At 39.1% G+C, this 57885-nt stretch overlaps 1 protein-coding gene and 1 pseudogene across 1 annotated transcript; both read left to right on the top strand.

Annotated features, from left to right (window-relative positions):
* Positions 1-7380: 7380 nt before the first annotated feature.
* Positions 7381-18568, top strand: LOC109082476 (annotated as a pseudogene).
* Positions 18569-40505: 21937 nt separating this feature from the next.
* Positions 40506-56464, top strand: LOC122139382 (filensin-like). Its single transcript, XM_042736296.1, has 8 exons — positions 40506-41135; positions 42281-42341; positions 43093-43188; positions 46680-46766; positions 50671-50784; positions 51604-51824; positions 52391-52482; positions 54623-56464. Exons 1-8 carry the CDS (start codon positions 40747-40749, stop codon positions 55561-55563), a joined length of 2001 nt encoding a protein of 666 aa, XP_042592230.1. The 5' UTR covers positions 40506-40746; the 3' UTR covers positions 55564-56464.
* The last annotated feature ends 1421 nt before the right edge of the window (positions 56465-57885 follow it).

A 57885-nucleotide genomic window follows, 5' to 3' on the forward strand; every position in this document is an offset into this window, starting at 1 on the left:
ATTGTACTTCGTTCAGTTACGTATTGCTAAAATAAAACCAAACAAGATTTTGTGGCCGAAGATACAACAAATGAGGCCATGTAGCGTGCACTCAGCATCACTTTCGGCGCGGCGCTTAAAATCTTACTGCGCCAGACATTTTACACACCTGCATTTAAATGGGCTGCAATTTTTGTATTTTTTTTTTTACTTAAATTCCATATAGAAAAGCAAGTAGCGGCGGCTCACTTTAAAAATCCCACTGGGGTATACTATTAATGAAGCTCTTTTTTACTTCATTTAGGCTTTGGTGATACATAATGAAGAACTTGAGAGTTTAATCATTGAGGGCGTTTATTAATCAGTTTTCAGAATTTCAATGGTTTAGCTCATCGTTGCAGGTTTAATTTATTAGTTTCTTGTTTTTAATGGAGGGCTAAATAATGGGAACGAGAAATTAGATACAGTGCCTCACGTTTTACTAAAATAAAAGAAAATAATTTATAAGAAATACAACAATTTCTTAATCAGTCTACGAACAAATATATTTTTCCCAAAGAAGTTGTCTGTCAAAATAAAAGAGGCAGGTAACGAATAACAAAAAATGCATGTTGTTTTATTAAAGAATTTTTAAAATATAAATTAAAATATAGGCCTAATTAATATGAGAATGTTGACATTTTGCATATAGATCCATGTAGCCTAGCTCACTAAAATAGGCTACCACTTTTAATCTTACGATGCAAAGTAACCACAATTTATTTTGAATAATATAACACATAATTCATATTATATAATACTGCACACCTATTAAATGTGTCTAATCTAAAATATGGTGTAATACTGTGTAGCTTCTTAGATATAAGCACAGGCTCATATAGGCTTGACATTTATCCTGCTTGAATTCATTCTAAGAAATGCATATAACTTCATAAGTACCAAACTTTCATCTGTGAATATTAAATATTTTAACTATAGTGTTTTTCTTTCATTTTCCCCTGACTGCAGCCGTCAAATGTGACACATCAGCGAGGCAAAACTGGCGTCTATTTCTTGAAAAATATTGCTTTGATCGCGCTTGTTTGAAAGCTTTTACGATTAAAAGCCACTCAGCGGGTCAAAAGCTGCAAATGCACTTTGCAGGCCAGCGGCGGCTTGTGGCGATGTCTGGCGGCGGTAGAAATGGAAGTAACGTTTTGGATGTCTACCTACTGTACATAAGTAACGTTTATGAACGCCTATTGACTTGTGAAGGCTACTTACTTGCGTTTCTATAGAAGAATAAAACGTCATTAGCATGCGCTAGTGGTAAACAAAAAGAATAATGACTCTCACTCTGACAGTTGTACTTTTTATGTGTGCTGAAAAAGAAGTGGAAACAGTGAAAGAGGAAGGAATAAGAGCTTGAGATAAGCAGTTTTATGTTTTAGTGCCATGTCGCATTGATTTCATGTCGCATTTTTATTGGTTGGTCAGTAAGCGTGGGTCGTAACTGCAAACACACTGTGTGATGATCACGCTGAATTTCTGACACTGCCAGAAAATTATCGTGGGCTATCTTTGGTTGCAAGACTGTGACAACCATAGATATACATAATAAAGGCTAGATGTCTCGTCTGCTCTGCTGGCCAATGGAGATCGACGTCCGCACCTGGCGGCCATCTTGTGACAGTCAGCTTGCTCACTCGTAACATTGTGTTTTAATGGTGCATGTACTTTTTAAATAACCATAACTTGCTCAATTTTCTACTAATTTTCAAACTGTTTGGTTTGTTATAAACGTCAGAGATGTACTTATGACCCTGCATACTTATGAATAATTATAACCATGGACTTCCAAATGAAAATAACATTGAACAGAACAGATGGGTGCAATGAATATACACCGCTACAAGGTATTTATGTTTAAAAGCACAATATATAGGCGGCTACTAAACTCAATTAATGCTTGGAATGGCAACATGAGAGATATATATATATATATATATATATATATATATATATATATATATATATATACACTTTTATAATATAGATATTACTATTATAATAAAATAATTTGAATTGGTGTGCATGTTTATTTTAACTTCTTCAGACCCAGACAGCAAGCAGTTTTCCAGATCCGGCCACATCTGGCCGCATGGTTTACCTTGGGGCCAGATGTGGGCTTGGATCTGAAACTGCTTGCTGTCTGGGGAGTTGGGCCATTTACTAGGCTTTTCCCCTCGACATTGCACTGTGCCTACTTCAGAGATCACTGTTCCCAGATATTTTTGCCTACCATCAAATGCCTGAGCTCTTCAGAAAGCTGAGACCCTGTAGTTTCTTAGGAAACAATCAGAATAATTGTGTGAAGTACTGGGGGGTATTGCACAAAAGCAAGATAAGGGATTAAGCTGGGATTTTCCAGTTATCCTGGCTGAATTTAGCCCTGACTCGGTTGCATGAAGGGAGGCTAAATTAATCTACATTAAGTTACTATGGAGATTTAAACTTTGCAGCTAGCCTGCTCGAACAGAGCTAACAACCAGGCTAAGATTAATCCCAGTAATTTATCGGCTAGTTCCTCCCTAAATCCTACTAGATATTAATGTGTTTTAGTCACTTAATGGTCCTGCATTAAAATACTAGATATACTGTCATTCATCTAACCAGGCTGCGTGCTACTGTTATTTTAGTTATTATTGAAAACTACTGTTCATTTCACTGTCAGAGGTTTGATGAATATATATATTATTTGAGATTTAAAGCGTTTATTGTCATACACCCAGTGAGGAAAGCAGATTTTCCTGAGCAATTATGACAGAGTGCAAAAGAACTATACTATACAATATGAGAAATAGAATATAGACTATGTATATCTATATATGCAAGTATAGAGCAGAAATGTACTGTTGAATGAGAAAAAATATCAATAGATTATATTTTATTGCAGTTGATGAGATAATAAGAAATGGCTCATGAAGTTGCAAATGTGGTTTCAATTAAGTCGGCAATGGCTTGCCCTTTGTTGGATGATGTAGTTGATGAGAAGTTTTAATACTCAGACGAGCATTCAGGCATGAAAGAGTCTTCCGAGATAGGGCAGACCCATTGGCCTTTTCAGACGAATATCTGACTGAGAGGTACAGATTCTCAGGTGATGGCATCAGATATTTGTGTAGACTGCTGGGTCCAAACATACAGCACAGGACAGCACGGAGCCATGCTCTCACTGTCCCACAGATGGTCTGTGTAGCACTGCGATTCTTTGCAAGTGGCATGTTTCTGTATTCTGTGTCGGTGATGCAGAAAACCTCAATAAAGCTACTATTTGCCACACAATAAGAAATGAGAAATGTAAGTCTGGCAATGAAATCTCTTGTGCACATATTTATCACCTTCCCTGGTCACAGAAGATTCATCCACATCAAGGAGGAGTTCTACAATATTGAATAATAACAGATTACTACAAAATGTAACATTATCACAGTCACAGTATGACACTCATCATTTTGTGTTACAGCTTTTCCTAATGTAATGGTCACAGTGGATTGCACCCATATTGGTATCCAGCGGCTCCTCAGCGAATCACATGAGGGAGATTGTATTGGCAGGAAATCCTTCCACAGTGTCAATGTTCAGGTAAGAAGGAGTTATGGTTACTGTCAGCTACATAATTATTCTGTGCATTAAATGACCTTAATCGGTATATATTTGTTACAGATGATCTGTGATGCTTGACTTGGCCTTATCACAAAATTTAGAGGGAAAGTAGGCCTGGCTCAGTCCATGGACTCCAGAATCTTTCGGGCCAGTAGCAATTTACCAGAGACTCTCTCTAGGTAAGCCACCCTATTTATTTTTAAGCACCTTGAACCATGGGGGGCAGAGGAGTAGGCAGTACTTGTTGATTAATTATGTGTTTGTATTCGCAGGATGAGTTCTCTGGTGTGCGCTGGGCTGGGACAAAGGCTATGCCTGTGAGAACAATTTCGGACTGACTCCCCTTACAGACCCACCAAACCCCAGCAAAGCAAGCTTACAACATAGCCCCATGCCCAAACCCAACGTCTTGGCCTCGAATTGAATGACCTTTGGCCTCCTGAAATCACGATTTCAGTGCCTGCACCACCTGAGGGTCTCCCCAAAGGGAAAGAAAAACAGAGCATGTGACGGGACTGTTTGTCTGCACATGTCTGCATCATATTGCCAGCCTAAGAAAAGAAAGGGCTCCCAGAGTTACTTTGGATGTTGATTGGGACAATGTTGCATTCTCTCTTTGCTTTATTACAGCAGCTGTATTGCCTTTTTTACATATAATATGTTTCACTTCTTCATACGTGTTCCATAAGAAGCTGTTGCGGTATTAGGGCGAAAAGTATGCCGCACGGGTTTTGTCCATTTTGCATCAGTGATTCTGTGATCGATTTCGTGATCTTTTTAAGAATGCCGTGAACGTGCATTATCCAAACTATACTACACCTGGCTTGACATATCAGCTCGCTTCTCATCCTGGCAACCTCAGCAAACGTGCAACGGCGATTAAGCCAGGATGCACTGATTAAACTAGGTCAAGCCGCGACTGTTCTGTTATCCTGGCTTTCTTAATTCGACTTTTGTGCAACGGGCCCCTGGCACAGAGTTATAGAGGCTAGAATATTGTTTTTTCTTTCTGCCGGATAACAAGCATCTCAATTGAAAGCCGCGACGCTCTCTAAGTCACTTGATATGACATGTTAGAAAACACAACTGAGCCCAAGCCCAGGTCGTTGTGAAGCTGTGTGCAAAAGCAATCAATATATAATGAAATCTGAGTACTTTAGACCAAATAGTTGCCAAGGTATGCTCATGCGTTTTGCTAAAATGCCCTATGGAAACTCCCCCATAGGACTTTTGGTTACCCGAAATGCAATTACTGACCAATAAAAAGGCTTACTGTGCGGCAACCTCTTGGTGGGAGAAGCATAATCCTGGCCTCAAATGAAAGGTAACAACTCTGAAGCGTTTCTTGCAGACTATTGGATTGTATGTGTCAGGGGTTCTGATATAGATATGACTACACAAAATAGGGGAATTTTACACAAAAGTCTCTATTTTTAAACCATTATAAAAGTGACATTTATTTGCAATAAAAAGTAGGTAAAAGATTCCCTTTACAAATATACATGAAGAAATGCTCCATGTTGAAATCCCCACCCTGCAGAGAGAACTACACTACTGTGGAGGACAGAGATAAAAAAAAATGACCCAAAACATAGCTTGGCCAAATGTCCTTTGAAATAAAGGGACGTTTTTATTGAGCTTCTGTTGCATGTTTTTGCTCTGTAAGGGTAAGGTAGTCCTTTTAGCGATGTTGGTGTAGCCTTAGTCTTAAAACAGAGGACCACAACTAATTTAACAGCGTATGTTTTGGTGGCTGTCTATCCATACTGCGTTTCGCCGATGTGCTCCCTGAGCACGAGGCACAAACACATCAATGCCTTGCCCTACCTCTTGGCTGTACAATGTGCACGACCTCTAGCAGTTTGATGGGGCTGTGTTGTCTTGGTACTTGCTGATGCCCTGACGAATGACCCTCTCTCGGCTGCCCTGACCGACCCTCCACGGAGCCTTCTGATGGCATCACCAGACCTCCTTGTTTCACCTCCAGATGTCAGCAGGTGGTAGGCTCTGGTCGCTTGACGGCAGATGCACCGTCTGGCACCGGCAGACATCACACGACAGCTTCTTCAGAGCCCAGCGCACAACAGATCCTGAAATTTGAGTTAGTAAGATAATAATAATAATAATAACTAATAATACATCATTAATAAAGCATGTGGAAATTAAGGGAACATTTCTCTTTTTTGGATTATCTTCAGATTGTTTTCCCCCAGAATTTGACTATTGGCACTATCGGTATAGGCAAAAATCGACCTTTAGTCATCATTACCTGAAATGTACACGAGAGCGTTGTCCACAAGACCATCGAAGCGGATGGGAAGGTAGCTGTGGTCATGTACTAGGGCAGGCATGTCAGCAAACGGGGGATGGCAGATCCTCTCCTCTATCTACAGCTGACAGGCTTGTAGAGGTGTGGATGGACATCCTGGATATGGCTCTGGGTCATCCACTGTGCCGGCACTTGCCTCTGCACACCAGGGCCATCAGCCTCCTAAAGATGGACTTCGAACTGGGCTGGCATTAGGGTTTGTTTATACAGCCACCTTTAAAAACAAAAAAAAAACAAAAAAAAACAAAAACACAAGATTATAGGAGTTATAGTACAACAGATATTTCAATTAAATGCTTGAAAAATGTTTTATGATTAAAAAAAAAAAAAAAAAAAAAAAAAAGACAAATTAGAAGACAAATTAGAAATAGCCACCCTTGAATGATCTTTCCACATAAATTAAGTTGAATGACATTATCACACAATGCAGACTGTATCAGTGTGAGGTTTAGGATCCTGTAGGTTTAAACGTAAAATTACTTTTAGGACACTAAACCTTCTTGAATCAATTCACAACATAACATGCAGACCATCCACATACCATTTTGACACCGGCATCTGGGGAGAAATAAAACTGAATACAAGAGAACTGGACCTGAAACAAATTTGCAGACAGCAAACACATTGGAGCAAGATAGTATCATATTAGTAATATGTACCACTTTATGAACTTGAGGCAGACAGAAAAGAGGATCTTATGAACTCGATACAGACAGGACCGAACATCTTACAGGACAGAGCATCTTATGAACTTGATTAGTATCATATTAGTAATATGTACCACTTGATGCAGAAGATAGATAAGATAAACAAGAGAACAGAGCATCTCATGAACTTATATCATGGACTTGAGGGATGCACTGAAACCGGTAGAGTTTTACCTTAGATAATTTAATGATTTGTAAATTGACTACTTGTATACATCTAACGAAGAATAAAATATACCCATATTTTCTAAATCAGCTGCCTCATTCTGAAAATTTAAATATAATAAAGAATTTGTACTGGGTATTGGCGAATGGTGTCACAAATGGTGTCAGTGCATCACTAATACAACAGTCACTATTTTAAAAGACCTCTTTGTTCGGTAAAGGGGTTTGCCATCTTCCATCTTCAAAGTGAGCAAGTATACCCGGCTTTTTTTTTATTAATTGCTAGAAAGAAGGGGTTTTTTGAATTTGGCTCTGGGATTGCGACTGTTCAAGATGCTAAACAGCCTGTCTGTTATCTATAAACAAATATCTAAATTAACTGGAAGCACTGAAATCATCACTTATAGTAGGTGTAAGATATGAAATAATCAATTATGAGGCATAGTTTGATTTCTCTCCATTTCCTCTGTGGCTATGCTTTTTAAAATTAAATTGCTGCACTGCTTTACACCTGTAAATCTGACATGGGACAATAAGGGTGCTTCTGAGGTAAGTATGAGGTAGGTATAAACAGTTTTATCCAAGTTCTTGCATATTGTTGAATTTGAGGATAGTCATAATTATTTAATCATTCCCGATGCCCAAATTGAAAAAAAAAAGAAAAGAAAAAGATAAAGGGTTATTCCTGGTAGCATTCACATTTTAACAACCACCCTTGTTTTGGGGTTGCTGACCAACAGACCAACCACAAAGGGCACTCAAATGTCAGAAATGATTTCGGTCAATGATGCAAATCCCTAGCTGCATTACCTTAATGAATTCTGAAGTAGCCTCCCAATCTCTGAACTCTGCATAGCCCACCTCCTGCCACAGAGCTACTCAAAGTCTGAGCAGCCAAGGGAGACCTTGATTGAGTTTATAAGGAGAAATGAAGTGCACATTAGCGCTACAAGATACAAACATCATCAACAAGTATAAAAGCCCTAGAGCCCATTACTATTGCGGCCCTCTATACATTAATCATCATACAAACATACCTTCATCTTCTGATTAGCAAAGTTCACATGCTTATCTGTGACTCTGTTGGCAGCATGTAGTCCACTTTTCTTTTGGACACTGTTCAGATGAACTATGTACTTCCAATTGATACTGCCAGTTATGCTTCTAATTGGGCTGTATGCTTGCAGAATCAGATTTTTTTTTTCACTGCACACGTCAAATGTTAAGCACTATATTCTGCACAATTATGTAAATACAATCAAAATGTCTAAAAAGCAGTACAGAGCCAACCAGAGCAAATATGCGCAATAATGTATGCAACAACGAGCATGTACCTGCAACATATTGCGTGTCAGCTTCAGCATGTGCAAGCGTTCATCATAAGAAAAACATCGTCATGGGTTACTTTTTACACAGAGTACCACCTCAAATAATATTGGGCTCTTGGACTACTACTAACACCATCATAGACCTCTGGGTACCACCAAGATAAAGGATTTAATATAACAAGCCACATGATGCTCTGATTTGTTTGACATTCCACATGCAAACACTCACAACATCAGGTTGAGGTACACCATCTTTAAGCCGGACATTCTGCCCCGTTCTGTCAAAGTCCTCACTCCTGAAGTCCTGTCAGAGGCAACAAAACCGTCCCTTCTTAGGCCAAGTTCCCACTGCCTCCTCATCTTTCCGGTTTTGGGAAACCTTAAAAACCTTATCATATGTTTGGGTTATTTGTATGTATGAATGTGTGTGTGCATGTATGTACTGTAGAAGAAGACAACCACACTAAACTAGTTATAAAAAGGTGTCCAAAAGAAACATTCTGCGATTGTGTAAACAAACTTGTAAAAAGCTTTGGGTCAACAACAATCTTGTAATACTATGATGTCATAGCCCCGCTGTTCCTGTGTAACAAAAGTGTGTAAAGAATTATCCCAAATATAATCATAATATTGCCATATCTTACAGGTGAAAGGTGATCTCACGTGCTCTCGTTTTGAGACTACAGCGATTGGAGCATCCGTAGGTTGGCATCTTCTCCTATAAAGCCAGCAATGTCAGATGTTTTTAACAAAACAAACCGATTGGAAATCATGTGCAACTTAAGTTATATTGAAAAGAAAGAGCAATTCTGTCTCTCCCGCTGATAGCAAATAAACTGTAACTACTAGCTTTCACTCACAGCCAGCTAATAACTACAACCACATCCACAAAGATGGTGATTTAGACAAAAGATTAGTTTTGTAGATTAGTTGTTGATTTGTTTATTTGTTTAAGTAGTTATTGTTGTCAGTAAATGATATGTTAGTTTGTGGTTTGATTGTTGTTTAATTGTTGATGTATTGGTGATGTAGAATTATGCTGCACGATTAAGTCGTTTTTCGAAAAGAAAAGCTGCGATTTCAACATGTTCAAGCACCCAGAATTATAGCCACGTTAATAGCGTTTGTAAGAAACCAAACCATTTGTAAATCCGTCAAGATTTCAGCGAGATAAGAGTATTTGTGTTCGTGCAGATCACTCACCTTACATCAGGTACCACGTGGAGCCGCCAGAAAGCTTGCCGCCGGCGATGACGTTAGAGGCTCCGCCGTAAGCCTTTATGATGTATATCTGTGGTGACAACGTCTTTGAACCTCTCTCACTGTACGACACAGGACCACCGTTTAGGAGCCACGATCACAGAAATCGACACGATTGTTTCACGATGCCAATCTTTCGTCTGGGACAGCCGAAAATCGTGCCGTGTGTCTCGGGCTTTAGCCTGAGTTTTGTTGCATTTACACAGGTTTGAAGCAGGAGTCAGTTTGTGGAGTAAGTTTGTTACGTGTGTCTGGTGCTTTAGCCTGAGTTTTGTTGCATTTACACAGGTTTGATTGAAAAGGTTCGTTTCTCCCATCGCCAGTCGAGGTTAATTATTGACTTTAACGAGCTCAATTAATTCCTCCAATTAAGAGCGTTTAAATATCTCTGCCATCAGTGCAGCTGAGTGAAGTTCTGTAGGTTTTCTGAAAGAGGGGTTTGGTTTGCCATCGCCAGTCGATGTTTGGTTTTTATTATTGGGTGGTTTTGGTTTGTGGTTTTGGATGATTTTCGTGTTTGGAGAGGGCTCATTTTAGTCCTTTTTCTCTTTGCTGTTGATGGACAGGCATCAGGACCGTGAGTAAATGGGTGAAAAGTGAAACATGAAATGGGTTTCTTTCTATTTTAACGTGACTCCTCAAAGGTTTCTGTTTTTAGTCTCTGTATTATGGAAACCCCCTCTGTGCATGAATATGTGTGCTGATCTGACTTGATTTCTGATACCAATCGTCTGTCTGCTGTTTCCAGATCCTTCTTGGTGACGTTCTCTGCAGTGATTGAGGCCTGCTCTAAAGCTGAACTGTGCGCAAGTCTTTTAAAACCCAATGAGAGTCTTACAATGACCGTCTTTCTGGTTGATGACAAAAACCAGACAACACTGCTTGCGCAGCAGACATCTTCAACAGAGTTTCACCGCTGTTTTTGTTTCCAGGTCTGTTTCTATGTGTGTGTGTGCATCTTCAACAGAGTTTCACCGCTGTTTTTGTTTCCAGGTGTGTTTTTTTTATTTTATTTTTGTATTAACAATGTGTTTCTATGCAGGCTCCTCCGGCAGAGGAGGAATTGGTGCAGAAAGTGAGGGTGGTACTTCAAGGGAGCTCCTTCAAAATGAATGAAGAGAGGAAAGTCATGTTCAGACGTTACCTGCCTCTGACCTTCGTCCAAACAGACAAACCCATCTACAATCCAGGACAAATGGGTGAGCGACAAATCACCCTCGTATGAATATTAGAAGTGATCAGAACTTGTAGTGCAATGGTCTTTCTGTGTTCAAATGCATTGTAATGGATGGGAGTCATGTTTCCCTTCTGCAGTGAACTTCAGGGTTGTGACCATGGATACTAAATTTGTTCCTTTTGATCAAATGGTAAAGCCTGATCTGCTAGTCCTCCAGTTATGTGTGTGTGTGTGTGTGTTTTTAAAAGTACTTGAGTGCCTAATGTTGCTCTTTGTTTTTACAGTACAGTCTAGTGGTGGTGGAGGTGAGAACTTGTTCTGGACCAAGTCTTTGGACGGATACAACACTGTTTTACCTCTGCATGTTCTTTTGTTTTTGCTGTTACTTTAGGCTTGCAGTTTCTTATTCCAAGTTTTTCTTTCCTCCAAATAGGACAATAATAGTAACCGGATTGGTCAGTGGACGGACATTTCCTCAACGGGGTGGATATTGGAGCTTTCTCACCAGTTAAACCCTGAGGCTCAGGTTGGGTTTTACACACTGAGGGCTTTCATTGGTGACCGGATGATCTCACAGGTTTTTGAGGTGAAAAAGTATGGTAAGTTACCACATGTGATGTGCAACGGGTAGTTGATGACTGACTGAGGTCCTAATTTAAAGCCTTTGTTTCTGGTTTAGTTTTACCCAAGTTTGACGTCATCTTGACCACACCACAGCTGTATAGTGTGGGAGATGTGGGACTGAAAGTTGAGGCTTGTGCCAAGTAAGAGCAAGCGCTTACTTTCTTGACTTGATTTTTGGTTGGTGTTCTTGATCTTGTTCCTTAACACTTTCCCAGATACACATATGGACAACCTGTATCTGGTCAAGCATTGGTGGAAGTGTGTCGTGAGCCATACTGGTACGCTGTGGTACTCGGCATATCTCGTGTGTGTCTTAGCAAAACTGCTTTGGTATGTTATGTTACTGCCATACAGAGCAGGATTTATTTTCTTCTGCATGTCTAAATTTTAAATCTGTCTTTGTTCTGCTACCAGTTGAACAACACTGGTTGTGCTTCCCTTACCATCAGTACATCAGAGTTTTTCACCACCAAATTTGAAAATGACCTGCAAAATGAATTTCTTGTTAACGGGAATGTCACTGAGGAGGGAACAGGTGAGCTTCTGGCTGATTGGAACCAGTGTCTTGTTTTTATTTGGTTCCTTTATTTGTCACTTTATTTCCTCCCAGATGTAATGATGTCAAAATCCAGAACAGTGTCCATTACGTTTAATGTTGGTGAGGTCACGTTTTTGGACCTCCCAGATTTCTTTAACTATGGATCAGTGATTAGTGGAAAGGTGAGTAAAGGTTAATCTCTTTAGACAGACAGTCTTTATTGGTTCCACTACTTTTTTTATTTTTCCCAACAGATCTCGGCATCTTCTTTCAATGGGACCCCAATTGCAAGCAAGGCAGTCTATCTCCTGGATGGTAGCAAATGGCCCAACAAACTGCTGATGAATCTGACTACAGGCATGGATGGACTGGCTGCTTTCTCCCTCAACACTGCTGATTTCCCTAAAGCTGATCTGAATCTGGTGGTACGATATGCCTTTTTTTTTTTTTTTTTTTTTTCTATATCTATCTATCCATCTATCTATCTATATCTATTTTTTTTTTTTTTTTTTTTTTTTTATGTATCTATTTCTTTTCTTTCTATGTATCTGATTCTATTCATTTTTCTACTTCTTCAGTACGGTGAAGACTGTGCCACTTTTCAAAATTGCTACTACCCAATGTTTATAAACTGACTATAGTAGTATAAATCACCATGACAATCGGTTGTATTCTTTTAGTGTGACTACTGATCTATATGGTAGTAATGAGACCTTTCTAAAATACACCACTGTGCCACTGTTCAAATTAATTCTACTCCCAACGTGTATTCTTTTGTTAGACTGTGCTCCCAGAAACTGGCGACCCAACGTTTAGTAAACTGACTATAGTGAAGTATGAGCAGCCACTGGAATGTGGTGCCAAGTATCCAATGACAATCGTGTATTCTTTTGCTGGAGAAACTGGTGACTATGGTGAGTGGATGCTGGGGTTTTGTTTTTTTTTTTGGGGGGGGCGGACCTTTTAATACACCAGTCTGTCTTTTTTGTCAGGCCTTGTCCAAAGGGGTGGTTGTTCTGCATGGATTTCAGACGATCCAAGTGAGTGCTTTAAATGCACAAAGTGGCACACTGTCATTTGAGCTGAATGTCAGTCCAGACATGGCTCCAGTAGTGCAGATTCTGGCCTTCTGTGTTCTGCCCAGTGAGAGTGTAGTTGCTGCTAGTGCAGATTTTGACACTGAACTGTGTTTCCAAAACCAGGTATGTGGAAATCTAGCACCCCTGTACTTTTATGTGAGGTGTGGCAACATGTCCTTCAGCTTGTTCTTGTTCCAGGTGTCTCTGCAGTTTTCTCCATCTATGGCTGTTCCTAGTGAGGGAAATGTTTTGACTGTCTCTGCTCAAGCAGGATCCCTGTGTGGCCTCAGTGCTGTCGATCAGAGCGTCTGGATCATGGAGCCAAGAAGAAGATTGAGCACTGAAGCGGTATCGTGTGCAGTTCAATAAATTCTTGTTGGAGTTGATTTGACATCAAGGTTATTCTTTAGAGTAATTCTTTAGTCAGCACTGCTGACATGCCTATTAGGATAATCATTGTTAAACGTATTAAATGATTTGAATATTTGACTGGTATTTCATGTGCCATAATGGTTTCATTCTGCTTGTTAATCTCTTATCCAAAGACCTGTCCATTTAAGTTTAGTCTTTAAAACTAGACCAACACTGGTTTGCTTTAAGATGCCCGTCTGTGGCTTTTTCAAACTGCTTAAATTTGACATGGCATCTCCCCCCCCCCCCCCCCCCCCCCCCCCATGGTTTTTAGGTGTTCAACTTGCTCCCAGAACAATCACGAACATATTATCCATATCCTGTTGAAGATGAACAGGAGTGCCTGAATGTTCGACCCCGTCGAGCTGTTCCTACAGACGAAGCTTATGAAGTTTTCAAGGTTGGAAAATGTTTGCAGTCATTTAGTGACTGAATACTGATTGACTTTTCAAATGCATCTTTTGCTTTGGCAGAGTGTGGGGATGAAGGTTGCAACAAATCTGCCTGTCCGAGAACCTAACTGCCTGACGTACAGAGGCCTGGATTACTATCGCAACTACTACTATCGTAGGTCTTCAGTGCATGATCTAAATATTGTGACTTTTGAAGGTTTGTCAAAGTAATGGTCTGTAAGGTTGTTTTTTTTTTTTTTTTCCCTCTAAGTGTCTTTCCGTGGTTCTGGGATGGTGTTTTTTTTTTTTTTTTCCCTCTAAGTGTCTTTCGGCAGCTCCTCTTTTGACGTGACCCTCAGGACTTACTTTCCAGAAACCTGGATCTGGCAGCTTGCTCAAGTGGGGTAAATGAGTCCTATTTCAGCAAATTGACTCCTAAGGATCCCTCCACAAACCGGTATTTTCAAAACTGAATTTTGTCCACACAAATGCAGTATCGGGTCACTGAAACAGAACCTCCTTAAACTACTGCCAAGGTGAAGATTTTCAGAAACTGTGGTTTCACTGGCTACACAACTCTGCAACTGGCGCATATCATTTTTTTTTTGTTTTTTTTTTGTTTTATTTTGGTTTTTTCTTGTTTACTTTTTGCGTGTGTGTATTTTTTTAATGTGGCTTTACGGTTGTTTATATTGCCACTGGTAGCATGCTGTTGACAGTACTTCATAGTTTTTTTTGCATGTGGAAGAGCGTTTCCAACCATGCTCAAACACGCGAACATGAACCATTTTCAAATAAGCCTGAAGGACTTGATTAGCTGGATCAGGTGTGTTTGGTTGAATATGAATTCTGCTGGGCTGTGGTCCAACAGGAACTGAGATTGATGTCACTGATCTAAAGCCACTTGGCCTCAATTCGTTTACCTCCCCTGCCCCCTCATTTTATATCTTCTGGTGTCCTTTTCTTCAGAAACACTGGATCTACACAAGTCACCCTGAAGGTTCCTGACACCATCACCACATGGGAGACTGAGGCGTTCTGCCTGTCCTCCAAAGGTTTTGGCTTGGCTCCTCCTGTTCAGCTGACTGTCTTCCAGCCCTTCTTCCTGGAGCTCTCCCTGCCTTACTCCATCATCCGTGGAGAGTCTTTTGAGCTGAAGGCCACAGTCTTCAACTATCTGTCCAAGTGCATCATGGTCTGGATTCATATTTATTAGTGTAATGGGTGTCTGTGTGATTTCTAATTCCTATTGTAACTGTTAGAATTAGCAATGCAAAATACAGGGCCACCTTCCATGAGTGTTCTATCAAAATGAAGCAATATCTTGTATGCAAGAATTTTTGTAAGTCTTAGTTTTTCACTTATCAACTGACCACCACATTAAATATGGAAGACTTCAGTAGACCGCTGTCCCTGACAGTCCTAAACCAGCCATGTTACTAGTGCAAAAACTCCATCCCAGAAAATGAAGCATGTCTGTCACGCCCTAAATGGATCATTAGAGACTCTTGTCTTTACTCAATGTGCACTAATGTAATTCTTTGGCAGGTTAAAGTGACTCCAGCTGCTTCCTTGGAATTCAGTCTTAGACCTGTTAATGAGCCGTATTCATCCTGTCTCTGTGCCAATGGGAGAAAGACTTTTAAATGGATTCTCTCAGCTTCTGCTCTCGGTCTGTTTTGCACCATTTGTCTCTCTAAATTGAGGTGCATGTGAGTTGCTCACTTCCTGTCTGTACTATAGGATCTGTAAATGTGACTGTCAGTGCTCAGGCTCAACAATCCCAGGTTCGATGTGGCACTGAAGTTGTGACCGTGCCGGTGAGAGGACGCATTGATGTGGTTACTCGGAGTCTTCTTGTTCTGGTAAGTGTTAACCAGCTTTCTGGAGTTTGATCATGGATCTCATGCTGCTTTACTGATGTGGTGCATCTTATTTTTATAGCCTGAGGGAGTTGAAAGGACCTACACCCAGAGTTGGTTATTGTGCCCAAAGGGTTTGTTTGCACTCAGTGACTTTCTAAATGCATTCGCCCTGTACCAGTAAACTGTAACCTAGTGCTCTGTGCTGATCGGTTTTGTTTACAGGAAGCACGCTTTCAGAAGCCTTATCTCTGACTTTTCCAACAAATGTGATCCAGGGATCAACCAAATGCTCAGTTTCAGTCCTTGGTAAAGCGTCTCATTAAGGGGAAATGGACAGATGTTCAGCAAAACAACTTTGGTTTCTGATGGCTTTTTGGTTTGACCTTATTCTTCCTCTTAGGGGACATAATGGGTCGTGCGCTAAAGAATCTTAATGGCTTGCTACAGCTGCCATCTGGCTGTGGAGAACAAAATATGATCGCTCTTGCTCCCAATATTTACATCCTACAGTACCTGGAAGTCACTGCGCAGCTCACCCCAACCATCCGACAGACTGCCATTGGTTACCTTCAGAGCGGTACAGATTACCAAATCCTACAAGTCCTACACATTGGAGTGATTCCTGACCAGGGAAATTTTTTAATTTTTTTTTTTTTTTTTTTTTTTTTTTTTTTTTTTTTGAACAGGATACCAAGGACAACTGAACTACAGGCACAGTGATGGTTCATATAGCACATTTGGTTATGATTCCCCCAATACATGGTGTGTTTTCATGCCATTCTTGTTTTGTGTATCGAATTGGGTTGTGATGTGACTTAATTAATTTTTTTTTTTTTTTTTTTTTTTTTTTTTTTTTTTTTTTTTAAATGGCCAGGTTGACTGCCTTTGTCATGAGGTCTTTTGGCCTAGCAAGGCATTTCATCTTTATTGATCCCAATGTCCTCCAGAGCGCAAAGGATTGGCTGATCAGGAAGCAGGGTTCAGATGGCTGTTTCACGCAAGAGGGAACTCTATACCACATTGACATGAAGGTGCATCATTTCTTTAAATGTGCTATAACTGATCTGAGGTCTGAGACTGACTTTAATCATTATGCTGCTCCGTTATAGGGTGGTGTTGGTGATAACGTGACTATGACGGGCTACATTGTTGCGTCGTTGCTTGAAATAGATGTTCTTGTCACGGTAAAAACATGGCTACCAGTAGTTATACAAGCTCCTTGACAGTGACCTTCTGGTCCCCAGGTAGTCTAAAATTTGCTTCGCTTTCAGGATCCCATCATTACTAATGCCCTGTCTTGCTTGAGGCCTGTCGTTGAGAACCTGGGAAACACTTACACCACGGCTCTGCTCGCCTACACCTTCAGTCTGGCTGGAGAGACCAGCACTCGAGCACAGCTTTTAAATTCCTTGGACAATGTTGCCATTTCTGAAGGTGAGACTCACTAGTCTCTTGTTTTGAGATGTTGTTCAGGGTCTCTGGCATCAACTTTCTGTCCTCTGTCTTGTCCCGGCAATAAGCTCCACTGGTCTCAGACTTCATCTGGTGATACTCTGGCGGTGGAGATCAGCTCATATGTGCTGCTGGCCATTCTCTCTGTACAGCCGCTCACAACCGCTAATCTGGGCTATGCTAACCGCATTGTCAACTGGCTTGTGACCCAGCAGAATCCCTATGGAGGCTTTTCCTCCACCCAGGTGACTCTGACTACCAAACATGAGCACAAACGTCCTATCTGAGTGGCGTTTTTAATATGGTGCTTATTTTTTAGGACACGGTGGTGGCTCTTCATGCTCTGTCTCTGCTCGCTGCTCAAGTGTTCAGCCTGGAGGGCTCCAGCACTATTACTGTACAGTCGTCTGTGGCAGGAGAGGTTTTTAACTTCAACGTGAATCAGGACAACCGGCTGTTGTATCAGGAGAAGTCGCTGAAGAACGTTCCTGGCAGATATAGTGTTACAGCGAAGGGGTCCACCTGTGTGTCTGTGCAGGTCTGAACCTTCACCTGCTTAACTTCTCCGTCTATGCTTGTCCCAGTTCTCCATGTCATGTTTGGTTTTGTACTCCCAGGTTGCATGTTTCTACAACATCCCGACACCCATTGAAGTTTCCAGAACACTTGGTGTTGAAGTGAAGGTGGCAAGGGACTGTAAAGTGCGTGGAGCCGATCTCATGTTGAACATCACTGTGGTGTAAGAACAGCTTTGACGTTGTCCTGTTTGACCCTTAATGCATCTTTACACAGCTGAGCTAAGGCTGCTCTGTGCCTGCTCAATTCTGTGACCGTCACATGAAAGCCAGTCTGAATGTACTTGTGTCCCACCTCTGCCCCAATATCAAAGAATACAATTGGAATATCTGCATGAAGTTTTTTTTTTTTTTTTTTTTTTTTTTTTTTTTTTTTTTTTGTAGATTCACCTAATTGCTCATTTTTAAACTTTCCTTCATTTAGGTACAATGGTGCAAAACCAACTACTAACATGGTTATCGTGGACATTAAACTCCTGTCAGGTTTCACAGCAGATACATCATTGGTTCGTATGTTTTAAGAGGTTTAGTATGTAGAGGCCCATGATGCTTGAAGCCGCTTCAGATGTTAATGGACTTTTCCTCTCAGCTTGGATCTCCACCAGCTTCATTTGCTCCACTAGTGCAGCGGGTTGATGCTGGAGATGACCATGTGCTTGTGTATCTGAAAGAGGTGAGAAGTGAACACTGGGTATGTTCTCTCTGCCCTCTTCATGTGTGCTGTATATGTGCTTGTGTACTCAATCCCTTTTGTCTCGTAGGTTCCCAAGGACATCCCCATGACCTACAGCCTCCAACTGAAACAGGTTCTTGCGGTGCAGGATCTAAAGCCAGCGGTCGTTCAGGTTTATGACTACTATCAGCCAAGTATGCATTCAGTGGCTCGTGCTTTTGGCTGAATTCCCTGTTGAACATCAGTGTCAAGCTGACTTCCTGTTCCTCTTTCACTTTCAGGTGATGCGTTTGAGACCGCATATATCCCTCCCTGTCCATGATTGTGCTTCCTTTCTGGCTATAGGATGAATAAAAAAAACTTCATTTAGTCCTTGTTTGTCTTTTGTTGAACATCTGACTTGTTTGAAGCTGAACAGCTAAAACTTTCACTGTTAAAGTTTCTTTTAGCCTGGTGTTCTGAGTTTCTTGCATGGTTAACCGACTGAGGTTGGCAAAGGCACTGGTGGGAGCACTTTTATATTTTCCGGATGACAGAAAAGAACTTAAAATGCTCAATCGCCTTTGATTGGAATAAATCACTTGAGACTGTAAAGAGTCTTGTTTATGCTCCCCATATTAACAAAACGTTGTGCTTTTGTTTTTAAAAAAAAAAAAAGACCTTGGTGCACTCCACGATCTCTGTGAACTGCTTTTTGAAACGAGTCCCCTAAAATGAACAAACTTGGTGAATATTTTGCAAAGACATGAGAAATCTATAGGAAAGCTTGACATGTCTGCTCTTAAATGAAGTCAGAGTAATTGTTTTAGGTAAGTTAAAGTAATCTGTATGAAGCCAAAGACGTGTCCAGTTTTCCCCATTTTAAACTTATCTCCAATTAGATCTTGCCCACATGCCAATAGCACTATTGAAGTTACAAATCTCAGATGTGCGACATTTAAATGCCTACATCTCTGTAAACAAAGCAGGAACTTTTTTTTTTTTGTTTTTTTTTTTTTTGAGGACGCTGAGAGGGAAAAGCCTGGTTTACCACAAATGCTCTGTGAGCAGCCAACGGAGGAGATCTTTCAGCCAGAGTAAGTAATGCTTCTTAGTAGCATTGTTGTGACGGACTTGAATGCTTACTAGTTGGACTTTTCCCAAACTATAATTCCAGACTAGAATGTCTGAAATCGATTGCAACATTTTGAAATCTCGATTTTTGCAACCTTTATTACATTTAAATGTTGTACCGTGGGAGGATGGTTTTTTTGGGAGGTGGCGGGGTTAAGAACTTATAGACAGACAGGAATACTTATTTAGCAATGATGCTTTAAATGAATATGGAGATGAGGTTTATAATGTTACAGAAGATTTCTATTTCAGAGAAATGCTGTTCTTCTGAATGTACTATTCAAAGAAACCTGAGAATTCTACTCTGCTCAACACGTTTTTGAGCAGCAAATCAGAATATTGGAATGATTTCTGAAGGATCACGTGACACTGAAGGCTAATGATGCTAAAAATTCAGTTTTGAAATCGCATGAATTTTATTTAAATGGAAAACTTATTTTGAATAGTAATTTAGGTCTTACTGTTTTGGCTGTACTTTAGATCAAATACAGGCTTCGGTGAGCAGAAGAGACTTAAAAAAAAAAAAAAAGTCAAGTCTTTAAATGGTAAGATTTGTAATGTAGCCTTTAATATACCACTGTCACCATGTTTGCTCTTTGTCCAATTGTGTTGCTCATGGCTTTTTTTTTTCTTCTTTTTCTCATGCAGATTCTGCTGTTTTCCTGTGTTCCAGTTTCTGCCACTATTTTGGATCTTGCACCCACAACGTCTTGACTTGTTACTTTTGTTTCTAATAAACAGCTTAACTGCACTGAGGGTTTTTTTTTGTGTGTGTGACGGTTGAATATATTGTAAATAAACTGCAAAAAATGTTTCATTTGACCTCTCAGTCTTTTATTTTATTTTTGTAACTCTTCCCTCTCAGACACACACACCTGCCTGAAACGCTCATTATGAGGCCCTTTGTCTTGGGTGTGAATCACACTTCATGATCATTCACGCCGCTGCCTCACATACTGCTGTTCCATACAAAAAGTGACTTAAATATTTTCTGTGAATGAGAGAACAGGATAATTTTCACATCGTTCTTCAGATTACGTTAGATGCTTTGCTCGCATCTTAAAGGAGACCTAGAGTATTATGCCCCTTTTTACAATATGTAATACAAATCTCAGGTGTTCCAGGATGTGTCTGTGACGTGACAGCTCTAAATACCCCACAGATAATTTATATCAATTTGAAAATGTCTATTTTGTGTGGAAGCAGAAATAAACCATTTTGTGCATGTCTCTTTAAATGCCCCCTTTTCCAGAACAGGGCTTTACTGCTCCTTAGATAGACTGCTGAAAACATCTGTTTGGTATTGATCATGTCTATTGTGCTGAAATCATGCATTTTAAACCATATCAGATTAAAGTTCTGGTATACGGCCCGCATGCTAAGCGCATGCACAGAAAGCGGCTGTCATGCGGCATGTGAGTACTGAACAAAACTTTCATGTCTTAACTGTTTGTAACTTGTGTATTTGACAGTTTGTCTGTGTAGGTAAACGGCTGGGAAAGAAAGTCTTGGAAACGGCTTGGATTTGTGTGGCAGCAGCTTAATATACAGTGAAATACATCAATAAATGCACTGCTCTCGTCTCCTCTGAGGCTGGGACTCTAAACAGTGTTCTGTGCTCGTCAGTGCAGCCAAAGACAACAGTTAACATGCTTTGCTCAAACTTTTGCCATGGCTCTAGAACTGGTACACCATTGGCATTAGTGAAAACACAATGGTGATAAAAGGGTGGTAATATAAGAACCCCTTACCACTTCACGGGGGTAGCCAAATCTTACGCACTTTTTTTTTTCACAAGATTGCAGAGAAAGGCTTACCAAAACAAAGTTACTGGGTTGTTCTTGTTCATGTTTTCTGGGTTGGTAGGCGTTCCTACAATAACCCCCATCATGGCTGTCACTCCAGAGTCTTCAGCCTTTACAGACGTCATACCAGTGTCACAGGCCTTCATGAACATTGCATCTGAAGCTACCAAGACAGTCCCTAGACATTTGAGACTGTTTTCATGTGCTGTTCTAACTTCTAACATAAAAAAACATTTCCATGATAACCTAAAGTCTAAAACTGTAAAATGCCCTTAAAATGACTGTATACAAGCTTTAACAATTTTTTGTTGTTGTTTGTTTGGTTTAATTTATTTTATTTAATTTAATTATTATTTAATTATAATCATTATTGCTCTGAAATCCTCTAAAAATTCTATTTACTTTCTCGCTACTATCTACTAGCCGAATTTTTTTTTTTTTTTTTTTTTGGTAGTAACACCATACCAACTGTGCCACAAACGCTGTGGATTGAGTTTAACCTAAATTGAAATTTCTCATCCTTTGAGAAATATTCCATGTATTACTTCTTTTTAAGTTTTTTTATTAGTTGGTTTATGTCCCACTAAGGGGAAGTCGTGGCCTAATGGTTAGAGAGTTGGACTCATAATCCAAAAGGTTGTGAGTTCGAGTCTCGGGCTGGCAGGAATTGTCGGTGGGGGGAGTGTATGTACAGCGCTCTCTCCACCCTCAGTACCACGACTGAGGTGCCCTTGAGCAAGGCACCGAACCCCCAACTGTGTGTGTGTGTGTGTGTGTGTTTGTTCGTTCGTTTGACTTGAAGCATCACTGCGCAATTTGGTGTCTTTTTTTTTTTTTTGATCGGTGCGCAGTGACGCTTCAAGTCAAACTAACAAACACTTGCGCATATATGCATCGCTTTGGTCGTTCCCTGTAGATCTCACCTTCTCACGCGAAGCCCCACGATTGGTCAATTATATACAATACCTGCATGTTATTGGTCAAACTGCTTTGGATGTTTTAGGCAATATTAAAATCCTGGCCGGGACGTGTCCCGTACGAATGGCGCATATGGCCACCCTAGTACTTGTTGAAATTTGATAATACTTAAATTCCCTCACACAAAATATGCAAATGACATAAATTGCTGGTTAGGAAGAGTGTAATCTTGTTTGTTAGGTTATCCAATACAATTTTACTAGTTGGCATTTTATATATAATATAATTATAATAATAAAAATATATATATTATTATAATTATTATTTATTGGTGACTCACATCCTTTTTTTCCCTTCACAGAGTTTAGGAGTTCTGCCTTTAGAGCCCCATATGAGGCTGTGCAGAGATTGTGTGGGTCTTCTCAAACATCCATATCAAAGCTTTTAAGACACTTCATGGACACTATGGCCACAGACACGCATATCCACTTTCAGCAGCCAACCTGACTTGTACTTTTAATATTTTATTAGGTATCTGCAGAATTACAACGATCCCTTTGGTGTCCAATGGGCCAGCTTGATAATTTCTCAACCCAGCTCCTCAAAATTGTCAAAAAAAAAAAAAAAAAAAAAAAAAGCAGCATCACAGAAGATCACAAACATCCTGTCAGTTATGGATCAGGTAAGTTCTCTAAATTCATCATCACTTTAAATCTGACAGTAATTCATAATAGGTTAAAAAAAGCTTTCACCCAAAGCTTAAAGGGATAGTTTACCCAAAAATAAAAAATTCTGTCATTAATTACTCACCCTCTTGTTGTTCTAAACCCGTAAAACCTTCAGTTCCTCTTCAGAACACAAATTAAGATATTTTTTATTAATTCCAAGAGCTTTCTAGTCAGTAATGCAACTTACACATTCAAGTCCAAGAAAGGTAGTAAGGATAGCTATAAAATAGACCTTGTGACATCATTTTTTGTGCAAAGAAAACAATTATTTAACAATTATTCTCCCCGGAGTCACCCTCTGCCTCCATTATAGAGAATAACATGACGCATGCATGTTCTACATCAGCAACAATGCACAAATGTGTTGTGGTACTCTCATGAACGGAGGAGGACGGTGATGTTGAATAAAGTCAATATTTTTGCACACAAAAATATTTCCGTAGCTTCGTAAAATTATGGTTGAACCACTGATGTCACGTAGACTGTTTTATCGATTGATAGGATTAACAAACTTAACTTCTGTTGAAACAACACAGTGAGATAATTGGTATAATGCTACTGAAAATGTTAGATGTACAAGTCTAAAAAGTGCTAACTGATGCTCATTTCACATTCAGCGTGTCACTATTGGGGAAAAAAAGGGAATGCTTCCTGAAAGACCTGGCTGATCTTCTTAATGAAGATCCCTCAAACCTCGTGAAGGAGTATATGGTATAAAATAAAAAAAATATATTATTTTTTTTTAAATCTATTGTATGTTTCTTTAAAACCAGCTTCTCTCACTCTTGGAGAAATTTGTAAAAATTGTAATGTTTTGAATGGACATTGAATAAAATCAATGAAACTTGATTTTGAAAGGTGACTATATTCATTTTAGAATAATTGAACTTAATTAACTTTATAGATTAAAATAAAATAAAGAATGTTAAGTTCATTTAACTAAACAACACTGCATTAACTTTATGTAATTAACTTAAGTTTACTGAAATAAATATTGTTTCTTAAATGCAACCTAACTCAGTTACATGGAACCTGTTGACATAAAAAAGTTAAGTAATTCCAAGATATCATTTTTTTGAGTGTTGATCAGATAATTGTAAGGCAAGGCAAGTTTATTTATATAGCACATTTCATACACAATGGTAATTCAAAGTGCTTTACATAAAAGAAAGTAAAATAATCATGAAAGAAAAAAAATAGTAATAATAACAAAGTAAAACAAGGAATTTAAAAACTTTGAAAATTATTGAAACATTGATTTAAAATGAATTTAAAACAATTAAAAATAGAAAATGATTTTACATAAAATACAGTACATAAAATACAGTGCAATCATTTCGTAAATCTCACAGTGCTCATTCAATAAATGCACAACTAAACAGATGAGTTTTGAGTCTAGATTTAAAAGTGGCTAATGTTTTGGCACATCTGATCTCTTCTGGAAGCTGATTCCAACTGTGGGCAGCATAATAACTAAAAGCAGACTCCCCTTGTTTTGTGTGGACCCTTGGTATTTCTAACTGACTCGATCCTAATGATCTGAGTGCTCTGTTAGGTTTATATTCAGTGAACATATCTGCTATGTATTTAGGTCCTAGGTCATTGAGTGATTTATGAATAAAAGTACTTTAAAATCAATCCTAAATTTAACTGTAAGCCAGTGTAAGGACCTGAGGACTGGTGTGATATGCTCAGATTTTCTGGTTCTAGTCAGAATTCTGGCAGCACTGTTCTGGTTGAGCTGCAGCTGTCTAATGGTCTTCTTGGGAAGGCCGGTGAGGAGACCATTACAATAGTCCACCCTGCTGGTGATAAAGGCATGAACAAGTTTCTCCAAGTCTTGACTGGATACAAAAAATCTAATTCTTGAAATGTTTTTGAGATGATATTATGCTGATTTAGTTACTGCTTTGACATGACTACTGAAACTTAGGTCTATCTCCAGAATCACACCAAGATTCCTGACCTGATTTTTAGTTGTTTGACCCCTAGAGTCAAGGTATGCATTCACTTTCAGAACTTCATCTTTGTTTCCAAATGCAATGACTTCAGTCTTTTCCTTGTTTAACTGAAGAACGTTCTGGCACATCCAACTATTAATTTCATCAATACATTGGCAGAGGGAGTCAATGGGCCTGTAGTCATTTGGTGATAAGGCTAGGTAAATCTGGGTATCATCAGCATATCTGTGATAGGCAATTTGGTTCTTTCTCATTATTTGACTTAGTGGGAGCATATACAGGCTAAACAAGAGCGGTGCAAGAATTGAACCTTGTGGGACTCCGCATGTCATGGACGTCCACTTAGACTTATGCTCTCCTAGACTCACATAATAGCCTCTCCCTTCTAAGTATGACCTGAACCATTTGAGTACCATCCCAGAAAGCCAGACCCAGTCTTCCAGTCTCTCTATTAGTATTTTATGATTGACAGTGTCAAACGCAGCACTGAGATCTAGCAATACCAGCACTGAAATTTTGCCAGAGTCAGAATTTAAGCGAATATCATTTATTATCTTAATGAGTGCTGTCTCTGTGCTGTGATGCATTCGGAAACCAGATTGAAATTTGTCAGTCTCTCAACAGAACCAAAAAGAGTACGAGTGTTGTTTAAGTTACTGTTTATAAAGTTTGAGAAAAAACTCTGTCTAGCAGTGGCTAGTTTCACATTAAAAGCATGAAGGCTGTCTTTATAGATGCTATAGCGTATTTCAAGTTTCATCTTCCGTCACATCCGCTCAGCTTTTCTGCATTGTCTTTTCATACTCTGAACTGCTATTGATTTTCTCCAAACTGATTTCTGTGTGCTAATTTTCTTATTGACTATAATAGGAGCAATATCATCAATAACATTCTTAACTTTTGAGTTAAAGGAATCAATGAGAAAATCAACAGACACTGCAGAAATGCTTGGTGTTAAAGATATAGCCTCCATAAATAACATACTAGTGTTCTCATTAATGCATCTCTTTCTGACAGAGACAGACCTAGATACAGTGTTAGCAGAGATCAATATATCAAAGAAAATACAGAAGTGATCAGATAGTGCTACGTCCTTAATAACAATGGATGAAATGTTTAGACCTCTACTGATGATTAAATCTAGAGTGTGTCCACCTTTGTGTGTGGGTCCATGCACATGCTGAATCAGGTCAAAAGTGTTTAAAACCATTATCATTTCTTTTGGAATTTTGTTTTCTGCATTATCTATGTGAATATTAAAATCCCCTGCAATAGCAAAACAGTCAAACTCTGAGGAAATCAATGATAACATTTCTGTGAACTCTTCAACAAAGGCTGGAGAGTATTTTGGAGGCCTGTAGATAATGATAAACAGAATGTGTGGAGCACCTTTCAGCACAATCCCTAGATATTCAAAAGACAAGTACTGACCAAATGACACTTGCTTGCATTGGAAGACATCTTTAAATAGAGCAGCTACACCTAAAGCAAGCCAATCACAGGCTTGCTTTAGCTTTAAAAGTCTATGATGGCCTATCATTGTGCTGCGTTCATTGAGCTCCACCTCTTCTCCACGACCGGTCTCATGGTCATGCTGCTGCGAAGGGTCATCTAGAACCAATTCTCTCAGCTGGATCTGATGGTTCGTTGGGATTCTATCAATAGACTCTTTCGAGCCATTGTGCAGGAGTCATGCCAAAGAATCATACATTTTTCTTCAGTTTCTGAATTTGCGCTCACTATTGTATTGAGTCTTTTTATACAATATTGTGAAAAAAAAGTGGGGGAAAAATCACATTTTAAACTGATATATATATAAACATATTTTTGCACAAGAATATTTATTTTTGAAAAGTTCCAGCATTAAAATGGCACTGCATAACAGGAATAAACCAGTGCTACAATCTTCTCCTCTCTTCCGAGTGTGTGTATGTGGGAAGCCCTGCAGGCTGGTTTGTGTTTTCAGTCTTGTGGACTGAGGTAGACGGCATGACCTAACTGGCAACGCCATAACCCAGTGGGTGAGTGCTAGAATGTCAGCAAGCATTAATCTTATAGGGTCAGATCACAGATCAAGTACCTGCAGAGGCCAATGTGAGCTGCACGGAGCAAATAAAACCCAGAATGAAAGATGGGGGAAAGGACTGCCGTCTTTGCTGGAGTAAACCATTGCAAATAGATTTTTTTATTTAATTTTTTTAATATCAGGCCATTCAGCCACAGAAAATTTATTTATTTTTATTCTTTATTCTTTTGAAAACAAATAGTTTGCAGACTATTAGGTGAGGTTTTGTCAGGTAGCAATCGCGCACATGTAGCATCCAAACCATCTCTGAGGTATGATGTTCTGTTCATTAAAGTTATTTGTGTTTTTCAGAGATGCAAGTGAACATGAGGCTAGTTTTGCTTTGATTTTCTATGTTTGTATTGATCCTTCTCTTCTGAAGAGTATTGACCAGTAGATGTATCCTGTCAATTATTCTTCTAGAGTTTTTAAACAAAAGTTTTTGGGGTTTTCATTTTAAAGTTTGCAATTATTTTGGTAAATGGTTAATGCGATAAATATCCTGTGTTTTGTTTTTTTTTTTTTGTTTTTAATTTTTTTAATTATTTTTGCGATAAATATCCTGTGAATCTGTAATTAATTACAAATGTCAAAATGTCTTATTTTGTTATTGTTTGATTTTTTTTTATTTCATGTATCTCTTTTTTAAAGTAGGGTCAAGTTGAAGTTCTGTTTGTTCTAATTTTTTGTCGTGTCTTGTTCCCATTGGTTTGTTTATGTGCCATTGTTTGTGCTGCATGTATTAAGATTGCAACCTGCTGTGTATTCAGTCTGTTCATGTCAAGTCTGTGTATCTTGTTTGGAATTATTCTGGATTCCTTTAAAAAATTATTCTACACTTCATTCTGCATGACTACAGTGCCCTGTGATTAACTGGTAAAATGATTAATGGTAGAAAAACTGTAGTAGTCTAGGGGCGTTTGCACTACAGAGCCAAAGCCAGCAGACATTATTCATTTTCGGCGAGAGTTGTCAATGCCCTAGTAATAGAATTAAGCAGGATGTAAGGCCCTAATGTGTCATGATGATGTTTGCCATTTCTCTTTATGAAATATGTAATTTAAGTTGTGCAAAAATAGGGTGGTGTCAAAACAAATGGATTAAATTTCACCAACAAAAAGATTTATCAGTCCTGAAAGCTATTTCAGAAAAGGAAACTGCATCTGCAGGGTAATATAGAAAGGCAGATATTTATTTGACCTTCTGCTGTCATTGTGACAAAATGGCCACTTTGGGACTGTCTTCAAAGACCTATTGAACTGCCCTGCTGTCTACTGCCTACATCGGCTGCTGCCTTCAAAGTGCAGTAGATCATAAGAGACATAAATGACAAAAACAATCTGAACATTCAGCTGTAAGCGGCAATCAGCAGGTTCCAAACACTAGTCACCCATGTGAATGATTAGTCATCCCTCTCAGGGGCGTCGATGGGGGGAAAGGGTAAGAGAGTGCATAGGAAAAGATTACATCTATTTTTCACATATGTTTATCGTTGTTGGTATGAAAATCACAGAAAACTAAATGATCGATTGAACAAAATAATTATACAACCCAATAATATGGATAACTACTTCTGCAAAACAATAAAAACAGAAATTGCTGATGGAGGACAGATAATTGAGCAAAGTGTCACTCGTCCAGGAGACGTGAAATCCAGCTGTGAGCCGATGAAAGCCCCAAATTTGGAGCAGTTAGCCAAGCCTCCACAGGCAGCGCATGTCCTGAGCAAGATCTAGTTCACGGACCAAAAACATCTGCATACGTTATTGAGGTTGGGCCATATCAACCATTGTTTACATTTACATTTTTCCAGTATAGTCCCATCCTTAAGCAGGTGTTTTGTTTCACGAGTCATGCATTTGGTCCAAGATGGACACATTTCAAGTGTCTGGATTTGGCAACTGGAAAACATAAATGGGAAGCGTCACCACTCAAATCAGGGGTGAACACACAAAGATAGTGGATGAGAACAGAGAATATCTGAAAAAAAAACCATGCAAAACTGTGCTCTTCTGTTGCCGTTCCTGTATTGCTCTTCGTCATGATGAAACTGATTAATCATAATTTCTTAGAGGGCCACTCATAGCCAACTAATTGAGCAGTTATTCAAAGAGAGAGATCATTATGTCCATAGCAAGCACCAGAAAGGGTTATTTAATATCAAGTGATAAACTGAGCAAGTTAAAAGTGACATCATACAGAGAGCACATGAAGCCAGACTTATTGCGGATGAAACGCAAGACATAAGTAGGCATGAGCAAGCTGCAGTGGTTTTAAGATATGTTGACAGGGACCTCTCTGTCCATGAATCATTCTGACAGAACAGATGGTGAATCTCTGGCTCATCTTTTGAAGAATGTACTGACAAGTATTAAGGTCATTGCACACTGATTTTCATCCGAAATTTTCACACATTAAAAAATAAATACAACCTCATGTTGTGTCAATTACGTTTACACACTGCCTCCAAAAGTTCCGTGTGTCAAAAAAATTTGGAACGGGTTTGATTTTCTGCATTTTTCGCATCTATAGCAAGCATTTTGAGAGGTGTTTTGACAATTCAGAGTGAACGCCAAAATCCAGAATGGCATCTGACAATAAGTTGATCCACTTCGTCTCGCAGCACAAAGCACCGTAAAGATCCTTGCATAATGAGTTCACAGAAATTGGTGGTCTTCCTTTTAATATGTGGCTCCAGTATATAGCAAAGCATCAAACTGATCCACTGACATCCTCAAGTAAACTTTGAATCGGCGGTGATAATCCTGCTGCTCCTTAATAGGGAGGGGGAACTCTCCTTCATCTCTATATTTTAGGATTGGATGGACACAATATTTCCTTTTTTTTTTTCTCTTTTTAAGAAGAAAGAGGACAGCAAAATCATCCCCACTGCAATGGATTAATTAATATGCATTGGACTCAGTGTGCAAGGTTTCCGTGTGTGATGAATTTTTAGGATTACGAATATGAAGATTTTGGACTCAGTGTGCAAGAACCTTTAATCTTGATATCTGCAACTTGAAAATGCAGAGTTACGATGGTGCGGTGTGTATGTGAGGGACCTACCGTGGTGTAGCTACATGCATTTTAAATCCACTGGCGATGTATGTACAGTACATTGTCACTCACATATCCTCAACCTTTGCATTGTGGATGTCTGTCACACCACTTCAGCTGAGAGTCAATGTTCAATCACTCTATAACTTCATTGTGTGGTCAAAACAACATGCTGTTTTTGAGTCTTTGCAAGAAAGAAACTTTTCTGGTAAATCTACTACACTGAAACCTTTTAGCGACACAGCATAAGTCACTGATTTTCACTTTTTGTTCCCTTGCATTTTGATGTAATGAGTTCTCATGCAGTACCATGTACCATTCAAAGTGCTATAGTCATCCACCTTACATTATGCCACTGTAAAAAACTAAGCATCTGCCACGATCTCTGCTCTTTTTGCAATGAGGACTGATCCCCATTTTTACCAGCTTTGGGAGTTCACAGTCAAGTTGCAGACTAAACTCTGTATACTTGTATCTTGTAAACTTGTTTCTCTGTATTTGTGCTGTTGGATCTTAGTGCTGCGTTCGACACTTTTGACCACAACATTCTTTTGAATAGACTAGAAAACTTTGTTGTCATTAATGGAAGTGCAAAAGCATGGTTCAAATCATACTTACAGTACTGTATATGAATGCCATCAATTCGTAGCAGTGAATGAAGAGGTATCATATCGATCACAAGTGCAGTATGGAGTACCTCAAGGCTTAGTTCTAGGGCCGTTATTCTTCACACTTTACATGTTACCCTCGGGAGATATCATCAGGAAACAGTGTTAGCTTTCACTGTTATGTTGATGAAACTCAGCTTTATATTTCTTTGCGGCCCGGCGAAACATATCAATTTGAAAAACTAACAGAATGCATAGTCGATATAAAAAATTGGATGATGAGTAATTTCTTACTGCTAAATTCTGCTAAAAAAAAAAACAGAGGTGTTGATTATAGTACCTAAAAACTATGCATGTAATAACCTAGAACACTGTCTAAGACTTAATGGCTGCTCTGTCAATTCTTCATCATCAGTTAGGAACCTAGGTGTGCTATTTGATAGCAATCTTTCCTTGGAAAGCCGCGTTTCTAGCATTTGTAAAACTGCATTTTTCCATCTTAAAAATATATCTAAATTACGACCTATGCTCTCAATGTCAAATGCAGAAATGTTAATTGTAAAGTAATGCGACTGACACACAGCTTCAGTAACGAGACATGCTTGGTTTCTTTACTAGGTACTGCAGTGAATATACAAAGTAGGAGGAGTCATATCATCAATTACTGAGGCTGGGGCGCCACTTAAAGAAACATTGTCAAAATGAAAATACATTACATCTCCCCTCCTAAGCATGAAACAAAAACCATGCTAAAATAATCACTTTGTATACATACAGTCATTACAAGTATTAAACATTGCGGTGTTTGTTCTTTAACTCTGGAATCTGCATGAAACTTGCATGTCCACATATCTAAGAGATGTTAACACATCATGTATGCAACCTAGTCAAAAACACAATCTATCAAACAATGAACTGTGGAACATAAACAGGTGTAACTAGGAAGGAGAGGTTGCTAGCACATCACTTCCACAAGGCGTTTTTACCACACCTTTCCCTGACTACAAGCAGAGCCTGTCAGGAGGCTTCACCACTCTGCCTCGTCTGGTAGTATACTGCCCAGTTGACAATGTCTGCTTAGCAGTCCTGAGTTCTGCAGGTGATGCTTGGGATGAACTAGGATGATCCACAGACTTTGGCTCCTCGACACTCACTGGCTCTGACGTCTCTGTCCACTAATCATCGTTAAGCCCATGACGGGACTCGTTAGTGGCTGCTGTGCTCTTGCGAAGATGCTGAATGTTGTGACGGTACTCTCAACTTCCACAGTCAACAACATAAGAACTTGGGGCACAGTGTGATCTCACAACAACTCCAGGAGACTATTTGTGACCGCCAGGATGTGGTTGCATCCTTACTTTATCTCCAGGCTTCAGCGCAGAACAAGGACCGCTTGCCCTCTTTCGGTCATAGTAAAACTTCTGAACACTTTTGCTTTTGTCTAGCTGCCGTTTAACTTTGAGGGGGTCGTACGCTGCTGGTGTGAGCAGCAGACGGGCAGCAGGCAGGTTGTTGCGGGGTCACCTGCCCATCAGCAGCTGAGCTGGTGAAAGGCCTACTGACTCCAATGGTGTTTTTCTGTAGTCAAGCAGTGCAAGATGTTTGTCTGGTGCCTTACAACAAAGTTTCTTAACAGTTTGCAAATGTTAACAGCATATGTTCTCACATGGAAGAGGGTACGACTATACGAAGACCTTTATAGACAACACCATCAGCAACGACAAGTTGGCTTCGTGAGTCCCAAAATGGCTGAACTAGGTACATCACACCTGGCCAACCCTGTCGGATTGTTTGTTGAAGACAGCTGAGCTCCTTCTTTGTGCAATGTGTTTCTGTATTTGTCAGAGACCTGGATGAGAAAGCCACTGGATGACTGTCCTGTAGTAAGACAGCACCGAGGCCATTGCTGCTGGCATCACAGAAGATCTCAACAGGCTTGGATGGATAAAAAAAAAGCAGCACAGGGGACTTTGTGCATAAGTCCTTGAGTTTGTCGAACGCTTGCTGTTGTGCTGGTTGCCATGCAAATTCAACATCCATTTCTTTGTTAGTAGGCTGCAATGCATCGGGCCACATAACTAAGCCTAAGGCTTCTGCTGTTGCACCACTGAGCACATTTTCTTGAGAGATGTCCACAATTTCAAATTCTGTTAATATATCAGCATCCTTATATTTAGTCAGAAGGTCAACCGCAGCTATAGGCTTCAGCTTATGTTTAGAGTAGGACTTCAGCACTCGATTAGAGCAATGGGTTACATTTTATTTTGCACCAGTATCAATTCTGAATGGCACCTTCTGAGACAGAATTTCAATGTCTGCTGTCTATCATCTTTATCATCACTGTGCTCATGTGTTTGTGTGATATTTTATGCTCAGCTTCTCCTCATCTTCTGTTTCTGTTTGCAGCTGCACACTGACTGTGTTTACTGATCTTTTCCGGCATACTGCCACCTAGTGGTTCGGTTTGTGACAGTATGAGCATACAGAGCCCTTTGCTGGACATTTTCCTTGATTCCACTTATGTTGATTCCTTGATTCCGCAACTTGGACAGTTTTTTTGGTCAGTTTACATGCATTTCTTTCTGCACAAATTTTTGTTTGGTATTTTGTTTTCACTTTTACTGCTTGCACTTGAGATTCTTCTTCTCTGACAATTTTAATTTGCTTCTGTGACAGTCCAAACTGCTGGGCGATTTCAGTTGCTTTTGGGAGCGTTAAATCTTCCCCTTTGTCTAACAGTCTCTCTTGGACGCGCTTTTCTCTGACACCCGCTATTATTGCATCGATCAACATATCATCTGGATCGCCACACTAGCAATCCATGAGCAGGAGTCTCAAATCCTTCACAAAGTGATCAAAACCTTCCATGACTCCTTGTTTTCTTTGTTTAAAATGGTGTCTGGCTATTCTCTTATTTTTCCTCGGCCTTATATAGTTGGCGAACTTGTCCAGGACTTTAGACGGGTCATCTTTCTCACCTTTGACCCAGTGCAGCGTCTTATATATCTCTCTGCCCTGCTCACCGATCCACGTGTCCAGCCAGCCTGCACGCTGCTTTGCTGTTTGCTCCGATAGCGGGCCGTCGAAGACGAATGTGACGTGGCTCCAAAATCTTTCAAACTCTTGGTACAAATCTTGAGCATCCCAGTCGATCTTAGGGTGATCAAACTGTGACGATGTCATACTTTGCTTATTATCTGTTCCTGACAGACTTCTGACACCATGTAAAGTTATGCGACTGACACACAGCTTCAGTAACAAGCCATGCTCTTTGTTTCTTTACTAGGTACTGCAGTGAATATACAAAGTAGGAGGAGTCATAGCATCAATTACGGAGGCCGGAGCGCCACTTAAAGAAACATGGTCAAAATGAAAATACATTACATTAATTAATGCGTTTATGACCTTAAGGTTAAAATATTGTAATGCTTTATTGGGTGGTTGTTCTACACACTTAATAAACAAACTCCAGCTGGTCCAAAATGCTGGAGTTCTTACTAGAACCAGGAAGTATGACCATATTAGCCCGTTCTGTCAACACTGCACTGGCTCCCTATTAAACATCATATAGATTTCAAAATCTTGCTTATTATAAAGCCCTGAATGGTTTAGCACCTCAGTATTTGAACGAGCTCTTATTACTTTAAAGTCCTCCACGTCTGCTGCATTCTCAAAACTCTGGCATTTTGATAATACCTAGAATATCAAAATCAACTGTGGGCTGCAGATCTTTTTCCTATTTAGTGCCCAAACTCAGGAATAACCTACCTAACATTGTTTGGGAGGCAGACACACTCTTGCAGTTTAAATCTAGATTAAAGACCCATCTCTTTAACCTGGCTTACACATAACATACTAACACATTTCTAATATTAAAATCCTTTAAAGGATTTTTAGGCTGCATTAATTAGGTAAACCGGAACCGGGAACACTTCTCATAACACCTGATGTACTTGTTACATCGTTAGAAGAATGGCATCTACGCTAATATTAGTCTGTTTCTCTCTTATTCCGAGGTCACCATAGCCACCAGATCCAGTCTGTATCCAGATCAGATGGTCACTGCAGTCACCCTGATCCAGTACGTATCCAGCCCAGATTGTGGATCAGCACCTAGACATGACCTCTTCAGCCCTGAAAGACAGCGGAGATCAGGACAACTAGATGAGCCCCAGATACAGATCCCCAGTAAAGACCTTGTCTCAGATGGCCAGCAGGACAAGACCACAGGAACCTGTTGAGTCCTCTGCACAATCTGACTTTGCTGCAGTCTGAAATTGAACTGCTGGTTTCGTCTGGTCAGAGGAGAACTGGCCCCCCCGACTGAGCCTGGTTTCTCCCAAGGTTTTTCTCCATTCTGTCATTGATGGAGTTTTGGTTCCTCGCCGCTGTTGCCTCTGACTTGCTTAGTTGGCGACACTTCATTTCCAGCGATATTGTTGATTTGATTGCACAGATACTATTTAAACTGAACTGAGCTGGATGATGACATCACTGAATTCAATGATGAACTGCCTTTAACTGAAAACTGAGTGTTTCCTATTGTCATTTTGCATTATTGACACAATATTTTCCTAATTAATGCTGTACAATTGCTTTGACACAATCTATATTGTTAAAAGTGCTATATGTAAAAAGGTAACTTGACTTGATTGACTAAACCCAGGACTGGACAGCACTATGAGATCCATGGAAAGTTTTAGGAAAATGACATTAACACTTTAATTGCACTTAACATCCTCAGTTCTAGCACGTGCACCTAAGAAGACCTCACATCTTGTCTTCATAATGGTTTTGAGAAGAGGACATGTGTGCAGAACTGTCACTTTTCAATGCTGTATGTCGACAGGACAAGCAAGTTTTGATCAACAGTTATCACTGTTCAAAGAATCAAAGCTAGTCCACAGTCTTAGAAATGCTGGTAACTTCTTTAAGCTATTCTGAACAGTGCGGATGAACAGTGTGCAGAGCAAAATAATTTTTTTTTGCTTGCGCTAACTGAAAACATATAAAAAAAACAGGAGACTTTCAGACATTGCAGTGCTAAACATTAAATGGGGATTCATGTTTATGTAGATTTGCTTTAATGCCATATCTGGTGGACACCGTTTAGACCTTGATAGATTGTTTTGATATTAATAATTTGCTGATGATGATTGCTGATTTTGTATAAAAAATCCTCCCCAAAATGCATTAAGAATGAATTACAATAAATTTTAAGTATATATTTTTTCTTGCTTCAGTCCTCATCTTGGATGGTTTTTTATTTATTTATTTTTGTTTGTTCATCATGCTTTTTACAGTGAATCATTCAAAAGATACAAGACACAGTTATCTTGGAAGGCAGCATAACCATCCTTACCAAATACCACTGTCAAATATTCCTGTGTCCAGCATTTACATATGGGGTAGAATTATTTGTTATAAATTATCTGCAATATGCCCATGAAGTGTACACAATAGCATCTTAGAGCTCTGTGTGCTATTCAGTGCAACACTATACACAAGCTTTCCATGTTGCTCTGTAGACATGCTACAAATACTCTGAATGTGTTTGTTCACTCTTTGAAAAATGTTTGTTTAGCTGTCATGTTCTGTGTATCACTGTGAAAACTAACAGTGGCTGACACTAGCATATTCCGTATTGTGGAATATCAATTCCAGCTGACAAAAACCCCATTGATTTCCCAGTGAGGATTCAATAGCCAGGCACACAGCACACAGTATGCACAAGGAAGAGAATGAACACTCATCGAGCACAGTTCTGTTCACTCCACACCCTCATACACCATCCTCCCATTTGCTTCCAGCCAGTCATGTCTCTCACAATGTCAAAAGAAAGCATGTTCATTTGGAAAGCATACTGTCCCCCCCATAAAGTAAAGGAGAGGGCAGCTCTGCCTGCCTATGCTCTGAGCAATCACTTGAGGATGCTCCAGAGTGATAATAATTCATAATGACAGAGAGGAGCTCCATCTCCAATCAATGCATGGCAGAGACCCCCAAAGCCCTGATGTGGATGACTCAGCTGTGAACTGCTTCACCTGAACAGAGCCACAGAGCCCCCAGTGTGCCAGACACACAGCGGATTAGCTCCAAACCTCTCTCAACAAAAGTGGACTCTAAAAACAGGTGTTTTGGAATAATTATGTTTTTGAAAGTCTCTTATGCTCACAAAGTCTCCAATTATTTGATTAAAATACAGTAAAAACAGTAAAAACAGTTGTGAACTATTATTAAACATTTTTAAATTGTAATTCATATTAAAATGTCATTTATTCCTGTGTGTCACATTCTGCTTTGGTTTCTGATCCTGTTTTTAGTTGCTGAGTTGTTTTGTTCCCTTGGTTTCCTTTGCTAGTTTGTTTCAATTTTTACTAATTAGTATCAGATGTGTCTTGTTGGGTTTATCATTTACGTGTGTATTAATGCTCTCAGTTTCATTAGTTCCTGGTTTATTTCCTGTTTTGTTTGTTTAATAAAGTGAAAGTTGCTAATCGATTCCTCTTCACTTCTCCTTGCCTGCCTAGCTCTAGCAGGACAGTGGACCCAGAAATGAGGAATAGATCCAGTAGCCATCTGTCTCCTCACTCAATCCAGATCACAGAATGCTCACAAGAAACACCAGAGACTTGTTGTAACTTGCCCATCAGCCCCACTTTCCAGACCAGTCACTGGATAATGAACACTTAAAAACCAAAATCCCTTTCCTCATCAATACTCCCCAAGGAAAATTCATTGATTTAGTCAAGCTAGTGCTCATAACAAGTTGATCCTCTTTCACCATGGATGAGGACATTTGACTGCCAATCACAGACCTAAAGCCTGAGCCAACGCCGACCATTGACACAGAGCTAGAGCCCATGTGTGCCAAGGACCATCTGCCTGTGAAAAGTTCCACCCTGGAGCTAGAACCTGAAACTGCATTCACCCCACAGCCTGGGCCTGATGCTACATCTTTCTCAGAGCTAGAGTTAGCTCCCATGTCTGTCCTGGAAGAAGTACTAATCCAGTTCGACACCCTGGAGTGCAAGTCCCACCCTGGTTTATTGGACTCCCTGGTTTTCCTGGCCTTTCCTGCTCTGCTGGTCCCACCTAATCTCCAAGCTCCTTTGTCTCTGTTGGCTTCATCTAGCTCTTTGGCTCTACCCCTCCCCAGTTTCAACTCCGGGCAGCCCAGTCCACAGCTACTCCAGCTAATCACTGTCTTGAGGATTACTAGAAAACTACAGGCATGTGAGTTTTATCAGGGTTGGAGTTAAGTCTGCAGGACAGTGGCCCTCCAGAGTTTGCCCATCCCTGGCCTACACATCAGATTCTTTGCTCTACCTCAGTCCTCCAAGGCCAGGACTACACCTCACCCTGTTAACCCATTTGGCTCCACTTTGACTACTCTCCCCATCATCTACTCTGTGGCTCTGCCTTGGTCAGACTTCACCCTGGTTGAATTATGGGTTTTCTGGACTTTGGGATTAAGGTCTTTAATATGATACTTTGGCTTCAACTGTTTTGTCTTTTCCTGTATCTTCATTTCTTTCATATGTATGAATTTCATAGGTCTGCATTTCAGCTTTGGCTTGGCCCTCCAGACCATTGGCATCACCCTGGGTCTTTAGTTTCGCCTAGGTGTCCACCTCAGTTGGTTTGGTTCTTCCTTTCGGCTCCACCATGGACTATTCATCTTTGTATCACAGGAATAAATTGCATTTGAAAACATGTTTAAACCGTAAAGAGTGACCATAAATACACTGGGCTGGATCGAGAAAGTTCAAAATGATTCATGCAATTCAAAATTTCCACAATGTATTTGTTTAGATCATACAATTGTTATTACAGTATATCATAATAATTTCTCTCAAAATGTATTATAAACCGTGAATTAAGCTTGTAATCACTAAAATGGGGGTGGGTGGGGGGACCTCCAGGATGCCTTTGCGTGTGGAGTTTATATGTTTTGCATTCATTCAGGTGGTCTGGTTACTCCCACAGTCCAAAGACATGCATTAAATTGCCCGTAAGACAATAAATTTGTCTATGTCCTGTGATGCTGGGATAGGCCCTATGGCAAGTGTTTTGGAGAATGGATGGATAGATTTATTTATTATCATAAACTGAACTTCTATCAAAAAGAAATATGAAATAATTCAATGATGATTCAATGTTTCAATAATGCAATGTTCATAGTTGAAATTAGGTCTGATCATTTCTGATGGTATCAACAATATAGATAATGGCTTTTAAAGTTTATGTCAGTCAGTAACTGGCAGCAACTATACAAATAAATGTAGTTCTGTAATTAAGTTCTACCAAATTCTACTCTACAAAATATAACACAGATTATTTTTCATAATGCACTCCAGATAATTGCAGCATCTTGTTACATAGCAAGGCCTACCTGTACATCCATTCAAACTTCAAATCCCTTTTAAAACTGCACAAGTACTGTATTCATAGTTCAGAAAGTTGACTGTATATCATCCAGGCTTGAAACTTCTCTTCAAACCACACAAAAGAACATAAAACTGACCTTCAGACTATTTGAAACATTCAGACAAGTCTTTGTCAAGCAAAAATTTTGATATGCTTTGCTTTTCTAGTTGACCATTAATGTTTTTATTATGTGTTGATGCAATTTGAATAAAGCAATAGACCACAGAGACTGTTTTAACTCCACTTACGAATGGGCAAGGACGTTTGAAAATAACCCTTTTTTAGCGGTGGGCTGGAGTGAGTTGCCGGCAGGTGGACGAACTCGCTGCCGGCCGCCTGGGATGTGGAGGGACGGCTGCCATCTGTGAGGAAACAGAGGAGTCACTGCCGTTCGCCTGAGGCCAGAGCCTGCTGCCATCCGCCATGATGGAGAGGAGCATGGAACGGGGGAAGAGTTTACCCAGCTGATGGAGGGCCGAGCTGCAGTGTGTCTGGGAACAGGAACAAGATTTTTTTTTCCTTCTCTCGTCTCTGTCTCTCCTCAGCCTTCCATCTCTTTTTATCTTGTCTCGTCTGTCTGTCCATACCCCCAGGTACGCTGCGGCCGCCGTGATCGTCTCACCCAGAGGGGGGAGGGGGGAGTAGAGTGCAGTCTCGTGAGTACCCCCCGGTCTGCGAGGGGCGATGGGGGTATGTGATGAGTGGGGCAGTAAATGTTAATGCACAACACCTGCGCTACTCACCGGTCTCGAGTCCCACGAAGGAGTTCTGGAAGGATAAAAGGAGGAGTGATGAGGCCTGGATTTTATTTTGTGTTTTGGTTTTGGCACGACAATCATCCATGAGGGGCTGTTGCGCTCTTTTGTATTTATTTTATTATTAAAGTTTTGTTTAAATGTTCGCCGGTTCCCGCATCCTTCTTCCCAAACTACGAACTTTGTTACAATCAGACTTCAAAAGACCTGAAGACTGCTGTTTTATGATCATTTTTAACACATCACTAAACCTGTTGGTCACACTTCATTTTAGGTGGCCTTAACTTTTTGATACAATATAATTGTTATGAACACTGCAATGACATTTAAAGTGCTTGCATTTAATTAACATTTAATGCAAGTACTGTAACCCAAACCTTACCCTGTAACCCTTATAATCCTACCCCTACCCTACCATTACTCCTAAATCTAACCATACCTCGACCCATTAGCAGCAAATTTTCCAGAACAACATATAAATCCAGTTTAATGTTGGTACATAGTAGTAAAGGCCACCTAGTAAAAAAGTAAGACCGTACAGATTTCTTAAAAGAAAATCATTTTTGAGTAAAACTACAATCCTATTTCCAAACACAGAATGTGATATTCCATGATAGCCATATAAAGAGGTTTATCAGTACGTGCATCAGTGGATGTATTTAACAGCTGTTTTGGGATTTTGTACAGCATTGCCAGACTGCAGTCGAGAAGTTGCTGTTGTTTCATGTGCTCTGAAACAGCAGGCCCTGCAATTTTTCATTGTCGAACAGAAGGCCGTGGAAGCACATCATTGTGATCACAGACAGAGTTGGGCTGAGCTGCAAACAAAAGCAGATCTCAAAAGATCATTCAACACAGCAAAGCCCTCGACAATAGTAGCCTTGTGCACGGGACTCCACTGGAAAAATCCATCGAGGACACCATGTGAAACACCAGGATGAAACTTTTTTTTTTTAGCTATTTGTCCCCGAAGCCCAAACGGGCAGAGTTTAGTCTAGCATGAGACAGCAGAGGGTGAGCACCCCAGTTTTCACACACTAAAGGTGCTGAGGGGCACTAAAACACTAAGCCGAAGATTGCAGAGGTGGTCACCATCACGCACACGGTATGTTCAAGACCAGCTACCTGCGTGAGGTGCGCAAGGAGAAGTACGAGCGCACCGATGTCTTCGAGGAGCCCAGCAGCCCAGAGACGGAGTCGGCTCCGGCCGGCGGGCCCTCGACAGCGGCTATCCAGGGCTGGGGGAGCCTCCAGGAGCTAAACAGCCGCTTTGCGCGTTACATCAACCGAGCGCGCGTGCTGGAGCAGCGCAACGCTGTGTTCCGCAAACAGCTGGACACTCTTCAGCGCATGGAGGAGGCCCCAGGGCTGGAGGAGGCCTTCAGCGAGCAGATCAGCGTCAACAGACAGCGCATCCGGGAACTGCTGTCGGACCGAGCCAAGCTGGAGAGAGAGCTCAAAGATGCAGAACGCATGCTGGATGAGTACAACAGCAGGTTAGACAACGCCACAGAAATATATGGTTGAGGTTAATTGCTAACGTCTTAACCAGAGAGCAGGGTGGGCTAAATAATGCAAACATATAGCCATTGTGTCATTAAATAGATTGAACACAAGAACATTTAACTATAGCAGACAATATTCAAGCATCTACTTAAACAGGAAGAAAGATGTAAAGAAGTACAATTTACCTGAAATAGACAATACCATATTAACAGACAACAGAAAAAAAAAAAAAAAAAACCTGCTGCAGCAAAAGTACAGATTTCACAGACAACTGACATAGAATGTAAAAAGTTTCTGCTTGTGGTAGTGTACATGCTACTAATTGTCTTAACACTCTGAATTTCTAAGATTACTAACATGGCACTAACATGGCAAACTTTGGCAAATCCAGTTCTTCCTCAAAGGTGCTCAGTGATGCAGTGAGAAAACTTTAGTCTTACAGGCAATCGTTAATCGTTCCAATTAAAAAACTGAAGTTATGTAAGGTCAGTCACTTAAAGTTTGTTTAATATGCATCAGATCATCAAGATTTAAGAAGCGTTTTTTTAAAAAAAATAAACAATTCACTCTTTTCTTGTCACAATTAATACTTTACATCTCTTGAGTTATAAACTCACAATGCAATCTCTCTATTGAATTGAACACAATATAAAATCAAAATTGAGTTATAAACTCACAACCATTAGTTAACATCTCATAACTGTGACTTTATATCTGGCAATTCTGACTTTTTTTCTCAGAATTGCGATAAAATCTGAATTATGAGATTAATGTTGTAACTACCTTATTTTTTTATCCCATGGTGAAAATGTCATAGTTATAGCATGACTATTTTAGTCCTAGAAAAATATTCCTATCACCCAAACCAATATAGGATTATGGTTAGGACTGAGGTTTGGGATTTACAATATTCAGTAATGACCTTCTGCACAGGTCAAGGATGTTGTAAATAAGAATTGGTCATGTTTAAATGTTTTAAAACTCCACTAAACCACTAAACTATGGTCAAAAGAAATCACAGCAGACTCCACTGATCGAAGCAACATAGAGCAGATCAATAATGCTCCTTCTAACTGACGAAGAGCCTTAAACATGCATGTTGAACTAAGCTTGAAACACTCTCTGTTGTCCACAGATACAGAAATGAATGTGAATATCAAGAGCAGCTGCGGCACACGCTGGAACAGCTCAATAAGGTACAAATAAACTCTGCCGTTCTCTGACCTGCAATTTTTTCAGGTGATTATAAAGCAATAATCCACAAGAGATTATGCCTTTTAGTAACATAACCACAGGCAAGAGCTGCTCTTAGGCCCAGCACTAGATGGACCACCTCAAACCAGTGCTAAAATCAAAATAGCACAGACTCAAGGACTTATCATTCTTTTATAAATGCAATACTGTAAGCTACTCAAGGCCTTTTGTACTTTAAGCTACTACTTTTGCCAGAAACACACTCTATGCATGTCCTTTCAAATTCAAATGATTTTAGCTGTTGCTAAGCTTAAATCTTTTTTGTTTGTTTGTTTTCATGTCAACTGCTGTAATGGATGTTTTGAACAAGTTGTGAAGCTGGTAGCTACTCAGATAATAGTACATTTTATTGGCACAGATGTTTAAAGGTAACTCTGTCACTCTCTTGAGTTTTGGGGATTGCTAGGGTGATAACTAATGCATGAACACTTATGTTGCTGGCAGGCATCTGTGTTTGAGTCACGTACTGTATGTTTCTGGTTTAAGATCAACCTTTACTTGTGGTGAAGTCTCTAATGCATACCACGGAGTGCTTCATTGCTTTAAAAATCCACCACTGTTTGTCTGCTCGAGTGCGATGTAACAGGGCTTACGGGAGTCTAAGAAAGGAAAATGCACCACCGCTGTTCATTTTTCCAGAAAAAGTATCTAACAGGAACATGATTATGAATCCATTTGCTCTTGTGTTTACAGGAAGCCGACACGGTTCTATTGAGAAACCTTGATTATCAAATCCAGCTGCAGTTCCTGCAAGATGACGTCAACGCCACCAAAGAGAGGCACAAAAAGGTAGGAGGCGAACACAACTCCTATTTTCTATCTTTTCGAGTAACTTCTCAAAAGCTCTTATGTGAAATTGTCATCTGGTAGCAGTAGTGTACACTGAATGGCAAACCACGGTACTAAAAGCATGTGACACAGTGATGTTTTAAAGTGTACACTTGTGGATGCTTCTCACATAGTAATTGAAAAATTGGAAAAGAATTGAAAAGGACAGCAATTGCACTTTTACAAAATATCACACTCTGAGTCAACATGAAGTAAAAATGGCCCTATTTAATTTTTCCTGTATGTTTTGTTGTTATTGCTAACAATTATTCAAAGCAGTTGATCCATATTTTTATATGTAATGGCCACTTTTCACAATTCAGTTCATAATAGATGAAACCAAGTTTTGTGTTACATTTTTAGTAACACTTTAGTTAAGGGATCAATTCTCACTTTTAACTACAGTAGTTGCTTGGTGTAATGTAACAAAGTAATAATTCTTCATTACAAGTATTTTTTGGGAGTAGCTGCACTTTACTTCTATCAGCTTTCACTTTTACTCCAGTATAGCTACATTTCCTAATTACAATGTATACTTTTACTCCTATATATTTCCCTGAAGAATATTAATTACTCACTACAAAATAAAGTCAGAAGAACACAAAGAACACTCAAAATTAAAGCCAATTGTAGATGGAAAAAAATGCTTGTTTATGTTTTTTTCTATTTATATAATTTAATAAAGATAATCTATATCACACAAAGGGTGCAGTTTTTTCACCAGATAGCATAACACAATATTGCCTGTTTTTTGCTCAATTTTGCCAATGAAAATTGGCAGCAGACGGCGTTTACTTATTGAACAAATCAGCTTTTTGAACAAATCGGTTGAATGAATGATTCAGTGATTCACTCATTAACAATCAGTCAAATGCTTTGTTCCTGAATGAATCAGCCGTTTGAATGAATCGGTTGAATCTCAATGACTCATTCATTAGCAGTCACTTGCTGCCACCTACTGGCAGTTTTACATTTTGACTATTTTTTCATATTTTAAAATATCATTTGAAGAACTAATCATTTCAGATATCAGTATTCAGTGTTTTATGTTTAAAACAGATTATTTTTTATGCATTTGTAACATTTTGTAACTTTATTTGCTCCTTTTCCATTTTGCATTTACTTGTACTTTTACTTTCATTACTTAAGTATGTTTAGTGTATTATATACTTAAGTATATATTATATATTAATATAACATATAAAATATACTTAAGTATGTTTAATATATTATATTATGTCTGTTTAATATAATATCATATTTAAGTATAATAAATATGACATACTTTAAGACTTTTACTCAAGTAATATTCTGAACGGTGACTTCAACTTCTACCAAAGTCATTTTCTGGTAAGATATCTTTAACTTTTACTCAAATGTGGCTTTCGAGTACTTAATCCACCACTGATTACTAGCATGGCTGTGTATTAGTACTTATAAAGCATATATTAATGCCTTATTTTGCATAACCGTATTCTACATCCCTTAACCCTACCCCATACCTAAACTTAACAACTACCTATGAATAAACAGCAAATTAGGAGTTTATCGAGGAAAAAGTCATAATTATTAGTTAGTTAAAAAAGCGGGACCCTTTGTTTTCTCATTGAATATCCTCATATTCCTAATTTTCTCATATGTTCACAGAAGAACAGTGCATTATAGATGTTGTTGAGAGGTGTGTTTTTGTGTTGAGCTTACATTTGTCCACCCAGACGACAACATTTGGCACTGGACCATCTTTTAAATGTGATGTCAGCAGTGTTTTTCTGAGCCGTACGGCAACAGGCCATTGTTTGCTCCTGCATTATGTTTGATCAGCACTACTGTACATCACATTCAGCGCCTCAATGTTAGAAGTTTCTCATCAACATGTACATTATATATATATGACACAGCAGCCATAATATTGCTTTGTCATTTACATTTTTAGCAGGGATCGATGTCTTACTGTTATTATTGTTTAATATAAAAGCATAATTCAGTAGGAACAACTACATCTTTGCCACTAATGCATTCCAATGGCCACAAAGAATATTTAGACACTTAAGACACACTTAAAGGAGTACTGTAGTTCACATAAATAAAAAAAAAACAAAGCAAAAAAAAGTCCCTTTATAATATGTGGATAGAAAAAAAAGTACATTTGTGCATTTAATGTGTTTGAAAGACAAAAGCCTTCCAAAGACAGAGTAATACATGGTTAAATAACACATTGAGTGGTAATAAAATTATATATTTAAGCGTTCATCAGTAGTTGATGCAGTGCTGAAATGTTAAGAAAACACACACACACACACACACACACACACACACACACACACACACACACACACACACACACACACACACACAAATACACTTAAAATTGAGTTTTTGTAAATCTAGTGTTCGTTTGCTGTGTGGCCTCACTATCTGCTGTTTTTCAAAAATCTTTTGAAGATATCAATGAACATTTATTTAACTATAACAAAAGTTTAAAAAAAACATTTTTTTTTGCATGGTTGCAATGTTTTCATTGTCAAACTTCAAAATTAGATAGTTGTTAGTTCTTTAAAAAAAAGTCTTTGTTTTATTTGAAAAAGTTAATAATTTTAACTTTTATTTATACTTATTTAATATATTATATTTTTAACTTTTATTGACAAAATATTTTAGTTTGTCTTATATATTTTCTTCATTAGACCAGATAACATTTGAAGCTGTCATATGGTCATGTTACAATGTACCCCACCTATGGGGCATGTTGTCACATTTCACTTCCATTCTTTTGAGGTAAATAAAGAAAAACATATAGGCCTGTAATTAAGTAACAAAGTGACATATTTGTACTAGACGAGCAACTAATGTGGATTTAAAAAAAATAAAAAATACCTATACTCTGAACCCCTTGTGGACTTACACAAACTGATAAAGTCAAAAGTTATTAGGTTGTGCCTGCTCTCCCCTGCACAGTGAATATCATACGTTTTTTTCCACCACAATCTCATGGCTATTTCTAGCTGTTTCACGTTTTGGTTAAATTAGTGGCTAATTTGTCTGACTTAAGGATTCCTGTGGTTCCCCTGCTGTGTGGACACCTGTGTGAACTTGACTTCATATATTAATCACCTGCAGATGAAGGGCTTAGAAAGGTGAAGTCATTTCTTTTTAATAAAAGATCAAGAACAGTCGTTTTCAACTGGTTTTGAGATCCCGTCAGGACAGAACCGCTGATCTAGCATTATTTTTGCACTTCAGTCAAATGTAGTTTATATAATTATCTATATATCTGTTAGGGCACGGCATTTTACTTTTTATTGCTCCCACAATCGCAGTGAAGCAAGGAAAGCATCCTGTAAACTCCTGGTGTGCAGGTCTCCTCTGTAATGAAATTGACCTTTCAACAGTCTCCGGCGCTCGTCACGTCCACCTCCATTGATTCCTGTCTCTTGTGTTTGTTTTCTCCACAGAACCTCGCCGAAATCCAGACGTATCTAAACATCCTGCACCAGATCAACCAGACTATTCCCCTCATGGCGAGCGCGTCCGTCTCAGAGGTAGGGTGACCTTGTGGCTCACAGCACCTCGGGCCCTTCCTGACTCTCCGGGTGTCACATGCAATAAGAACTGTGTGGCGGCGGTGCCAGTGAAATTAGCGCGGCGCTCTGAATGTGCCCTGAGTGATCAGTCTCCCTGAGCGATGACACCCTTTATCTTCCTGTTCTCACACCCTTCCTCACAGACACACTGTATGAGTGCATGTCTCACGTCTGTACCGCAGGGACCTGGAGGAAAGATCACTGCGTTTATGTATGCTTTGTTTTTTGGGATGTGTTTTAATTTAATTTGTTGTGTGTGTTCATATTTCAAAGGGGTCATGAACTGCCTTTGATTTTTTATTTTGCACTGACCACTTATAATGTTATCAAGATTTTTGCATCAAAAAAACATCATAATTTAGAAGTAAAAGGCTATTTTCCTCATCAGAACGCTCAGTTTGAAAAGGCGTGGAGGACTGTAGACTCAAAAGTAAACACCCACTATTATGATTGGCTAATAGCATTATGAGAGAAAGCGGCAGCTGCGAGTTGATTCCACTGCTTGCCATGGAAAGGGCCTGATAGTTCACCCAAAAGTGAAAATTACCCCATGATTTACTCACCCTCAAGACATCCTTGGTGTGTATGATTTTCTTCTTTCAGACGAATACAATCAGAGTTATAGTAAGAAATGTCCTGGTTCTTCCAAATTTTATAATGGCAGTGAATGGGTGTCGAGATTTAAAAACCCAAAATTGTGAACATATCCTTTATAAAAAAGTGTCCCACATGGCTCCAGTGGGTTAATAAAAGCCTTCTGAAGTGAACTGATGTGTTTAAGAAAAATATCCATATTTAAAACCTTATAACCCATAATCTCTAGCTTCCGCTAACTGTCACGTTCACGAGAGAGTGGCGTTCCAGCGGATGATGTCACGTAGCGTAAGCTCCAGTGAGAGGTGATGAACACAGGAGCGCAGAGGAGAGAGCAGAACAAAACACCGGTCACAAATTAGAAGTACAAAATGAGGATTTGCAAAAAAAAAAGGTTGGAGGATTTCAATATAAGCCAAGAGGAGACGAGTCTCCGAGTCTCTCACGAGACTAGCATATTCTCACAGGAGCTCGCTTTTTTTTTTACGTCATCCACTGGAACGCCACTCTCTTGTGAACACAACACAACAGTTAGCGGAAGCTAGAGATTACAGTTTATTAAGTTGTAAATATGGATATTTTTCTTACACAAGTGCATTGATTTGCTTCAGAAGGCCTTTATTAACCCACTAGAGCTGTGTGGAGCACTTTTTATGATGGACGGATGCACTTTTTTGGGCTTCAAAATCTCGACCCCCATTCAATGCCATTATAAAGCTTGGAGGAAACTTTATATATATATATATATATATATATATATTATATATATATATATATATATATATATATATATATATATATATATATATATATATATATATATACAACTCTGATTGTATTTGTCTGAAAGAAGAAATTCATATACACCAAGGATGGCTTGAGGGTGAGTAAATCATGGGGTAATTTTCATTTTTGGGTGAACTATACCTTTAAGTCAAAAGTATAGACCTACTTGTCAGCGTTCCACTCCGTCTCGGAGTGCGCTCAAAAAACTGCCTGCCAACGTGCGAGTTTTAATCTGAATTTCCTTTTGTGGCATTCTGCACTTATAATAAGTGCAACTTCATCAAGTAAATCACACTATTACTCATTCGCCTGTGCTTCTTTTTCCACTCCAACGTTCCAATAATTCCTGCCCACTATAAGCTGCATGAATATTTTTGCTTATCTACATTTAGAAGATAGAAAAATTTAAAATGATTCACACTTTATATCATCGCCATGATATGTATTGTCATATCACCCAGCCCTAACATGCAGTAATGCTTTAAATGGGTCATCAGATGCAAAATTCACTTTTACATGTTGTTTGAAGTGAACTGTGTGTTGGCAGTGTGTGTACACAACCACCCTATAATGATAAAAATCCACCCAGTGTTTTTTTATATATTTATTTTTTTTAAAATCTTGATAAATCATGACCCCTTTCTAAAATCGAGCCATTCTCAGATTCTTGGCTGTGTGACGTCACACAGACCCAGGCCCCTCCCACAATTGTCGATTGACACTGATGTTTTATCTAAGACACGCCCTGAAGAGCTGTAAACCGTACGCCATTGTTTCAATGCCAAAGCAGGGGTAGACAAGAATGTCTCCTAAAGCGATTGAGGTGTTTTGTTATAGATATACATTATTACATTACATTATTATACAATAATGTAATAAATTTACTGTCGACATCTGAGCCACTGAAGACGCAGTGGATTACGTTTGTTTTTGAAGGGAATGCACTCCCTGATGTACCTAAATGCATCTATGTTCCATCATATATTCTCTATATATTCTATATACCAAGTAGCTACAGTTGACCATGACATCCTCTCCTTATCTTATTCCAAAAAAAGCTGCTTATGCAATGCTGAATGGAGTTGCGAGGGGAGGGGGCTTGTCTGAACCAAGCAATTACACTGTATTTTATTAGTATATAAAGAATACACAGTGTACTGTACATGGTAAAATTTTCTGAGGGACGTGTGAGTGGCGCATGCCTTTGCAAAGCTCAAAAGCACTTTGCTAAAATGGGTTGCCAAGGCCCTGCTACATGTTTGCTAAGGTGTTTGAGTGTTTTTTTTTTAAGTGCATTGATGTGTGGTTGCTATGGTTTATTAATGGTTGCTTACTGGCCCAAGACAAATGGTCCCTCTTTCTTTGTAGGTCTGTGGGATTGTTTTGCTGGTTTTATAGCCTGAAAGGTGAAAGTCTGAGTCTGCTTAGAAAAAAAAAGGGAAAAAAAAAAAAATTTGAGGTATCATTCATTCACATGTGTTGCACAAATGGCGAGGAGTGATTTATGAAATAGAATAACTATAACAATAACTATATTAGCGTCAACATGATAACATTCTGTTTATTATAGGCACGTTGCAGTTTTGTTGTCTGCCGCTTTAAAATGCTTAATCTCGTTAAAACAGGAGCAATTCTGATTGGTTATCAATGTTTATTATTATTATTATTATTATTATTATTATTATTTATCACTAATCAGCTGGCAGTGATTCCAAGTGATTCCAAAGATATTGTTCATCTGTGTTGTTATCATTATAATCCATATTATTTTATATAGTTAGAATGATATTTTATATAGTTTGTTATATTACTATATTTTATATAGTTTTAATGATTTTTATATAGTTTGTTATATTTTGGGTCTTAATACTTATCTAGCACTTAGGCTAATAGCAAAAAAATATATATTTCATCAAGCTAATTGTCCATGTGGTAATTGATTCTATGACTGGGTGACAAATATCAAATTTGATATCTCTTTCATGACATTTCTTTGCTTTTAACGAACAGACACAACCAATAAAACCTGTGATAGCTTTAGAAGAAAAATGAAATCTGGATTCTGCAGGTTTATCAGGCTACTTGTGATTATGCCTATCTCTGTATTTTAGTAGCCTAAAAGATGGAGCCAGAGTCTAATTTAATGTGGACCGTTTTAACCCTTGGACTTTAGTAAGCTGATGGCACAGCAATCACATCGAATAACAGATATTTTTATAAACAGTAAAGAAAAATGCAAATAGATTTCAAAATTGACTACACTTTAAACAATTAATTTTATTTCTCAGTTTCAAAACATTATCCATTTAGCTTTTTATTTTTAATCAACACCTTGATAATTGAGTCCTAGTCTTGCATTTGGATGTCTTCTCTTAGAAAAGTCATTGCCTGGATTTGAAAGGTGTACAGTGACCTGTCACAGTGAAACATGTTCGACCTCAGTGTGATCAGATCTTTGATCATAACTACTCTTGTCTGGCAGGATCAGGAGCGGCTGATGGCTCAGAGGCACGTGCCAGCGCTGCGCAGTCAGCTGGAAGAGTACAAGAGCGCCATCTGCCAGCTCCAGGTGCAGAAACAGCGGCTGCAGACCGAGGTGAGCCACCAAGAGACACTCAGACACAGATCAATAATACCAGCAGTTCAGAGTCTTCTGAGCATGACAGAGACGCGATGCTTAGGTCACTGGACTGTTATAGCATTGCCCAAATGACCAAATTAATGATGGACAGAATTTTAAACCCATAGAGGAGAGCAAATAAGCTGGTTTTGCTTCATTACCCAGGTTGTAACTAATACATGGAGACCCAACACTGTACAATTACATATAAAAGTAGCCAAAAATGTTCTTACAATGTTACGTTAAGATTTGTTCATATTACTAATGGCTTATATTAACATATACTGAATAAATAAATAAAAAATAAAAAATCTCTATAACAGCTGACAAAAAAATTCAGTGCTATTGTCCACTGTTAGCAACACTGTTAAACATGTAGACTACTGTATGTACGTTTGTTAGTCAGTAAGTATTATTTCAAGAAATTCAAATTGACAGGACAATCATTTATAATATGTTACAAAAGATTTCTATTACAAATAAACATTGTTCTTTTGAACTTTCTTTTCATTAAAGAATCCTGATTTTTTTTTTTTTTTTATCAGTTTCCACAGTTAGAAGCAGCACAACTGTTTTCAGCATTGATAATAATCAGATTTTTTTTCTTGAGTATCAAATCAGTACCAAATACTGATTTATGTTGGAATGTTTTATGTTGGAGAATGTGGTTATGATGATTAAAATTCAGCTTTACATCAGATTTATGTAGTTTGATGTTATTTTGAAGTATAAAACAGCTAATTAAAACTGTAATGGTATTTATAAAGTATATGTATAATGTATCTGTTTTTCTAGACCTCTGTGTTGGAACAAACCATCAAGACCACACAAATGAGCTACGACGACGAGATCCAGCTGTACAACGAACAAATCGAGACCCTCAGGAAGGAGATCGAAGAGGTCGAGAGGTCACTGGAGAAATACACCAATGACTGTCGACAGCTGGCCATGTACCAGAGCTCTCTGGAGAACGAGCTGGAGAGGTACAAGAGGATCATCGAGAATGAAGACAACAGGTGAGACAATGGAACGAGCGGTGTGTCTTGCTCCACAGTTTTATATGTGGTCTCTCTCTCTCTCTCTCTCTCTCTCTCTCTCTCTCTCTCTCTCTCTCTCTCTCTCTATATCTTATATATTTATATATATATATAAATATATATATATATATATTTAATCTGTGATTTATGTGTAATACTGTTAAAAAAATTATTATGACAATAAAGTTACCCTGTTTATCTTCACTGTTCTGGACAATGTATATATAAATATTAATATGTATTAAAATTATTTCTTTTTTTTAATTTGGTTTAGGACTCTTGCTGCCACACAGTGGCAGTATAACTACATTGTCTTCTAACCCAATAAACCCAGCTTGTTACGTTTTATTTATTTTATTTTTTTTTGACAATTTCTTCATCTACTGTATTTACATCCTTTACAGATATTTAGGCGTAAATGTTTTCAAATATCATTCATTAACACAAAAGTTGTTTACATGAATAATATTTGACATACATTGTTTTCTCTGAAATCTTTCTTTAATGTGGCTGCTTTGTTTTCTTTCTCCCTCTCACTGTCACAGATTGAACTCAGCCATAATTGGGACACCCATTACTTTGCTCACAACCAATTATAAATACAGCCATAGTCCTAGCATGACCAGGAAAGGAAAAGGTGAGTGTCTGGGCTGGGGGTGGGCTGTTATGTAACATGACTGCATCATTGTGATAGTCTTAAAAGGCAACAAATCAGCAGCCAACAGCTGCTAGCCAGAATGAAGATTTACGCCCACCCAGCTGTCAGTCATGCCCACTCTGTCTCGCTCGGTCCCTCTCCAGCTACTTGAATGTAGAAACATAATAAAATTGCCTTTAAGATCCTTGCATTGGCCCTGTTAACAATGATAAATGACTATGACCTTTATGTCTGTGCTCATGGAATCGTAGCAAGTAACTGCTCTTTGATGAGAGCCACAAAACATTTCCTAAGAAGAAAGAAAATGGTTTAGGTTTGTCAAGTGCATTTGTCTTTTTATATTAGCTTATATTACAACCTTGTTATAATCTCTCTCTCTCTCTCTCTCTCTCTCTCTCTCTCTCTCTATATATATTAGCTTATATTACAACTCTAATTAAATTATTTAAACAAAATATGTTATGTAAATATTGGTAATGAAGTATAGATTTGCCCTATGTCATCAATATCATTTTCCATCCCTTTAGTTCACTGTCTAATTCATTTGTCTCTCTCTCTCTGTAAGTTTTTACTCTGGCAGCTCTGGTTGCTCAGAATACTCTCTCTCTCTACGGCCAAAAAACTGTAAATTTTACAGTATAAATATAAATATATAAAAATGTTCATACTACCAAATAATGCAGGTGGAGTTATAAAGTGTTTTAATTTGGAAAAATTGCATGTAAATTTAGAGCCAGTACATTTAGAAAAATTCCAATAAAGCCTTCCTCTAACAAAAAAATTAAAAAATTATTATTTAAACAAAATATGTTATGGAGCGTCACAATATTCTGGGTAATGTTTTTGATAGATTATGCCCTATGTTCTTTTTTTATTTCTAAAAATAAAATAACATTTTCCATCCCTTTATCTTTTGAACTGTCAAGGTGTAACCTATTAACACCTTTTTTTTTGCATTTTCCATCCCTTTAGTTCACTGTCAAGGTGAAATATTGAAAAATGATAGACTGGCAAGCTGTATAGACTGTCAGTACTTTCTTGTTTTCCTGCATATCTCGCTTCTCAGTGAGGTACTTCACCTGATCTTCCATTATAAATGTGAGAGGACTAGTAAAATTAAATCACTTGGGAATCCAAAGGGTCGGCCAAGCTTGGAAAATGATACTTTTCTTGTATACCTTGGGTAAATGTAAACACGTCTTTTAAATTTAAAGGAAAGTACCTCAAAGTACCTTTTTTAAATGCAGCATTTAGTTGCTCTTCTGAAGCTCTCATTGCAGCAGTCCTGGAACAGATTTTGTTTCCTGCTGGACTGTAAAGTTTGCCGCACAGTGGGTTCCTGGAACACCTATAGAAGTCAGCCAGTTTGATTTAGAGTTCTGCCTTATGTTTAGTGTGCCGTATGCATCTGAGGCCCTGTCCCAAATGACACCCCAAACCCTTGTGTTCTTCCTCTGAGTCCGCACTGTGGCGATGTAGTGCTGCTTTGACTGCTGAGTAGAAGTCTGCTGCAAGCTTGCATCACATCAAGGGTGCATAACAACCAGCTGCAAAGAGGGGACTCACAAGCACACTTCTAAACTCTGAAATGGTGAATGGACACCCTTTGCAAGTTTACATGAAGTGTGCCATTTGGGACAGGGCCCGACATTCAGTGATAGGAGATTGGGCGCTTCATGGGCGTGAAATCTGAGGCTGAGAACACCCCTTAACTTACAAAAGCCAGTTCCAGGAAATGTCATTTAATCAGTGCATTGCAAACGCATAATCCACACATTGAGCATACTTGTGAGCACTCTGTGCTGCAGTGGTAACAAACCTACAGAATTAACTATCTGTGCCAAAAATTGGCTGTAGAAGTTTACATGAATGCCGCTAGAGTTGCCCATTTATGCAGCTGAAAATTAAATGCATGCTTTGACGCTGCAAAAATATGAAGTGTAGCTACAATCATTTTAAAGTATGTTTCATGCCTTGGCCAGAGCATATTTTGGAAAGTCTTACATATGCATTTACTGAAATACTTTCTTTATTTACAACACAACCATGGTCATTTTTTGCCTGACCCTAAGATTATGGCCTAATTTCTTTAAAAGTATGTCTGTTATCTGCTTTTTAGATATCACCCAAGTCATCCAAGACATCACCAACGTAAAACCTCGTCAGAAGTACTTAGCTAAGAAAGTGTTTAAAAAGAAAGAGATCACATCCAAAGGAGCTAGTGGACTTGAGGAGAAGCCAGCAGAAGAATTTGAAGAGCACGAGAAAGGACTGATGGAGGAGCAGGGGGTGGGAAGCGAGGAGCATGTTCCTCGTGAAGATGTGCCTGATGGCGCCCAGATCAGCAAAGCATTCGACACGCTCTGTAACATCATACGCGACCGCATGAGGCGGGTACGGAGGCCAATCAGTACGGAGCCGATCGCTGACTTCTTCACCAGAGGACGCTATGTACTAGTGACAGGTGACTCTAGCTACCTGGACCCATGCTTCTTTTCGACCACCCCTTCTGCCAGTCACGTCTACGTCACAATCCAAGATGGCATGATGCCTTATGATCCGTACTGGGGAGGTACACCTTCACCTATCCCGAGCACCCCTTCTGGACCAACACCCTTAACCCCTTCCACACCTTCAGAACCCGAAACGGGAAAAGATGATGAAGGTAGGAAGGAGGGCGGAAATGGGGAGAGGGAAAAGTCCAAAAATGGAGAGCCTCATCCAAAGACGAAAGAACCGGAACCGAGCCCGAGTCCACCGCCAGGCCCTCAAGACGACAAAGGCCCCAGCCCTCCTCCAGGCCCCAGGCAGCCCTCACCCCAACGTGGCGGCAAGGGCAAGGCCTCGGACGATCCCAGCAGCTTCCGAGGCCCTTCACCCATGCAATCGCACAGTTCCATCCCCCCTGACTCCATGACTTACGAAAAGGTAGAAGTAGTGGAGTCGGTGGAGAAGCTCTCACCTGACAAAAAAGTGAAGGGCTATGAAGAGACAACCACAGTGGTGGAGACCATGATTGAGAAGACCAGCAGAAAGAAACACGCCAATAGATCTTCTTGAAACATTTCAAACATTCTGCACATTCTATCCATTTCTGCCTCGGGTCAGCTCCGGTTTTACCTCCTGCCTGCTGTTGACGAGATTCCTAGTGCTGCGCTGTTAACTTCTTGCACCACTGCACCATTGCCTTTAGCCTTTACTGTCTGAAACTTGGGAAGCCAAAAATGAAATGCCCCATAATCCCCCCTCACACAAAAATACATTTTGTAACTAAGAACCTTGACACAGAAAACATTAACTGCCAGTTTTAATTGGATTCACAGGCTCTATTCCAAAACCTAGTGAGCCTTCTAGGGCACCATCCTTACTGAAACTGAACTTCTTAAGCGACTGATTTAGAACATTCTACCTAGAGCTACTTACAAAGTGCACAGGGGAATCTCTGTTCAAAAGAGTTTGGTGTTACCATTGTGCTAAGCTAATGAAGTATGTTCAAAAATGAATAATCATAAAAACAGAGAGCATACAAATGGTACATTTTTAGTTTTATATTCTGCATTTTCTCTTGCTTCATCTGCCATTTTGGATGGATATTCTTACTTTGGGATTGCCTTCTCTGCAAAAGATACTTGCAATGCTGCCTTAGAATTTTTTCCACGTTTGTGTATCGTAGGAGGCAGTGAACCAAAAGCAGCCTTCCTTTTGGAACAGCCTTATCATCGGGAGTACGCCTATGATACCTTAAAATGCTGCCTAGGTAGGCAGTTCCCTAGGTTGTGGAATAGAGCCATACAGACACCCCAATTAACATATAATTAACACCCTCTCTCGCCCTTACCCTCAGGTCAAACCAAAGCAAATTTGCTACTATTTTGTTCAATTTAAGACACCAGCATTGCCCACCACAGTCTTGATGTGTAACTGCGACTCAAATAAACATCAAACCAAAAAAAAAACTCAATTTGTGTTGTCTGTGTGTTGTAATCTGTAGAGTTTAATTTGTAAAAAGTGAGGTCCTGGAACAAAGCCGGGTGACCGATCAGGCAAGTGATCAGAGGAGGGAGAGTCAACAAAGCATTTGCGCAATCACATTGGTGGACCAAATTAAGTGACTGCCAGCTTGCATCAGTTGCTTTTATAGTGTGCACATATACGCTGAACATCATGGGTTTTTTTTTTGGACTGGTAGGTTTTTGTGTGTGTTTGGGCAGTTTTGTGTAACAGCTCCTGGGACAGGACAGTTGCAACAACCCAATGGCTCTAATAAGCATGGATATTTTGCATCCTCTTCAGGTGAGAGTAAGTCTAAGTGCAGTCAACTTGCATTTTTTGGGTAAAATATAGGTTTGTGTCTGTTTAATTTAATCTATAAAGCCGTTTCTTTGATGTAAATAATTAAATTTTATGCCAAACAAACTACAGGGTGATATCAGTCACCTAAATGTGTTGCATCTGTCTTTTTGTGACGATTACTTTAATGTCAATCAGTATCTACCAATTACAGATGTAGTTTATTACCATGGAAATAAAACCTCCAAAATATGGCATGGATAACAAGCATATTAATTTCCTGCTTTCATTATAATTTTATATTTAAAAGGGACAAAGTAATTTATCATTATTATACCAGCATTTTCATGAAATATATGCATGCTACAGGTTAGTATGACCACCTTTCATTGGCGTGTGAGGAGGGTGATGTGCTAGATCAGATTTCGGAGTTGCCGGCTCGAGGTCTGGATCTGGATCCGGCTTGCTCTGGTGTTTTGCAGAATTCTGACCCCCGCCAGATTATTACTCTCCCGCCCCCCACCCCTATTACTTAGGTATGTATTTGTGATTAGGTAATTAGATAGTGATTTCAATGAGGGAGTAATAATTTGGCAGGCGGTCAAAAATGGGCACAACACCAGCAAAACAACTGTGCAACTGTTGGCACAAGCTAGATTAAAGTGATTATTACATTTTGAATAAGGATATTTTTCTTACAAAAATGCATCATTTGGTACAGGAGGTCTTTGTTCGCACCCCAGAGCCGTGTGAGACACTTTTTTTTGTATGGATGGGTGCTTTTTATTTCACTTAATTTGGACTGAAGCGCTGCAACACCCGCTGACTGCCATTAAACAACTTGAAAGATCAAAGACAATTTTTAATATAACTCCGACTGGATTCATCTGAAAGAAGAAAGTCATATACACCTAGGATGCCTTGAGGGAGAGTAATTTATGGGCTAATTTTCATTTTTGTGTGAACTAACCCTTTTAGTATACTACTAGCAGCCCCTTGTGGAGTTCAGTTAGTTCAACCAACAAGCAAAAATCTTTCATTTTTCTGCATGAGCCAGTTGTAAAAATAAACTCATCAATTTTTCATGAAACT

This window comes from Cyprinus carpio, chromosome B13 (assembly GCF_018340385.1).
Source record: "Cyprinus carpio isolate SPL01 chromosome B13, ASM1834038v1, whole genome shotgun sequence".
In the NCBI taxonomy this organism is placed as follows: domain Eukaryota; kingdom Metazoa; phylum Chordata; class Actinopteri; order Cypriniformes; family Cyprinidae; genus Cyprinus; species Cyprinus carpio.

Bases quoted from the DNA above. Each gene is read 5' to 3' on its own strand.
- LOC122139382 (XM_042736296.1), top strand. From the start codon at position 40,747: ATGTTCAAGACCAGCTACCTGCGTGAGGTGCGCAAGGAGAAGTACGAG. The intron at 41,136-42,280 runs GTTAGACAACGC...TGTTGTCCACAG, and splicing joins CTGGATGAGTACAACAGCAG to ATACAGAAATGAATGTGAAT. The intron at 43,189-46,679 runs GTAGGAGGCGAA...TTTTCTCCACAG, and splicing joins CCAAAGAGAGGCACAAAAAG to AACCTCGCCGAAATCCAGAC.